The sequence below is a fragment of the Eschscholzia californica genome, unplaced genomic scaffold, assembly GCF_041429995.1.
Source record: "Eschscholzia californica isolate CP2 unplaced genomic scaffold, dmEscCali1.0.p SCAF_6, whole genome shotgun sequence".
In the NCBI taxonomy this organism is placed as follows: domain Eukaryota; kingdom Viridiplantae; phylum Streptophyta; class Magnoliopsida; order Ranunculales; family Papaveraceae; genus Eschscholzia; species Eschscholzia californica.
Genome location: NW_028238483.1, coordinates 28,241,291 through 28,312,864, shown reverse-complemented (window position 1 = coordinate 28,312,864; position 71,574 = coordinate 28,241,291). Strand labels below are relative to the sequence as shown.

Sequence of the window (71,574 nt, the reverse complement as noted above, 5' to 3'; positions counted from 1 at the left end):
AAATCTATCATTTCTTTAAGACGGAACTCCCTGGCCACCTCATAGGAGGGGCAAGGATAGTAGGTATAGACATTAAATTCCACCACTATCTAGCCAGAGGGGGTCCTATCACTTAGTAAGGCAAAGCCACCAAAAGTTAAAGTGAGAGGAGGAGGAGTGGGTTTAACTACGCCATTAGAGGAGGTAGACACCTCTATCGGCTCTGAAGTGAAAGCCATGGGGCCGCCCAGACTCGAGATAAAACGAAGGCATGGGGTGAGAGTTGTGATACTTTTCCTAGAATTAACTCCCATGGTAACAGCAGCTACACAACTTTTGGGAGAAAGAAGAAGAAGCAAGAACTATGGAGCTAGATAGCGGGACCGTGCACAAAAAGGCTCCTGGATAATCCAGACTTACTACGATCAATAATCGAACAAACAGACCTATAAATTAACAAAACTTAAGAGTCCATATTTGGTTTAGATCACTGTCAACTTGGAGTTGGTTAGTCTATGACAACTTAGCTTCAGTTTTTCCTTAATCTAGACAACTATGAAACGATCGGTCCTCTTCACCTTTAGATCCAGAAACCTAAGCTTGCAATCGTCATGAATAAAAAACTAAGATGTCGCGGTGGATTCAGTTTACGTGAATGATCTTCATCGAATTTCACAGAGTCAATCAACCAAACAATCACGTCATTCAGATAGAAGAAGACTTGAGTTTGGTATTCAAAGGGGTTTGACGAGTGAACTTGTAAAACAAGTCAACAACTTTGGGTTGGAGTGGTTACCAAGTTGGTTTCCACCCTTAAAGTCCTCGAGACACGGCGTGATACCTCTTAAAGTATGATGACAATCGAAAAAAAAAACTCTGTAGAGCTAGAATGGGAGGAGAACAAGAGATCAGTTATTATTGTAAATTTGTAACTGATTAAGGGTATATTTGTGTTTAAGATAATTTTAAAAGGCCAGCGCTTTGGGGAAAGCTAAATAGTTTCCGGGGGGTGAAGACTTAGTCAAAAATTGGTCAATTTTGTTTGACAATTTTATTTAGGGGGAAAGCAAAATACTTCTCCACCTCAGCTCTCTCACTCTCCACCTCACCTCACTCTCTCTCCACCTCATTATCTTCTCCGATTAGGTCGCCAGCCAGAAAATTTTTCGGCCAGCGACTAAAAAAATATATATATTTTTTCACTCTCTCACTCTCTCTAGAAACTCCGGCGAAGGGGTTTCCCTTCGCCGGGGTTCCGGTCTGTTCTTCAAATCCAGATCGACCGAAGCATACTCGCTCTTGGCAAGGCATGAATGCACCTCCGTGCATGGCTCAAGAAGCTTCTGGCCCCAACGACCTCGTCTTTGGCCCTCCGGCCTATGTGCTCGTACTTCCCTTCGCCGGAGTTTCTAGAGAGGGAGAGAGTGAAATTTTTTTTTTTTTTTCATGGTCGCCGGGCGGAAAATTTTCCGGCCGGCGACCTAATCGGAGAAGACAAAGAGGTGAGGTGGAGAGAGAGTGAGGTGAGGTGGAGTGCTTTTTTTATTTCCCCTTAAAATTTATTTCCCCAGAAAATTTCTAAAATTCTACATATTTCTTTTAAAATTTCCCACCCGTACTTTCCCCAAAACGCAGGCCTTTTAAAAAACTGGAGTACAAAATAATATCAAAATTAGATCTCAAGTCCAAACAAATCTGGAATCCCCTCACTTGAGAAGACATTCTGTAATTCCCTTTTTCATTTTCTTCATCTCTAATGGAGGTCACCTACACAGAAGTAGGTCTTGACTTCACCCCATTTCTAAGGCTCTACAATGATGGTAAAGTTGAGAGGCTAATTGGCACTGAAATAGTTCTTCCATCTCTTGATCCCATAACTGGAGTTACCTCAAAAGATATTGAAATCTTACCTGAAATTGGTGTATCTGCAAGACTCTTCCTTCCAAAAATCACCCACCCAAATCAGAAATTTGCACTTTTAGTTTACTATCATGGTGGAGCATTTTGCATTGAAAGTGCCTTCTCTCCCCTTTACACCAATTATCTAATTTCAGTAGCTGCGGAAGCTAATGTTCTTGTAGTCTCAGTGGATTATCGACGAGCACCAGAGTACCCTCTTCCAATTGCTTATGAAGATTCATGGGGAGCCCTAAAATGGGTAGTCTCTCATTCTACAGGTCAAGGTTCTGAAACTTGGTTAACTACCCATGCCGATTTCGATAGAGTTTTTCTAGCTGGTGATAGTGCTGGTGCTAATATCACTCATAATATGGCGATTCGTAATGGAATTAGTAAAGAATTGTCTTCTTTTGGGTTAAAAATTTCTGGGATTGCTTTGATTCATCCTTATTTTTCTGGGGTAAAGCCAATTGGATCAGAGAAGAAGAATATGGATTTAAAAGCAAGAGGAGATAAATTCTGAAGTTATGTTTGTCCATTAACAACAGGGAGTGATGACCCACTTATTAATCCGGCGACTGATGTGAATCTTTTCAAGTTGGGATGTGATGAAGTTTTGGTTTTTGTTGCAGAGAATGATGGGTTGAGAGATAGAGGAAAGTTTTACCATGAAACATTGGGGAAGAGTGAGTGGAAAGGGGAATTGGAGATTATGGAATCAGAAGGGGAAGATCATGTTTTTCATTTGTTTAATCCAACTTCTCAGAATTCTATGATTTTGATGAAACGTTTGGTTTCTTTTTTCAATCAAGGCAAGATTTGAATAATTTCTTTGTCTTTTGTTTATTTGGGTTTCCTAATAAAATCTTCATGTATTTCAAATATTATCTCTTTGTAGTAAATGATTTAGAGACAAGTGATATGAAATTTGTCTCTTAAAAGTTACAGATAATGCATACCTAATACCCCAGAATGGCAATCTCTTTAAACCTTTAGGTTTTCTTCCACCATAACTAACAATGTCCATCACCCAACATGCAGTTGTTGTAGATAAAGCTCTTCCATCTTCATAAGCCAACAACATGAGAAAGAAAGAGAGAGTATTAGAGAGAAACTGTAATTCTTAGATTGAGAGAAACTGTAATTCTCCTTAGATTGAGAGAAACTGTAATTCTTTTCTCATCGTGAAATTCACTTACAAATTGCTCATCTCTTTGTGTTTCATTCAACTTCAACCAAAACTAAATGTCTGGAACCCCAACTTTTGTAACAGTTGTGGCTTCATTAACAAACTACCCCCATAACAAAAGAGCTAGTTATTCAGTGAAGAATAAGATTATGAATAAGATTATAAAGAAGTAGTGAAGTGAATGAGTTCTCTAATGGAAAGAAAATCTCTTCGAAATATCTCTTTGTGAAATTGAGGATTATATTTGTTGGATATAGATGAGCATGAGTTAACTGACACACTATTTTACGAGGTCCAGTCGGATATTTGCGACATACACACTTTCTTATTTGTAGAGAAATTACGTTTAGGATGTCCTAGTTTCTCCTCACTAAACTAGGAAACAATATAAAATTTATCTAATATTACCGTTAAATAGTTACCAGGGATGTTTTACGTATTTATCTTCCATATCTTTTATATCTTCTAATATCTTAGAATCATCTTGATCGTCGGATCTCTCCGTCTTGATCTTTCTAATATATCACGTGTTAGACACGTATCTCAACACCCGCTTGTAAGTCGGAACAAGAACTTTTGAAGTGTGACTTGGTGAAAATAGTGAAATAATCACATCCAAAAACTTACGGCTTACTTGAATCGGCTAGGTCGGACAGAGCAACTACGACTTCGATTGACAGAAGAAACCCAACTTGATGATGCGGCTTTAACATGACTTGAAAATACAACTCGGCTTGAAAGAAACCATGTAACTCTTCTTTACCGAAATCAAATCAAATTAATAAAGGATACTGCCATTTTGGATTGATGAAGCTGTGTGGCTAGTTTTGAGTGTTGAGTGTCTGATATAATTAAATCAGACAGTAAAAAACCCTTCTAATATGACGATGGATGCAAGTTAATGCTTTGATTATTCGTTGCCCTTCTCTTTTCAAAACGATAAATCCTCCCCATAAAATTTAGGTAATTTCACTGCATCTATTAAAATTAAGTTTTATAGAAAATGCCCAAACATTTTAAAGGCAATGTATTTTTCACACAAGACTAGGTCAAAATAAGTTGACCTTACTTGGTTAGAATCAATGCCCAAATTTGAAGGTGTTCCTCACCCACCTATCTTCTCCTCTTCCTCGGGCGAAAAGAGCCGACCAGCAATCTCCGTTCAGCGACATGAACATTTTTTTCTTTTTCTTCTCCTTCTCTTCTCATCTCTCTTTCTCTAAGTTCCCCTTCGCCGGCAGCAACCCCGGCGAAGGAGAATCAGAAACCCTCGTGAATAAAAGATTTCCGACCAAGAAACCCTTCCACTAGAGTTTTTCGACCAAGGACTTAGAGAGAGAGATGAGAAGAGAAGGAGAAGAAAGAGTTGAAGATTTTTTGGATTTAATTTCGCCGGTCAGAAGTTGAACTCTGGTCGGACCTTTGCCGGTCTATTGACCTAACGGCGTCAATTATACCATTAGACCAAACTTAACTGAGGCATTGCCCTCAACTCACCACATTGCCTCTAACCTTTCGTGGGATTGCCTTTAACAACTCCGGGCATTACTAGTAAAATCTCCCTCTCTTAAAAACTACTGTCCTCATAGCCGTAGCACCCACTAGTATATATAGGTCCCAAAAGATAACAGATAAAAATAATGGGATTTTAACCAGTACAGATACAGAGAAGGAAATGGTGGTTTTATCATATTCTGCTGGAGCATTAGAGAAGTCTCTGCTTCCATTTCATCACACCACCACCACCACCACCACCACCACCACCACCACCGATCATGGATTTACCAGAATAGGAGTAATACTGCCACGAACTGACTCCCATATTCATCACATCTCATCAGTTCGTTTATTAAGAAATCCCCTTTTCATACCCACAAAGAAGAACAAAAATAGCTTCTTCATCAACTGTTGTTCTAATGATTCAACTGATACTTTCTCAATTTCATCAACTACCCTTACTCCGCCATTAACAACCACTCCCACAACAACAAGTACAGTTCCATTAGTAAAGAAGAGAACGAGATATAGAAAACTTTACCCTGGCGAAAACCAGGGTATCACTGAAGAAATGCGATTTGTCGCCATGAAACTCCGTAATAACAACACCACCATTACCAAAAATGTTGATGAAAATAACCCACAAGATGATTCATCAAATGAAGAAGAAGAAGCAGAAGAAGAAGGTGAAAGAGAAACATGGCAACCTAGTATTGAAGGTTTTGTAAAATACTTGGTCAATAGCAAGCTTGTTTTTGAAACCCTAGAACGGGTTGTGGATGAATCTGATGATGTTGCTTGTTAGTACTTCAATTCTTCATTTTTCTTACTCTAATTTGAATTGTTTGTAAAAACTTCAAAATTTAAAGCATTAAATTGTTTTATTTATTGGTGATTTGAAAACAGATACTTACTTCAGGAAAACTGGGTTGGAAAGATCAAATAGTCTTGAAAAGGATATTGATTGGTTTAGACAACAAAATGTGGTGATTCCAGAAGCTACTGTTCCTGGTGTTTCATATGCTAAATATTTAGTAGAACTTGCTGAAAAGAGTGCACCTGTGTTTCTTTGCCATTTCTATAATATATACTTTGCTCATATATCAGGAGGTCAAGTCATTGCCAAACAGGTACAATCTCTTCTCACCATTTCTACTACATTTCATGATTTTTTGTTCTTAAATTGTGCATTGAAACTAGTTGTGGCCAAGCCGCTGAGCTTGCTGAGTGTGATCCGTGGCGGGTTAGGCATGCACTTGTCCTTCCTGTGTGCGCCGTGTCCCTGGTTCATATACGGGATGGGGAGCCAAAATCCCACAGGTGCCGTGTCTCAGGTCCATTTACGGGCCTGGGGAGCCAAAGTCGTAGCCCCACCACGCCCTGTCTAACACTTGGGCATGCCTTGCCTGTGCCAACGCACCATATAATTGGGCCACGGAGGGCCGTTTCTCGATCAACACAACCAGGTCTAATTGAATCTTGGGAGTCCCCTTTACTTAACCATTAGATTTAACCATTTTCAACTGAGATTGTGAGTGGAGAGAAGTGCTTTCTAGTTTCTAATTTTTCCCTGTAAGTTTTTAAGTGTTTTGTTGATGATAAGCTAATAGTTTCACATGTATCTCGTGCCTTTGAGCTTTCGTCATAGGCGTCACAATGATCAAACTCTTAGGGTGCTATTTACAAATAGCTATATTTTGAGTCCCTCCGATGCCCACGAACCTGTTGTCCATCGGGCATTAGTCAAACCCTATCAAAATTTTGAAGAGTGAAATTTAGAAAATATGGGTGATGATGTTCGATAATTCACGTGCACGATAATGATGTCGGTGCAATACAAAGTTGCTATAGAGGAGTGAGGAGATTTTAAATTCAGAGGAAGGTAAAAACGGGAAACTATTTGATAATAGCCCAAGAAGAACAGTCACCAAAACGAAATTGTGTGAAGGATTTATTCCTTGCGACAACAAACTATGTAAGTAGATTAGATAATCTTTCATTTTACGAAATCCACTTACCACAAAAGATTAATGATTCGGTAATACTCTCACCAAATGATGTTTAAGTCATAGAACAGAAAGCTTGGGTGTATAGGACCTCCATCTATAGGACTTCGTGCAAGTTTTTCTTTGTGGTATTGCTCAAGTTGTAATCTTGTAGTCTTTTCTTCTTATGAAAACCATCTAAAGTATATGCATTTTCATTGAGTGAATAAAATTTATGCGTTTACTTGGATACTTGTATGACTCAGTAGGGATTTCCCACGGCCTACAGTTCACCTCTCATGAGTTGTATACTTGTATGTAGGTGTCTGAGAAGCTCTTGGAAGGAAAGGACCTAGAGTTCTACAGATGGGAGGGAGATGAGCAAGATTTGTTAAAAGATGTGAGAGAAAATCTCAACAAGCTTGGAGAGGTAAGTTAACCGTGAAATATAAATCCATGATGTCGCTTATTATTTCTAATTCAAATCTGAAATCTGTCGCAATTTTTGAATGAACTCAAGTGAGATTTCAGAATGTTTGTTTTTTTGTCTGACTCGTGCGTCTGACTCAGTTATATTTTAAGTCCGTTTTGTCAGGCTCAAAAGACTTAGATTAGGACAAGTCGTACTCAGACAGTTAGATGTAGACACTGAATAAAACACCACCTAAGACTCTAAGAGTAATACCTTATATAACTACTAGGTGGTTTTTAGTTGACTTGATTCATCTAATTTCGTGCTCCAAATCTAAATATTGATAATTAAACTGTTTTTGCAGCACTGGACACGAGATGAGAAAAACAAATGCTTAAGAGAAACAACGAAGTCTTTCAAGTTCTTAGGTCAGATTGTTCGCTTGATCATCTTATAGATCAACAATATTTCATTTCACATGGCTAAGCTTCTTTTCTGCGGCTAGATTCTGGTTGATCTTTGATCTTATGTTGTGTTTGTTTAATTATACTTTGTTTAGAGTCGAACATCTGATATCGGAAATCGAAGATAATTTTTTCTCCTAATGGTGCAGATAGTCTGTGTATCTTAACATGAATACCAGGTATTCCATTCTATGTCTAAGACTCTAGTACTCTTTAACAAATAAACTATAAGCTCCCTATAGAGTTTCCTGGGCTTTTTTGGGAGGGTCTATAAGTGCACCAAAACTTTGCCATAGGCCCGCCCCCTCTCGTAGCACTCTCCGTGAGCCTTGGACTGATCGGTCGAAGGCCCACTGACTGGTCAATCCGAGGTTACTCGGACTGGTTCGAGTCCGGACTGTTCAAACCCAGCACAGGTTTGGCCCTGTCCGAATGCCCTCGGACTGCCCTGACCGAGGGGCACTAATAGAGAGGGTGGGCTTGCAAATTTTTGGAGCGTCTGTAGACCCTCGCTGCTTTATATTGTACCATAGTTAGGAAATCCATATATTCATCTTCTCTCGCTGATTGTACTGACTAGACAGACGGTTTATTACAATCTGTATCCCATTAATAAGATTGTAACTCAATAAGGGCAGCTCCTGGTGTACTTTTTTCTTCCATTAATAAGATCAAAGAAACTAGAGATAATGCAAGCTGCAACTTTCTGTATCCCATTAAAGCAATTGTTTCTTGACAGTTGCAAGTGTATTTTTTTTTCTTAGAACCCTATAGGAGTTGGTAGTTAAAACAATTATACAATATTGCTAAAATTTTTTTTTTTGAATTCTAGGATGATTGGTAAGGGGTTAACATTTGGGAACTTTGCTCATTTGACCTTGGTTATGAAACTTTTCAGCCAGATATCTTTAGCTTTTCATATTTCTTCTTCATCATCAGTAGCCCTGTTTCTCTCTCACTTTTTTCTCTTCATTCTTTCACATTCTTTTCTTAAGAAGAGTTCGTTGTTAACCTAAAATTACTTGGATTGAAACTTTTAGAGATAAAGAGTGTTGAGATTACCACCTTGATTCAATTTCTTGTTATTCCTGGAGCTCAAATCTAGACCAATCTTGATTAAGCCCGACTCAACCTAGATTTTTAAATTTTACCTAAAAATAAATAAATAATCATGCGATTATTGATCTCAAGATCATCTATAACTGTGGAATCAGTCGGAGGGGTTGAGGTTGTCACGTTGAACCCGCTTTGCTCTCCTCGATCTGCGGGCGAAACCTGAAAGGAAATCGGAAACCTCTTCGATGCTCAAGACAGTCAAATTTATCTTTTAGTTAAGTAATTGAGTATTGAGTGATCTTGAGTTTAGGAAGTGGACCTTTAGTTGATCATCGAGCTTGAGACTTAGCTTCTGATCGTGGTGTGAGCGGCGTGCTTTCTTCAAGGCGATTTCATTACCTTTTATAGGTTTCTTTGACCGTGATAGGCGGTTTGATGAGGCGGTTGAGATCTACCGTGTTGTATTAGAACTTCTATTTCGCGGTGTGAAGATATTTAGAAGTTAGTTTGTTCATGGATACCATGTTATCTTGTAGATCCTTAGGAGAAGTTTCGTCCTTGAGGGACTCTTGAAACCCAAATTTGATAAATACTTAAGATCCTTACCGACTGAGATTTTTTATAGGATTTCAGGATTAAGTTGGTAAAGCATTGGACACGCTTCTGCCCCCATGTTTCGGGTTGAGTTATCGGCCCAACTTACGCAGACTTCTTTTTCTCCTCTTAAAACTCAGGGATAACTTGGTTGTATTTGAGTCATGACAGAGTTTAGGCGTCTAAGATGATCGTATCGACCTCCTAATACTGGCTTTGAATGGAAGACCTCTTTCCAATTCAACCTCCATTTTGACTTAACTGGGGTCGGCCTGATGGACTTTTGGTCTTTTTTTTACTTATTGATTGTGCATTGTTTTGGCCACATGCGACTCAACCCACACATTTTATTCAATGTGCAATCTAGGTAGACATTAAATTAGCCAGATAAACTATTCAAGTGGGCCATAGGCATGAACGGTATAAACAACTCTAAAACCTAACTGCCAACGACCCTTGGCTCAAGTGGTAAGAGGTAAGTCTTCCAACTTAGAGGTCAAGGGTTCGAGGCACACGCTTATCAATTAAAAAAAAACTCTAAAACCTAACTAAGAGCTAATTAAAATCTGGAATTGGATCTAGTTAGCTTCGAATTGTTTAAACACTTGTCATTTGCCCAAAGTACTCTCGGCTAGTCTCGCTTAGAGCATCTCCAATGCAAGACTCAATCTTATAATCTTAAGTGCCACCTAGGACTTTAAAATTTTTTTTTGAGAAAAACTCTCTCCAATGCAAAACTCAATTGAGATCTTAAGATGATGTGGAAGCATTAAGAGCATCTCCAATGCAAAACTCAAAAAAATCTCTATTCGTCCTATTTGTCGAGTTCCAATTGAGATTCTCACTCATAGGTGTCGAAAATAGAGATCCTCAATTCTTGTATGTCTCCAATGCAACATTCTAAACTCTTTTATTTTACTTACGTGTCATGGTTATTTTTGTAGAAAGGTAATTAGTTATTTTGGAAATATACGAAGACTTGATTTCTATTGGTCGAAATTTAAATATTGATGAGTTGGACAATTAGAGATATCTCAAGAGGACACTCTGAAAATAGAGTGTCCTCTTGAGATATATCTATTCCACTCTCGACACATCATCTTTGAGATCTTAGTTGAGTTTTGCATTGGAGATGCTCTAGTTTTAAGCTGTCTCAACTAGAAACTCTATTTTTGAGATCTCTTTTGAGAGTCTTTAGTGTCCTAGTCATCAAATTTAATTTTTGAACCAATAGAAAGTCTTTCTTTCTCAACCATTTTTTCCTATTAAATGTATGTGTGACATGTGTATCTATTAGAGTTTTTAGAGTGTTGCATTGGAGAAGGACTTGAATTAGTGACATTCAAATTAGCCACATAAGAAAGAAAATCTCAATTGAGACTCAACACATAAGTCAAGTAGAGTTTTTTTAAGTTTTGCATTGAAGATGCTCTTAGTGGCTGTTTATTTATATGGATAGTCGTAGGCTGACCGCTGACGCATGATCTACTCATCTAGATCTGAATCTTCTACGTACAATTTGTTTAGTTTGGGGGTGCAACAGACATTTCAGATTAATCCAGACGAAATCTTTGTTCAAACTTATTTTGTGTGTGATTTACGAGTTGGACCCTCGTATCAAATAATAAGTTTCTTAAAATCGACTCAATTAGTTTAGATTTTGAACGAGTCCATTTAAGTCTTACATTCACAAGTCACAACCAAACGGATTCAACCAAATTAGATTTTTTTTTTTTTTTTTTTTTTTTTTTGAATAACCAAATTAGATTCAAAACCTACAAAAAAACAAAAACATACAAACACCACCTCAAGTAGACCATTCAAAGTCAGTAGCCAGACAAAGAAATTGGAAAACCCCCGCTCATCCTCCAATCACAACTACAATTAATCAGGAGTATAATTAATAATAAGATCATTAAATGAATCATTATCAGATTCTGGAAGTATTAATCAACATAATTAGTAGGATTAAATGCTTACCTAATCCCATTTCTGTTCTGAATTTGATTCTTCTTTTTCATCTTTTCTGTTTCTTTCTCTCTCTTTCCTCTATCAGCCGTTTAAAGTCTTTCTTTAAACAATTTTCTATCTGTTTTGATCCATTAAAATACATTACTTTTTCATCTTCAAAGAATTCATAGAGAGAGAGAGAGAGAGAAACAAAGAGTATTCAATTATGTCTTTTTTCCTTCACGAGGAAAAACCCATACATCAAAATCTTTCCTTCCCCCCCCTTTATCCTTTCTTCTGAAACTCCAAGAAGCAGAAAAGGATAGATTGTGAAGAGGATTTTTGAGCTTCAAACACCCTTGTCTTAGTTTTCTAATCTAATGGAAAAAGTGGCTGATGATATCTTTCTTCTCAACAAGGTCTCTCTCTCTCTCTCTCTATACTTTACATGCATGATGAATTTGTGGTTTATGGGTTTCATCTTGTTTCTCCATTTACATGATTCTTGTTCTTGTTTGAATGGAAGTTTGTAATATTCTTTAAGGAAATGTGTTCTTGAATAAACCATTCTTGTTATTTCTAGGATTTTTGTTCTGAAAATTTCTAGTTCTTAGATGGAAAGGTTTAAAAAAGGGTAACAGATTGAAGCATTTGTTTGTAATTCATGTAGCTGTAGTCAATTTGGGGTTTATAGTTTCAGGCTTGAGCTAAAGTGTTTTTCTCTTCATGCCCATTTTATAACCAATTAACTAACCCCATTGAAGCATATTTGAATGAACTTGAAAATTGCAGGATGGTAGCTTTACCCTAAAAGCTCCTAAGAGATCTCCATTAGTACTTCGAATGGTTGTCTTATCGTTTGTCATGGTCTGTGGGGTTTATATTTGCTCAATCTGTCTCAAACAAACTACAACCCCCATAAATGCGAAAATCTTAAACCTAGAGTTTGTTAAACATTCTTGTCATGCTTCCGGCCGAGAGGTTCCCCCTGTGCATTACCCACAACCGAAAACATTTAACAGGTATAACTCCCATTCCCACCTTAGTTTTGAATTCTGGGTTTTCATTTGATTTAGTCTTGAATAGTGTTTTTTGCATTTTAGAGCTGAATGTGCATGCAATCCTGTTCGATACTTCGCAATATTATCAATGCAAAGATCAGGAAGTGGATGGTTTGAAACATTGCTAAATAGCCATATCAATGTGAGCTCTAATGGGGAGATATTTTCAAATAAAGAAAGGAGAAGTAATATTTCATCAATTGTCAAGACATTAGATAGGGTTTATAACCTTGACTGGTTTACTAGTGCTTCAAAGAATGAGTGCTCGGCTGCTGTCGGTTTAAAGTGGATGCTTAATCAGGTACCGTTCTCTTCGAAATGATGTGAGAACAAATAATACAGAAACGAGCAGGAACTTTTTGTTAAGTTGAAGTTGGTTTTTATAATTTTCGCTCTCATGAATTTGACATAAATTCTATTTCAGGGTTTGATGGCAAATCACAAAGAAATTGTGGAGTACTTCAATGAAAGAGGAGTTTCTGCTATATTTTTGTTCCGTAGAAACTTGCTTAGACGGATGATCTCAGTGCTTGCAAATACTTATGATCGAGACGCTAAGTTACTCAATGGGACGCACAAGTCTCATGTTCATTCACCCGATGAGGTCTCCCTCTATATATATATGTGTGTGTGTGTGTGTGTGTGTGTGTGTGTGTGTGTGTGTGTCCATAAGCCATCTATTCTATATATTCGCCCTGAAATCGGTTTGGAAACGTTTTGGCAGGCTAAGATACTGGCAAACTACAAACCTACTATCGATGCCACATTATTGATTCCAAATTTGAAGCAAGTAGAAGACACAACAGCCGAAGCTATAAAATACTTCAATAGCACCCGTCACATTATCGTTTACTACGAGGATCTTGTGAAAAACAACATGGTAAGATCTCCATTTTCTTCATACCTTGTTGGTTCTTCATATCCAATACGGTCATTGTTCTCCATTCGATTTCTCTCTTAAGGTAATAATGTGTTTCTGCAGAAAGTCATGGATGTGCTAGATTTTCTTCAAATACCCCAAAGGGATTTGAAAAGCCGTCAAGTGAAAATCCACAAAGGTTCACTAGAAGAGCAATTAGCTAATTGGGATGATGTCCGAAATATCATTAAAGGAACACGATATGAGAGTTTCATCCATTCTGACTATGAAATGTAGTCAAGACCGACCCTCTCGACTCTTCAGGTTGATGTAGAATAACATGTACTAATCGATGTTTCCACTTTCTCTAACATAATACTAGGTAACAACAAGAACCAACTTCTAGCAAATTTTGGCTCTGGCAGAGGTGTGTGATTCCATTTTTTTCTCCGTCTCGCTCGCCAATTATAGATTCTCGAAGTTTTTCCATCACTTATAGATGTCTTCGTAATTTACACTACGAGTTATTAAGGAGAAAAGTTCGCAATATAAGTGTGCCTCGAAAGATTTTGTTCTTTTGATATTTTTCCAATTTATATTGAAGTAAAATATTTAGATGGGATGCTAGAATGGTTTGCTGGCACAAACTGTCTCACCTAGAAATTTTTGCTTGTGGAGACACATTTTAGTAATAGCAATCGTAAATACAAATAACATCAGAAAATGATATTTATTCATAATACCACAATTACACTAAAAAAGAACCTTAATTACATATACATAGGTTTACTTTTGAACGGGCGATTCATAAATCAAACACTAAGTCCGTTACAACAAGTTGTTCTGAGGACCAAATTGAAATAACAACAGATAATGTCCAAACTCAGCTAAACGGAGGGACTAAAGAGGAAGCAAGACTAGACTAAAACGCCAAATCCTTTAACTCGGAGGGGCTAAAGCCGCAACTGCTAAATCACGAGGGGCTTTATTGGCTTCCCTGGAACAATGCGAGAGTGCCACGTTTCTGTCGTTGATGATTCCACGCATCTCGACCACATCTGCTGGAAAACAGTGCGAGAGTGTCACGTTTCTGTTGTTGATGATTCCACGCATCTCGGCCACATCCGCTTGGATTGTTGATTGTGTCCTAATCAAAGTATGTTCTGAGTGTGTCTTGATTCCAATTGGTAGTATCCTGGTCAAATAGATCTGAGACCCATTTGATGCTGGGAGGAGATCTCTAATAAGGTTGGGGTTGTGGCTGCTCATCTTTGGTAGTCAAAGTTCCCCAGTGATCAAGACTTCCTTACCCTTGCCTGTAAGCCAAACTGTGTGGTTTTTAGCCCATATTGCATTTTGTTTGGTGAGGATTCTTCATGCCATCTTGGCAATTAGTGATTCATTGGCTTCCGAGAGAGATCGAATACCTAAGCCACTTTGTTTCTTTGCACTTCTTAAGATATCTCATCTTATGAAATGCATCTTGTTATCTTCTGTGTTATGTCTCACCAGAAACTCCTTTCCTCCCTTTCTAGTTGTTTGATTGTGGTTTTGGGAACCATCTGATAGATGAATGGATAAGTACAGTAAGAGCCCAATTACTAACTTGATAAGAACTGTTCTGCCTGCTTGAGACACTAGACTTTGTTTCCATCCATCTAGAGATTTTTGAACTTCTCTTTTAACCAGTTGTAGGTTTCAATTCTATTTACAGGTTTCAATAGTAAGGAACCTAAATACTTAGCTTATTCTGACATGATAGATCATGTGCCTGCAGCTGAGAAGTGTAATGGAGTTGGATATCTTGAGGTACCCCTGAGAAAAAGAAGATAGAGGATTTTTCGAAGTTGATTGTTTGACCCGAGAAACTAATATACCCATCCATTAGTTGTAGTGTAGTCGTTAAGTTAGCCTGATTAGCCTCGACAAAAAGAATGAGATCATCTGCAAAAAGCAAGTGAGTGATACGAGGGTTGTTTTCATTTAATTTGTACCCTATAAAGATACTCTGACTCTCATAATGTTGGACACCCTCGCCTAAGAGCAACTCCAATGTGGGGGGGGGCTGGGGCTCCCAAATTCAAAATTTGGGAGCCCCAGCCCACATGCTCCAACCCGGGAGCCCCGGGGCTGGGCTCCCGGTGGGCCATATTTGGGGTGGATCCCCTTTTTAGGGGATCCACCCCACTTCTTTTTAATTTTTTTAATTTTTTTTTTAAACTAATTTTTTTTCAAAAAATAGAAATTGTTTTAAATTTGTTTTTCCAATCATTTCTCTAATTTTTTCTTTTTAAAATTTTTTTTTATATTTTCAAAATTCCTTCTCTCTCTAACATAATATTGAATTTCAATTTTATATTTAAAATTAATAATTTATAGTTGAAAATTGAAATTAAAAGTCCGCAGGAGCCCCTGTTAGGAGCCCGACGTTGGAATTGAAAAAAGCCCCGGGGCTCCTAAAAATTAAGGGCTCCCAAAATTGGGAGCCCGAGCCCCACATTGGACTTGCCCTAAGACCTCTGGTGGCTTTAAAAGCCCCATAAAGACCCCCGTTAATTTGGATATTGAATTGGGCAGTAGTAACACAAGCTAAGACGAGGTCTAAGGTATTGCAAAGTTGTCGCAGATTTATCGCAAAGTGTTGCAAAATCATTGCAAAGTGCTGCAAAGTGCTCGCAAGGTGTTGCAAATTAAAAAAGTACTTAAGGCACTGAAGACTAAAAATATTTTCTGACCTTCGTAGACATCTATAAATATTTGTGGATATTGATGGACATTTGGTAGTCATTTACTATTATTTTAATATTATTATTGTTGTTTAATCACATGATGGACTCCAAATGTCTCTCGTTTTTTTTAAAGACATTTTGCGCTCCAAATTTGTCCCAAATCATTCACAAAATCCATCAAACTATGAAATTTACCAGAATCCGCAGATATTTTGTCTATAATTGAATGCTACAGACATTCGGGCATTTGTAAGTGTCTAGATTTGAATGCCTCAGGCATTTCAGGATTTTCAAATGTCCGGATTTGAATGCGTCAGACATTTCGAGATTTTCAAATGTCCGGATTTGAATGCCTCAAACATTTCAGGATTCTCAAATGTCTGGATTTGAATGCCTCAGATCCTCAAATGTCTACAAATGTCTCAATCCACTACTCCCCTAAGACATTTTATGCCTTAATAATTTCACTTTTGTTAGTTTGTATGTGTATAGTCTCTATATCCATGTCCTTTCAGTCCAATAAAAGCCACTTAAAATCTCAACCTCAGAGTACTTACCACAATATTCAACATCGAATATTTTAAATCTCAGGTGTACGTCCGAAAATGACCACAAACATTAATAAAAGGAATATAATACTTTTGAAACAGAGGTAGTCTCAAGTTTGTACTGTGTTCGTCAACAACAACAAAAAAAGTTTGTATTGTGTTTAGAAAATCATATCGATTCTTTTTAAAATCTAATAAAAGCAAAATAAGAGACACATCGTCTTACAGTTAAAAAGTAGAGCTCAATAGAACATGTGTTAAAGTAGAAGTCGACATCTAAATTGTGGTGACATACGATTGCCATGGTGACAACATTTCTACTCACGTGGCCACCATTCTACTTCATCCCGTGCGCAATTATTTTTTTCGGTCTACTAATTTTAATTAATTAAAAGGTAATCCTATCATATGATCAAGTTAATGGTTGAAAATGTCTGTCAATGATTTCCCAAGATCTTCTTCTCCACTAATTCTCTCTCTCTTGCTCTTGTAGAAATCCTACTTTACTACAAACAGAAAAAGAATAGTGCTAATAAATAAACTGTAGGGCTCCCATGATTTAGGTTTACTATAATATGGTCCAACCACATTGTTGTTAATTAATTATAGAAGTACATGTGCACTAAAGTAAATCATCTCATTGAAGACCAAAAAGGATCTCTTTCTAGGGTTTCACAGCAACACATGGTTAGTGCACCAAGATAAACTTTACTTTGTACTTCCTAGTTTTTTAAAAATGCAAATTGCTAAAGCTTCAAAAGTCTAAGAGGTAGATACTAACACGAAGGGGGACTTTTTGGTGGGGAAAATCCAAAACCTTTCACACCATTAACTGGAACTCCATTTGCAAACCTCGTATTCAGGGTGGTCTAGGTCTACGTCTGCCTAAACTAGATAATCAAGCCTTTCTGCATAAGCTTAATTGGCGCATTATAAATAATCCGAAAGCTATTTGGGTTCAAGTTCTCAAAGGTAAGTACTTTCATAACTCGACTAAACCTACCCAGCCTAAGAATCATCATTCTTGGAATTGGAAATCGATTTCCAAATATCATCATAATCTTGACAATCTTATTTTTTGGAATATTAACACAGGTGAACATATACATATTTGGACTGACTACTGGATCCCTAATCATCCACCTCCTATCACTAATGAAAGAGGATGCACGATTGAAATGGTTTCACAACTAATCACGAATGGTAACTGGAACATTAATTTAATTCAAATGTGCTTTGATAATGACATATGCAGCTCGATCCTTAGCATCAACCTTAATCCTAACAAAGAGGATAATGCTATATGGACACTGACCAAATCAGGTAATTTCTCTCTTAAATCCATGTACAATTTTCTGAGAAATCAAACTATTTATAATAATGAGGTTCAGATGGACTGGTTCTTTATTTGGAACATGAATACTATCCCTCGGATTAAATTATTTCTTTGGAAATGCTGCACCAATAGTCTACCAGTCAGATCTAAGATAGGTAAATTCATCGGGAATAACTACTCATGTGTTAACTGCAATGAGGAGGAGACTATTGATCATGCTTTATTACATTGCTCTTTCGCAAAAGCAATATGGTTCCATTTTAATATTAGGACGGACATGATCACTACGACCATTCAATGGATTCAACAATGGAAACTACTAGATGAGAATAATATCAATCTCAATGCTAAAATTTTATGGTTCCTGTGGAAAGCCAGATGCGAGAACTGCTTCACTACGAATAAACAAAACCCTGAACAGATCATAGAAAGGATCTTGAACACCTCTACGACACCCCTCAAAACCGAGCCCAGTATGAGCAGGAAAGGTAAGGATAAAACCATTACACAAACATGGAGACCTCCATCGACACCATATATGAAGGTTAATGTGGATGCATCTTTTACAAATATGAAAGAACCGGCGGGCATTGGCTTCATCATCCGTGATGCAGAGGCAAACTACATAAGGGCGGTAGCAGACACAGTACGTGGACAAAATGCGGAGGAATGCGAAAGCTTAGCAATATTATACAGCCTAAAACAGGCATTGCAACTCCAAATTCAATATGTGCACATAGAGAGCGACAATCAAGCGATAATTCTAGCGCTGAATGGGAAGGGAGGAAACCTGCACTGGCAAACTCAAAGTATTATTCACCAGATAAATGACATCAAAGACAGCTTTACAAGCACTATATTTTCTCATATCTCTCGCAATTGTAATATGTATGCTGATGCTTTAGCGAAATGGGGTCGTACCCATGGCCAAAAGAAAAGTTGGCAAGACGTTCTTTCTTTATGTTCGGACTTTTAGCTTGTTGTAATAGACTCGTTGGTTAATGCTAGTATATTTCATCAAAAAAAAAAAAAGATACTAACACGAAGTTTTAAAAAAGCCTCCAGTAACTGTTACGAACCGCCTCCCTCAAAACAAATTTGAGAGGGAGTTTGTGAGGGAAGGAGGCACCTGTACGGTTGTACCACTTACAAGATACCTTTTTAACACTTCCCGTAGCTAACTACTACAAAGTTTTTTTTTTTTGGAAATGGACTATAAGGGTCATCTTTATAAGACATTGATACAAAGATTTATCAAGATTCATGAATTGAACACTATAACTGCCTGATATGAACCCTAATCTTCGCAGTAAAGAGATCACATTTTACTGCTCAATTGTAGTGTACATAATACTAAATTAGAAGAATGATAAAGGGAAGTTAAAAATGCAAACCTATTGCCAGTCACAACATTTGGGGGACATTATATTGGTGCTTGCTTGTTAGCCTAGTTCTTTTTCCATTGTCATATGTTAGGAGGACCGATAATGGAACTGCAAAGAAATTACCTAAACACATAGTTATTTTGAACTTAATTTAATCAATAATAGTACATCTTATTTACTGAGTCCAAAGCTTAGCAAATAAGCCGAGATAGGGCTGAGAATTTCAAAGCCGAGACGTCTGTAGTTAAATTGAAACATCATAGGAGACATTCCGCAGTGGCGCCGTCCAATGTCTTTTGTTTTTTTATATGCCCACTTGTTAAATTTTATTGAACGTTCCAAACTTAACTAAAAATCATCACATGAGATTCACCTCTGAATTATAAATACCCAATCGGGCTCCCGAATTCATTTGTATATCTCAGCTTCCCAGTTAGCTTCTCCATCCTTCTCTCCCTCTCTGTCTTTGTCTCTCTCTGTCTACATCTAATATTCTTAATTTAGTGCCATGGGCAAAACCATGTTCAGTTTCACTTGTCTATTTCTTCTTGTACTTGTTTTCTCATTTGAAATGCACTTGACTGAGGGTAGGCATTTAAAGTCAAGCAAAAGAAAAGCTGGTCTAAAGAAAAACCACACCATACCTAGTCAGGAATATGGAGATCATATTACTAAGACGACAGATCAAGGTGAGGTCCCTAGGGCTACTACTACCACCATGGCAGCCACTGTCGGCATGGTTGGGTCGGGAGTCCTTGGAGGCTCTAAAACGGTTAACCAAGCTACCCGTAACCCAAACCTGGGTAGTACTTTAGAAAGTTCGTATCCTGTCACATCAAATCGTGCTGAAGATTTTCGACCCACTTCTCCCGGTCACAGTCCTGGTGTCGGGCATTCTCTTCACAATTAAGACATTTTTTTATGAGTGATAATTATTTGAGCCAGTTTGTGCACATTTTAAGTGATTTATAGGATCTTACGTTTGAAGGGTAGGATATTAACCTTTACCGCTTCAAAAACTTGAGTTACCTACTACTATCAGTACATTATGGGACTTGACCCACATTTGATTGGACAATCAAGTCGATTTGCCTTTTCTAGTTCTAATTAGTGCATGCATTTTAAGTCTTTGTATTGTACAAATGCATTATGTATTATTTGTAATTACATCAATATCTATGTTCTCATGCAAATAGGTATAATTAAAGACATCTATTGCATTTAAAAAAAAAAATTGAAGTGTCTTATGAATATGTAATAATGGGATGATTCACATAACATATAGTTTATAATGGCTTGCAAATGTTATACAAATATGTAACCATATTCAATAGCTAAAATAAAATAAATAAATAAATGAAGAACGAATAAATAAATAAATCAAAGTTAGCTTACTTATGCAAGTCGTCAGAACCAATAAGTTGTTCTTCAAGTGGTGTCTGTATGGATGGAAGAACGAAACAAGGCAGCAAGGCTCTTATTTGAGACACATGACGAATATACAAATTATGATTCCTTATCTTCGCAAAATTTTCATGTCTCGTGAATATATTATTTTTCTTCTTACATGCGGTTTTGGCTTCCTACATGGGAAAATCTATTTTTTTTTTTTTTTTATCAGCAATGTCTACTAATGTGATATCATTCAGGGGAAAACATAGTGCCTAGATCAATCACACAACTTAATGTAAAAGGAGGGTAAGAAGTTAAGTTTTGCCCAAAGATTTAACTTAAGAAACATGATAATGCCCATTAACATCTTAAAACAAGTGTCTACAATTGTAGTAGGATGGTTACTGGTGATGTAGAAAGTCTCTTTTATGTTTCAGATATAAGGTGGGCAAATTCTGCAAGAATTAAAGAGGAAACTCCGACGCCTAAGTTAGTGAGGTGTTTTTTACGGTTAAATGAAATAATTCAAAAATTTGAGTGTAGAAGACGATCTTCGATCCATTTTTTAGGGCAAACCCGATATGCTTATATAGGTTTGGAGAGCTATATTGATGCACCGCTGAGATGATATGATGGTAATAAACCAGCATTGATGGTAGTCACGTCTGTGACCATTTGGAAGATAATACTTCATTAGTGTGTGTGTCTTTTGACACATGACAGTTCGCGGTTTTAACAATATGAATTCTTAATTTTTCAGTTAAAATTTGTCTTAACAAAAGAAGTTAATATTATAATTACAGACGACAAAAGAATTTGACTTCTTCGTAAAAGAGAAAAAGATAAGGAATTGATTTATGCTATTACCAAAATAACATCTTTATAGTAGCTTTTCTTACAAAATTCCTTATGCATAATCTAATTTATGTATACCCTTTATGTTTTCCAATCAATAATGGGTGGAACATTGAGAAATTCCTTTGGCATTTTTAAATTGTTTGAATGGGTGGAAGAGAGAGTGCTCCTAGACTTGAGGAACCAACCAAGATATTTTATTTTATTAGATAATTGTACAAACTATAAAGCTCGCAATGGTTTCCTCTCACATAAATGCACAATGCCCTAATTAAAACTTGTTACTAAGACATTAAAATTGAAAAGCCCCAGAATAGATGAAGAAAAAGTAAAGCCAAAAATTCCTCAGGCTAAGCCGCTAAGGTATATATATTATACATATATTATCTCTTGGAATTTGACTTTGTTTGCTTAACTTAATTAGTACATAATGCAATACTTTTACCAAGATTGTAGGTGAGGTTTGAGTGGAAGCAATGATCGGGTTTGGTATTGGATTCATTCGACTTTAGAGAATTATTCAAATCTACTTTTAGTTTTTTTCAATTTTGTGAATGATATAGTGATTGACTCCAAAAGATAATTCATTTTACCGCCTTACCGGCCACTCAAATTAAATTTCAAATTTAGCATCCAACAAGATACCTTTTTTTTTTTGTTGAAATTCCAACAAGGTACCTAAATAAAAAGATGTTTTATTGTGTGTACTATATGAACAATATAGTTCTCGTGAAAGATAAATCAAATGTTCTTTTAAATATACATTATTCAAATATTTAACAAAAGAAGAGTTTCACTAACACTAATACCTATATATTCCTAAATTTCAAACATAATAAAAGTTCGAAAGATTCTAAGTTGAATGTTATTAACCTTTTATACTGTATGTGCCATTCTACAACGTTACATTTAAAACTTTATCCAAGTAAGAAAAACTAGTAAATATGAAATTGAGAAAGACGGTTATGAATATTAAAGGTATCCATATAAATTACGGAATTAAAAAGAGAGAGTTGGTGAGACAGAGGGATTAGAGTTTTAGTGACTAAATAAACTAAAACTCTAAATGTATCTTATTCATTCTGACAAATTCCTTGTAACTTGGTATTCTTATCATAGTGGAAATCTTCATGTCGTTGTTTGCTGTGGAGTAGATGTTACAAATCGAATCACGTAAATCTCTTTGTGGTTTGTCTGATTATTATTTTCTATATTGCTTTTCTCGGATTACTTGATTCCGTCATAATAGATTAAAATAACTTACAAGAAAAATCCTACTAGAAAGAATTAAATTCTAGTTCTATATAGGAACATTTAGGAATTGTTATCTAAAATGAAAAATATAATTATTGAATTTTAAATTCCCCTATTATTAGTGTAGAAGCATATCAGTTAAAGTACTTGTAATTGACTATTTGCAAAAAGAAAAGAAACCAAAAGGAGAGCCAACTAAACTAATGACCTCAAGCATGTAAAACAAGTTCTTTACCAACTAAACCACAACCAAGTTTTAGACTTCCAAATCTTTTTATAAAGTTAATTATTGGATGGGGCTATCGTATCGATTATATTTGTTGTTTGAGGGGGGTTGGGTGTCGTAGCGGCCAACGCTTTGGGGAAAGCAAAATAGTTTCCGGGGTGTAAAGACTTGGTCAAAAATTGGTCAATTTTGTTTGACAATTTTATTTAGGGGAAAGCAAAATAACTTCTCCACCTCAGCTCCCTCTCTCTCCACCTCACTTCTCTTTCTCCACCTCATCTTCTCTCTCCCCACCACTCTCTCTCTTCTCCGACAAGATCGCCGGCCGGAAAATATTCCGGCCGGCGACCATTAAAAAAAATAAAAAAATTTCACTCTCTTTCCTCCTCTCTCTCTCTCTCTAACAATTTTTTTTTTTTTCCTTCTCTCTCTCTAGAACAATTTCTAGAGAGAGAGAGAGATCTGTTGAAGGCCCGTTCGGGACCTTCAACCTGATCTGTTGAAGGTCCCGAACGGACCTTCAACAGATCCGTTGAAGGTCCTGTTCGGGACCTTCAACCTGATCTGTTGAAGGTCCCGAACGGACCTTCAACAGATCCGTTGAAGGTCCTGTTCGGGACCTTCAACCAGATCTGTTGAAGGTCCCGAACAGGACCTTCAACAGATCTGTTGAAGGTCCGTTCGGGACCTTCAACATATCTGATGAAGGTCCCGAACGGACCTTCAACTGATCTGTTGAAGGTCCTGTTCGGGACCTTCAACAGATCTCTCTCTCTCTAGATTTGTTCTAGAGAGAGAGAGAGAGAAGGAAAAAAAAAAAAAAAAAAAAAAAAATTTTGTTAGAGAGAGAGGAGGGAAAGAGAGTGAAATTTTTTTTTTTTTAATGGTCGCCGGCCGGAATATTTTCCGGCCGACAATCTACTCGGAGAAGAGAGAGAGGTGAGGTGGTGAGAGAGAGGTGAGGTGGTGAGAGAGAGGTGAGGTGGAGAGAGAGAGAGGTGAGGTGGAGAGAGAGTGAGGTGAGGTGGAGTGTTTTTTTTATTTCCCCTTAAAATTTATTTCTCCGGAAAATTTCTAAAATTTTACATATTCCCTTTAAAATTTCACACCCCGGAAACTATTTAGCTTTCCCCAAAGCGCTGGCCGTCGTAGCACATGTGACACCCCTCTCACACACCCCTACTTTAACACCCACAGTCTCTCTCCCGTAAGGACCTTTGGTCGATTTCCCCGTGAGGGTTTCTGTTTCGTGATTCTTCATTTATATACTTTTACATTTTGAACCATATATTTTACCAGCTTGCCAAAAGAAGCCCAAACCCATTAGCCCAAGTCTAACTATAACCAATCAGGATGGTTTAGAGTCCCAATTTTTAACATATACGCCAAAAGGACCCTCTCTCTCTTCCTCTGTTAGAGCATCTCCAACCCCAGCCTGTCTTAGGGCGAAAAAACCACTTTTTCACCCAAAATTTTTAGCCTCAGCTTAGCCTCTAAAATTCAGCTCCAACCCTAGGCTCTCTTGAGGCCGAAAATTTGTTTATGTGTGAAATGCGTGTGTGCCGTTTTTGTTGTTGTGCGAGAAACATGTGTGGTTCTTTGTATATACAAAACACGTGTTTGAACTATTTTTGAAATAAATTTTTTTTTCCAAGATTGAAAAAATATTTGGGGACCGACACTTTCATGGGATGTATTTTAATTGTTAATGTGTAAGTTTTTATTGTTAATGTTGGTTTTAATTTTTTTAGTTATTTTTATTTCTTATGTCATTTTTAATTTTTTAGTTTTTTTTTATTTAAAAAAAAATAAAAAATTTAAGGAAGATCTGGCCGTTGGATAATCCAACGGCCAAGATCAGCCCCCAATGTGACCGTTGGGTCCCAACGGTCACTTGGGGACAGCTTCAGTCGCCCCTAATGTTAGGGGCGACTGAAGCACCGACTCCAACCTCCGCCCCAGGCGACTGAGCCTGGAGTTCTGGGCGGAGGCGATAAATTTAAATTTATGGCCTCCGCCCGGCTGGGACTAGAGATGCTCTTACTACAATAAACCGATCAATCATAATATTCTTCAACATTCTTGAAGGAAAGCTTCAAATTTTATTGTAGTTTTTTTTTTCTTTTTCCATTCATTCTATGGAGTCAAAATGACACTTTAGAATTTACAACAAAAAGGCCCTATGTTCATCAAAAAAAAAAAAAAAAACAAAAAGGCCCTTAAATTTATTTCTAATGTGTAAGGGGGGCCGGGTTGCACTCATTGAAATAGATATCATATGTTAAACTTGAAAAACAAAATCTGGGCAAGGGTCACATCCCTTAATCAGAGGAGATCATGATTTGATGGTTCTCACTTAAAAAGAATCTTTTTCTCAATACATATATTGGAAAGGGTGGACTTGAATCACTACTTAAAAAAATATTTATGGAGTATTTGTTAACTTCACTTCCACTTTCCCTTGTCGATCAACCCTAATAATATATAGTTAATCTTCAACACAACATGCACAAGTCTCTCTCTTTCTCTAATCAAATGGCAAGTACAGGAGCACCCTTTCTTTCTAACTCTATGTGGGGAAGTACATCAGAATCCGGGAAGAATCGTAACTTTTTTTGTACATTTGAACGGCTGGAGTGATGGCTGAGATTAACTATTATATTACTGTAAAACGACCCTTCAACTCACAGAAAGAAACTCTCTAAGAAATTTGGCCCTTGATTAAGAAAAATTTATCAATTTTTTATAGACTTCAATTCCCTGTGGCATTTTTATAAATTATCTAATGTAGAGAAAAAAACAAAACTGACCTTATTGCAAACCAGATTGCAAAGCAGTGCAAACTAGTTTGCAAAGCTCTGCAAAGCAGATTGCAGAGTAGGGTAAACTAGTTTGCAAAGCTCCGCAAACTAGATTGCAAAGCTCTCAAACCAGATTGCAAAGTGTGTAAAAAGTTGTGCAAAGTCATTGCAAGACAAACAACATTGTAAAGCTCTGGAAACCATATTGCGAAGTCATTGAAAAGTTTTGCAAGACAAAGAAGACTGCAAAGCAGTGCAAACTAGTTTGCAAAGTTTCGCAAACTCAACAAACAAAATAAGTAACTAATAAGTAAGATTATAGCTCGAAATAATAGCATATTCTATTATTCTCCATTCATTATTGTCTATATGAGTCCAATTATGAAGAAACAATGTATAAGAAACTCTAGCAAAATCGTCCCATAATTGATCAATTTGTATTTTCTCTCTAGAATTCTTTCCCAAAAATTAATTGAAAACCATAAAAATCAACTTCAAACACCAAACAAAGAGATTCAAAAAACTAAACCTAAACTAAATCGATAGAATAAACACAAAAATCGGCTAGCTCCCACTTTCACTCGGTTTTTTTTTTCTCTGAACTTAGAAAGTTTAGACCATTTTCTTGAAAATTGCTCTAGATACAAAGGTTATTTAAGGTATAAAAAAATGAGAGGGTTTTTAAAATTGTCCTTGAAGCCTATTTCTAAAGTTTTCATGGTGCCTAAAAGAAGAAAAGATAATTTGGTTTTTTGACAAAAAGAATAGGAAATTTCCTGATAAAATACCTTATTCGATTGTCCAGATATAAGTTTGACCGTCTGTTTTTCATTATGAGTTTGATAAAGATTACATTTACTGGACATAATATCTTAACAAATTTTTTAAATCTTTTAAGTAATCATACCAATAGTTAAAGAATAATTTAGTTTTGGGTGCTTCTAAAGGCACCGGGCCAATAGGCGGTTAGCGGACATGCTCTATTAGCACCAGGCCCAACAGTTATTTTCTCTGTTAGCACCGACCTAATCTGTAAGCATGCGGCGTCATCTAACCTAACCCTAACTTCTATCCACATTTTAGAATTTGAAACACAAATTTGGGAAAAAACCTCCATCGATCTCCTCACTTAATCTCTCATAATCTCACTCGTTTTTGTCAAATCTTTCTCTAAATAAGTCCGTTTACTCTCTAAGATAAAGAATCAACGAACATTTGGTGAAGACGAAGTAGAAATCAAGCTCGATCTGCTCCTTTAAGATTGGTTCAAAAACACTAAACTTTTATGATTTTCCTTGAATTAATTTGTTGTTTGAATGATTGTGGACATCAATAGGATAGTATTACATGTTTAGAATGTTGTTTACTATAATTTCGAACACATTTAGAGAGTTTTATGTCAAGATTTTAGCCCTCAATCATTGATCCTAGTTTACATGTTGTCTCTGTTACGGCTCGGACGGACTGGTCCAGTCCGTCCCGATCTTCACGGTCACGGATCACTGAATCTGTGTGTGTCACCAAACACGGATCCAGAGATCCGTGACTTTCTAACATTGTTCTGTTAGAAAGCACGCATCATGTGATTCGTTGGCCCTTCTATAAGGTCTCGGATCACTGGACCCGTGACCTAAGAGTGGACCAGACGGATCAGGTGATTCGTCTGGTCCTTCGGGTCGCTAATTATTGTTATTTTTCTATTTCTATTTTTATTTTTAAAAGGAATAGAGCTTCCTTTTGTTTTGGAAGAAGCAAATGAAGGTGAACGTCACCCACGTTAAAAATCGGTGCTTATAGATAACTCGGATCAATGATCATTAACCCGAGTCAACGAAATAGCCGCCCGCTAACAACCTATTGATCATTAAACTCAAATACAATAGATGATACGAAAATCCTCTTTATATGAATTGACCTCAAATAGAAGAGTATTAGTGTTAACACTTAATCTTTTTTTTGTTAATGTTAGTTGCTCTAGATTTATACTAACTTAATTAATGCATTTCCAATGCAAAACTCAAAAAAATCTCAATTAGTCCTATATGTCAAGTTCTAATTGAGATTTTCTTTTTTAGGTGAGAAAAATGGAGATCCTCAATACTTGTATCTCTCCAATGCAAAATTCTAAACTTGTTACTTTTACTTATGTGGGTCGTGGCACGGTTATTTTTGTAAAGAAAGAATTAGTTATTTTGGAAATATATGAAGACTTGATTTCTATTGGTTTAAATTCAAATACTGATGAGTTGGACAAGTGTCCAGATGATCGAAAGTCCACTGTTTTTTCATAGTGTTCTAAAAAAAAGCAAAGTATTGTGGTCCAATCCAGTACTGAAGTTGAATACAAAGTCATTGTTGATGTTACCTCTGAACTTATTTGGATCCAATCTCTTTTTGATAAATTGCATATCAATTTTGGTTCTTACCATATCCTATGGTGTCATAATTTGGGAGCAACTTATTTGACTGCTTGTCCTATCTTTCATAATCGAATGAAGCATGTTGATATTGCATATCATTTTGTAGGAGATGTGGTTAAGAAGAAAGAGCTTTAGGTACGCCACATTTCAACTCATGATCAAATAGCTTAAATCTTAACAAAGCCACTATCAGCTTTTCGATTCTCTCTTCTTTGAACCGAACTTGACATTGTTCCACCCATGTCGAGTTTGCAGAAGGTCGTTAAGGAAAAGGGTTTATAAGTAAATGAGAATATTAAATTAGTTTGTGATAATCTAAAAATTAGTCATCAGTTGACTGAGGTTAATAAATAAGTCAAGAAGAGATCAAAAGGCCAATGGATCAACCCACACCAGTCAACAGGGAGGTTGAATCCTAATGAGGTCTACCACTCTAGCCCAGAACTAGGTGGTTGGTCGATACCTCAATCTCGAAAAGTAGGGGGTAAAAGTGTGCCTAATGTTTACCGACTTAATCCCAAATCTAATCAAAGATCCCAGCCGGTGAGGATCTTAAGTATTTATAAACTTGGGCTTCAAGAGTCTTGAAGGAAGAAACATCTTCTAAAGAATCTACCAACTCGGAAATGTAATCTATCGAGAATCCTTGAACAACGTAACTTCTACGATCAAAGATACAAGATGACTCTAAAGGGAAACCCTAATATCTTCAGACAACGAAATAGTAGTTTCAATCTTACGCGGTGGATCTCAACCGCCTCATCATCACCACCTCTCTATAGTCGGTTAAAGCAACCTATAAAAGGTAATTAACTCGCCACAAAAAAATACGCTCTCACGTTCACACAAAACACATACTGAACGCCACGATTCACTCAAAAATCATTACTTCAAACTACAGACGTAATCAGATTGTCTTGAGTGTCGAAGAGATTTCTGAACTCCTTGCAATTTCTTTCCTTAGATCGAGAAGAGGAGAAGCGGGGTCCAATGTAACAGTCTTATCATTCAAAGTCGGATTCAACATCATGGTCTCACTATTCTGATTGTAACTAGAAGGACAAATTTTGACATCAGTGGTTTGTTAGAAATTAGTTAGTTAGAATTAGTTATGGTTGTTATGAAATGAGTGTGTTAGAAGTTAGTTATAACATTTTCTTTGGCTTAAGAATCTAGAGTTTGCTATTTTCTCTTGAGTGTTGATTTCAAACATAATACTATATGTTGGCACCTTGATAACACTCCCTTCTTCATACTCTAACAAAAGCCAATCGTCAACGAGTTCAAAGATCCTAAATATTGTAGTCTTACTCATGAGATTTTCCTTTGTCATCGTGAGACCATACTCTCATAGGAATTACTTGTGTGTCGCTACTAGGTACGGAAAGAAGGAAAGACAAAACACACAATTAAAGAAAACTTGCATGGGCCATGAAGATATGGAGATAGATCCTCCATTAATCTTATAAGTGACACTCATATGAATAGAGGAATCATTAAAAGGTCAAAGTGAGAGTGAGCATTATGACTAAACTTATTAAGGAGGTTTTGATAAGTTACTTTAACTTAGTAAATTGATTGTGATATTATATAGTATATAATTATATGCAACTAATGATCACTTCTGGCATACAAATATTCAACTCCAGACCTCTATAAATAGCAAAACAGATGAATAAGTGGTTGCATATGTAAAGCTAGCTTTGCATAATTCTCCATCTTTTTTTGCTGCTCATCAAGATAAACGGTTAAACAGAGAGACAGAGAGAGAGAGGGTATGGCCAAAATAAACAGAAGCAGTGTTTTCATTCTTTTTCTAATCATTTTCTCCCATGAAATTCTCTCCGTAGACGCTGGAAGGCATTTAAGTACTAGTACTGCTGCTAGTGATGTTAATGGTGATCGAGTTAGTGGTAGGAGTCTTGGTGAGTACAAGGAAGATTTTCGACCCACCGGACCAGGTCACAGTCCAGGAGTAGGCCACCATGTTCATACCCCAAACAGCTGATCACACCCTAGGTAGCTAGGGTTCAATGGTTCTTGATCTTAATTTCCCATGAGGTTTTTTCTTTCATTGGGGTGGAATTTTGCTTCATAAGAAGGCATTGCAAATTCTGAGCTATTTATTGTGTAATGAACTATAAAAACCCATATTGTAGATTTTTCACAATTCGTTTGTAATTGAAATGCCATTAGTATTATGGGATGACTTTTTTGCTTTTATTTTTGTCTTTTCGATCTCGTGGGATGTATCTATTGGCATCTTGAATGGACCTAATCTTTTCGATTAATATAATTTTCTATAGATGTTTTCTTACATGGATTCTAAAACTCATTACATCCTATATGGCACGACAAAATCATGAATAAATAATCCACTTGAAGAAGCCCTGTTGACTAGCTATCATCATCAAAGATATCTCGGACCCTATACGCAATATAAAGACTCTTAAGGCTATCCTAGAGCATGAAAAATCATTTCTATGTTTACTTTATTTATACCCCTTAACACAAGTCAATAAATTATGGATTCCACCTTTACCGTGCGACCTGCGCGCTAGCTGAAGACAGAAATTTGTTTTGCCGAGAAGAAAGTTCGTTTTTAATAGTATCATGTGAACTTTTAAGTTACTGAGTAATCATTCTTTTGAATTACCTCATTTTTTTAACTTTTCTGTAAGCCTCAAAATGACTCATGTCGACCCCAGGGCCGTGTTTGAGGGGGGTCGGCTGGGCGTCCGTCCTGAGCCTCCACCTTCAAAGGCCCATTTTCGTTTTATGTTTGATATAAATGTCCACTTTTATAAGGTCTGGTTTTCTAATATATAAGTGAAGGTAACTAATTTAGTGGGTAAGGGATGATGATACCATGCTAGTGACTCGAGTTCCACTCCCTTGCTCTTCTTAGTTGGTTGAATTTTTTGATTTTAATTGTTTTCATTATACTAAGGGCCTAAATTTTAATTTCGCACAGAACCCCAAATTCTTAGCCACGACTCTGGTCGATCCTGCGATTACCCGGATACGATACGTACAAAATTCAACCCACTTGTAACAGACCGAGTTAAAAGTATTGGGACGATAAATGTAAGTAGCTTGGTGAACATTATGCATAAAAGGATAAAGTTGGTTCCAGAATAATACTTCATCTTCAAAAATACTTTTTAATTACTATTTCTTCAAATTTGAGAGAAGAGACTTCAAAAAACATATCTAAAAAGAATATGATATTTACTTATAATATGAATTATTGGTACTTATATACTCAAAGTTAAACTATAGTGAATGATTGGGTATTTTCAAAGTACTTGTATTAATTATAATTATATTATTGAATTATATACTTAGAAGTAATTTTACCTAGAGCTAGTATGAAATTCAGCTTAGATCCCAAATAAAACACAAATCTATTAAGATTTCATAAGAACCATCCATTCCAAAGTAGAACAACTCTATAGTGACCAGACAAATTAAGGAATCATCTCAGTCTGTTTCCCTTAACCTTCTCTCTTTTTTATACCAATTCAAAAGAAAGAATAAACATCCCTACTTGCTCTAATTGAGCTTCTTTTCAAATATTTTTCTTCCAAATAGGAAGAAAGAGAGAATTTGAGACAATTGATTTGAACCATTCCTTATAACCACCAAACCAACCATAGTGGCATGCAAGAGATCAATGATTGCATGAAATGGTTGATTATATGTAGGGATATAGCTAAGAGTCCACTTAGTATCTCTTGAAAAACTACTAAGAGGCAAACCTTACAATTTCCTAATAATCTACTTAAATATTTGAAAATTAGATAAAATATTTAGTACGTATAATGATTCGATGTTTTCGTCAATTATATGATTGTCAATTTTTGTGCTTCTAAATTTTCACGGTACCAAAAGGAAGGCAAATATTTACTGTAACTATTGCTCAGTATGTGATAGGGTGCGTCTCTAGACTCCCCTTCTTATTATTCTTTGGCCTCCTCCTCTCTTCGCACCTCACGGATTAGGCAGTCTGAGGCTCCTGGAGAGAGCCAAGAGAGGGTTGAGCTAAGAGCAAAAGGATGGGGACATCTTTAGAGGCACGTACCCTACGTGATATAGGTGTTAGCCAACATGATGTGCTCCTTTTTATTTGAAAAGGGAATGAAAATAGTAGACTTAGTTAAGTGGAAATCAAGTAACATGGAGTGTTTTGAGAGAAGCAACTTGCAGCTATGCTACACCACCTCTATATCTCTAGATATTTCAATATATTTCTGTCAGTCTAGAGAACCTCAAAAGAGATATAAAACATAGCCATCTTGTAGGCAAATATATTGTCTCTTCCTTTTTTTTAATGCAAATACATCTACATTTATAGAATATTCTTTCCTAATGCATTGGGATGGAAAACTTCACATGCTAGTTAAATACCCATCTTATAAATACCCCATGAGACTATTGTAAGGGTACTGTGATCTCTCTCTCTCTCTCTCTCTCTTTAGAACTCTCTCTATACCTTCTCTTTCTACTCTCTACTAAAGTAAGAGTACATAGCTAGCTTAGTTTCTTTCTACTTTCATACTGAGAAGTCTTGTATATTGTCATTATGGGGAAAGTTAAGGTCATGTGTACTACTTGTATGCTTCTTGTGCTGATTTTCTCTCATGAATGCTTCCATGTAGAAGGAAGGCATTTGAGGTCAAGGAAAGGAGCTAAGTGCTCTAAATGTGGTGCTACTATTGCTACTCATATTAATGTTGAAAAGAAAGATATTAGTAGCAACACCAATACTAGTACTGCTCACAGTGCTACTGCTAATAGTAAATTGTCAAACCCGAACGCCACTGAGGCAACGACGGGCTTGGCACATGTAGAAGCATTTCGGCCAACGTCACCGGGCCATAGTCCTGGTGTAGGGCACTCACTTCAACATTGACAAATCAATATAGTTTAGTTTTGTAATATGTATCAAAAAACTAGATTAATTCTGTTTTTACTTCTCTTTTCGCTGAAAACTCGTACATGTTGTTAACTTGGAATTGTTTAGTTAGTAAGAATGATTTACTCTACTTGACCTCTATGTTTTGGAAACGGTAAGATTCTAATATCGTTCTCTCCCCAGTGGAGAAATTTACATCTGAACACTCGACCAAAATGAGCTTCACATTTGACCTCTATGTTAAATCCATTAAAATTTCCAGTGTGAAACTCCTTGTTGTCAATTTAATCTGTAGAGGTGAAACAAGTTAAGAGTAAATTCTACTTAATGTGCGTAACTAAGTACTCATCATATATAATGTGAAATGACATAGAACAAGCATTCGTTAACTTACGAAATGGCATGGAAAAATTTACCCCATGTCATGAGACATTATTCAGTCGGACGGTAACAATACATCTTCTTCCTTGCAGTACAAAAGTCTGGGCTTTTTGTGACGGACTATTTTCGAAGGGTTTTAGAAAGTCGTCGTAAAAAGCTACTATTTTCGACGGACTTGCAAAATTGCGTCAAAAAAATTGGCCTACTACTTAGTGTTACAATGTCCAATGCGCCTACGGATGTTTCAAGCTAAGGGCATCTTGTGATCACAAAGGATCGGCGTATAAGTCTGTGTACCATATTGAACGAATCCAACTTCGTCCGCACAACCAAAGGATACAAAATCCATAAAGTTGTGAAAGTATTGGATGACAAAGACTTCATTAGTTGACAAAGTTAAGCCCTAAGGTAAACCCATAAGATATGAACCATTATTTCTCAGGATCTCAGTGATAATGCATAATAACTCCATCCTATGTTCCAAACATCTTCATGCATTCATGATTCACCTCTTCTAAAATAAATACTAAGTAGTGGCAGACCTGCCAGCTAGGTAACTTTGATCTTAATCAAGATCAAATAACAACTTGCAGCATATTAAGTTTGACCTAATAGATTAATTCACTAACCTAGCTAGTTGTGTTCATGTTCTTCTGCCTCACCATGTGAAATTTCAAGAGATCTTTTTTAAGTACCTATCACATAAAATATACCTCCTATAAATATAGACTTTTTAACCATTTAATAAAGAGTTTATAGAGGACTTTATAAGTGGAATGCATGCTTATTTTCCTTTTACCTACTAAAAGCTTACTAAAAAACATAACTATATAATAGCCCGATATGCGAAACGAATCTTTTTCCCACGCTCTGCGAAAGATTTCCGTACTTTGACTACATTGTTGTAGAATGTGTAAACTATGATAATATTGGTTATTAAAAAGTAAATGTAAAAAAGACGAAAAATTAATATATAAATATATATAATTATTAACAACTTAAATTCCCTGGGTTAAGGAGATTTTTCTAATGGTAACTTTATACTAGTGTCTCTCTTAACAAAAAAAAAAAAAAAAAAAAAAAAAAACTTTATACTAGTGTCTAGTTAGGCTTTTGGCGGCTAATCATCTGGTTTTTAGTTTTAATAATACATTTTGGAGTTTGTGATTGGTTGAGAGTTTCTTGGAATATAGTTGGATCATGGGTGCATAGGACAGGTTAGGTTAATTTTTCCTTCTTTTCTTACAAATAAAATGTTAAGGGTTATTTCCTAATGGCCCCCCAACTTTGAGATCAGCTTTCCGCCTGGCCCCCTACTTTACGAGAAACATCCATATGGCCCGCTTTCGTTATAACATTGTCACTCTCTCTCCTCTATCATGTTTTCTGTCTCTGCCAACTCACGCCACCTCATCACCTTCTCCGGCAGAGGTCGCCGGCCGGAAATTTGGTCGGTCGGCGACCTCTGCCGGAGAAGGTGATGAGGTGGCGTAACAGATGATGTGGCGTGAGTTGGCAGAGAGAGAAAACATGATGGAGGAGAGAGAGTGACGGTGTTATAACGGAAGGGGGCCATATGGATATTTCTCGTAAAGTATGGGGTCAGGCGGGAAGCTGGTCACAAAGTTGGGGGCCATTAGAAAAATAACCCAAATGTTAATTACATTTATCATCCACTACCCACCCCCAACTAGCACTTTTGGAGCACTAAGGAAGCTCGGGGTACTCTATGAATATATATATATATATATATATATATATATATATATATATATATATATATATATATATATGTATTATTCTACCAACAAATAAAAAAATGAGCATTTCGTTCCGGTATCTCAAATCACACAATTTCATTTTTTTAATGGTATATATATATATATATACGATGGTTGAATCCCACAATTATATGAAAAAGGATATGCTAAATGAAACGAAACCTCATCTCACGCTAGTGTTCATGCTCAATGCTACGGTGGTTACTGTAGATCTAAATCATATATGAAGTTCGAGTAGCATTTCAACTTCTTTTTATTTTAAAAGAAATTAATATTTGTATAATTTCATATTGGGGGAACCTCAAGCAGATTCAAACTCATATTTAAAGAATAACTTGCTTCTAAGTTCTAAGTCAAACTCTAATGAGCTACCACTGCCCAATAAATATTTGTACAATAATATGGTTAATAACTAAGGACACAAAGTACAATTAATGTTTTATAAATAATACACTCCCTCCTTCCGTATTTGATGCAATAGAAAACTCGGAAAAAATTTAGATTTATATCTAGAGCTTAGAAAAATTGAAAATTCGCAAAGAATAGAGAAATTGTTGTTTATTGATAAACTGAATTGAATTAACAAGTACTAGATCCCCATTATGTAGTACAGAGGTATAGCATGTGCTTGTAAGGTACTGAGTTTTCTATTAACATGTTACGCGAGGTTATGACCGTATACTTGGTCATTTAGAGATATTCAAGTATAAAAATACCTTAAGCAGCTTAATTTATAATTTCTAGAAGAACAACGGTGGAGAATTATTAGTTGTTTCAAGAGAGAGAAGACAAAAAGAGAAACAGAATCGTGTGGAAACTTTAAATGAGAAGTTTTAAGCAGTTTAAAGAGAGATGAGAGAGAAATAGTTTAGCATCTATAGGAGGGATCCGTGGGCAAATAGTCCAAACAAAAAATTGGTTTAAGGTCCAAACTTAGTATAAAATAGGTAAAAAAAAAAAAAATCTATTTTTTTTAATATTTGTTTGCAGCTCGTACAAATACACAAATGAATCACTAATGTGTTGATTGTTTAGTGATTGTGCGAATATGTGTAGGAATAAATTTGTTTTGGACGCAACACATATTAAATTGCTTGAAGTTCAACAATAAATGTATAGAGTTATTTACGTTTTGCTTAAAGCTAAAAAGATAAAGATATCATGCAAAAACTTTTTTGGACTTTTGGTCTATTTTATACTAACGGTGGACTTTTTGTGCTATTAAAGTCATATTTTAGACCTTCCACCAATACTTCCTTATAGAGAAGTTGGGTAGTTATTTTGGTCTTTAGGCATTTATCTTTTAAGGACTCTTTCGAAGAAAAAAATCAAAGATTTAACTAAAGTATTTAACGGTATAGATTTATGATAGTCAAGTTATGACATGACAAAAAAAATCTATGTCATTTGTTATATAGATTAAAATCTTTAAAAACTAACCAAATCTAAATTAACAACATTTAAATAGCTAAATTGCAGAATCTCCAAAAATAGAAAATTTACTAGAACGGTATTCAAAAATCCCACTAAAATTAGTAAAGAACTCCTCTTTACTTTGGAAATAAAATGCCCGGCCTTGAAAAACGTTAATTTAGGCCCAATGCTTAATGCTCTTTAGCTGAAATTGGGGCAAGTAGGACTTGGTGCCCTCGTAATTTTCCGACCCAAGTGAGCTCATAAGCCTGGTCATATTACTAAAGACGCACCCAACTCTTATAGCATCAAAGGGAAAGTTTAAATAGGCAGCTAGAGGCGGCTCATTTCCACATGGATACACCATTAGATATGGCTCTGCAGAGCGCCTATATCTATAAAAGGATGCTTTCATAAGTTCCAAGGAAGTTCTAAGGCACACCAGAATTACTGAGCACCCCATACAATGCTAATGTCCGGAGATCCGGGTTGTCGCCCTAATAGAACTTCCCACAAAGTTACAGAATGGTCCAAAAGGGAAAAATGTAAGGAGCATTTACGAACTTTATTCCACGAGGAGTAGAAGCTTGAAGGGGGAACCCATTTCTCGCCTTCCATGAATCACGAGGCGGGTTTGTAAAGTAATTCTAAATTACATAAAGAAAGGATGACAAGGTATTCAAAGTATTAAGCAAATATATGTCTCAACAATGTAGGCATGACTTAAGCTTAGAAATAAAAGATAATTTTCAAGTAGTCCAATTGATATTCACCAACTACTTAAAATAATGAGTGAAAGGCCTTTCAAAGGTCTCAGAATTGGACCATGCATATGAGAGCCTAAAACTCAGATGAGCCCCCATATAAGTAAGAGAGACCGGTCCAAGAGAAGAAGATGACATCAATAGAGCACTATTTGAGATTGTGGAGGCAGATCACAATTCATGGGGGAAAGTTAAGGAGCATTTAGGAGCTTTATTCCACTAGGAATAGAAGCTTGAAGAGGAACCCATTTCTTGGCCATCCCATTTCCTAAAATAGAGTTTCCTCCTACTCGGAAAAACATGTAACAAAATTAAAATTTGTTGGGTGATTTAGGGAGACTACTATTTTTCCCGAGAATGGAAAATATTTAGGTAAGAAAATTTGATGCCTCCGAGGCCGAGCACTCTATTAATGGCAAGGGTCGTCAGTGATTTTTTTCTGATCTTTTCCTTTCTTTTCTCCTCCTCCCACTACTACCACCACTAGTTCGCCACCACCTATGCTTCTCTTTCTCTCTAGTTCCCCTTCGTCGATGTTCCTGACGTCGAAGGAAACTACAGGGAGAAAGAAAACTGTGGTTTGTGATGTGTTGTGTTGTGCAGTAGTGGTGTTGGTGGGAGTACAAAGGGAGAAGAAGAATTTTTTTGTTAGTAGTCGATGATGGAAGTTTGTGGGCAACCTCACTGGAGTAAAGAGAAGAAGGAGAAGATGTGGAGGCATGCATGGGGGAACAAAAAACTATCCACCTAAATTTTATACTCGGGAAACTATTCTTATTTTGCCAAAGTGGCTTTTAAATTTTTACTAAGTGATAAGTAACAGAGACAAATATACATGTTACAACCCAATTAAAAAAAAAAAAAAGTGATAAGTAACAGAGACAAATATACATGTTACAACCCAACTAAAAGACACGTCACTCGATGAGGATACCCCAATCTAGGGTGGGAATTGGTCCGGGTCGGACCGGTCAGGTTCATATCATTCCTCAGGTTGGGTCGGTCGGGCTTTGAAACTCTTTGTCTATTCGGGGTTTCAGGCTTAATCGGGAGGGTTATTTTAAAAATCCTAATGTCCAAAACTCGTCCAAGTTCGTCAAATCTTCGGGTTTCTCGGGTATCAGGTGAGGTATCGGGTTTTCACCAAAATTTCAAAATATCTCGGTCGAAGAGACCAAACTATTTCCATTTCCATTGTACCGAAATTTCTATCGAAGCAGAAATTTAATTAAATTTCTCTTAATAAAAGCCAACAACCCTTGGCTCAAGTGGTAAGAGGTAAGTCTTCCAACTTAGAGGTCAAGGGTTCGAGGCACACGCTTACCAATTCAAAAAAAAAAAAAATTTCTCTTAATAATGCCTTGCCAAAGGGTCATCAAACAACCATATATGTATATATATTATAGTTAAAATATTTAAAAATGATCAAAATACATTTAATCTATTTTGTACATGATTTCACTGGCGGGTTACTACCATATTTTGTCACCTTGGTCACCATAACCATATAACCGTCACATCCACAGTCCACCATCATACCTATATGTAGTAATGGATAATTACGTGTTATATATATATATATATATATATATGTATGTATAAATACATACAAAGTACATAGGTATTTTTAGGTATTGTAATATAAATATATGAAAGCGGGTTATTTCGGATAAATATTAACTGACGGGTTTGGGCGGGATGCCGAGTAGCACTTCAAAACCCGAATTTGTTCTGTTTATTTAACCGGGTCGGTCGGGCTAAATCCGCCTTCGAATTTCGGTTACGCGTGAACTCTAACAGACTCGAGTACCCATGACGAATTTCGAATTTTCAGACTATTTCCCCAACCCTGCCCAATCTATGACCCATGAGTTTACATTTGGGTTGGTTGTGTAAACCAATGATAGTATCACTATTCTCTCTCTTTTACCACTGCTACATAATTTTTTTTGAGTAAAACCTTACCACTAGGTCCACTTAGGGCTGGGAAAACGGTCCGGGAACCCGGGGTCCGCCCCGTTCTGCCCGGACCGTTTTGACCCGCAGCCCGAGTCCTACCCGAGCCGGGCATACCCGGCCCGATGGCTCGGGCTTATTGAGTCGGGACTCGGACATACCTTCAATTCCAAGTCCCGCCCCGATGGCTCGGGCATATTGGGTCGGGACTCGGACATACCCTCAATTCCAAGTCCCGACCCGTTAGGTCCGTCCGCCACCCGCCCGCGTCAACCTGCCCGAATCTATTATAAAAACCCTCCTCTCTTCAACAAAGAAACCCTAATATTAACCCAACTTTCTCTCTCTGCCTCTCTCTTAGCCGCCTCCTCTCTCAGCCGCCTCATCTCTCTACTCTCTCTCCCCTTCTCATCTATTCAACACCATTTAGTGATGTTGGTTGATGAAGTTGATAAAATCCATGAAACCCTTGTTCTTGTTGATGAAGGTGAAGATGTGGGTGTTGATGAGTTAGATCTTTTTCTTCTTCGTTTTCTTCTTGATGGGGATGGGTCTGATGATGATGATGATGATGAAGCTGATGATGATACTGATGATTCCTCTGAGGATCCAGACTCAGATTTTTGTTGTCCTCTTCCAGTTTTTGATGATTTCTTAATGAGAATAAATTTTCTCTCTCTTCTTCTCTTTCCTTTGTTGTTGTCCTTGTTGATTGTTGTTCTTTGTCTTCTGTTGTTTTTGAAACCATACTGAATCTTGTTCTGAAAAGACCTTGCCATTCAAGTCTTCCCCAAATTCCATTACTCATAAAAACCTAATAAACACTAAAACCTAATCAAGATAACCTCTCTAAACCTATATAAACTACACAACTCTATTTCCATTCCTCTTATTTTCTCTCTCTCTCTAATCTACCCTATCTCTTTCTAGACAGAAAGAGAAAGAGATGAAGAAGGTAAACATGTACTCTGTGTATGATGGGTAGGGGTGGGAATCTAGGGTTTCAGAAATAGTTAGGTTAATTAATAAAAAAATCTTCTAAAAAAAAAAGAAAAGAAAAAAAAGAAATCTCAAAAATCCGAGCCCGTCCGATCCGAGCTCGTTGGAACCCGCTCGGGCAGCCGGGCTCGGACGGGCTACGGGCACTTCAATTCCATGATTCGCCCGGCTCACTACCTCGGGCTCGGCTTATCCGAGCCCGATCCGCCCGAGCCCGGCACTTTGTAGCCCGAACCCGACCGCGCCCGCCCGATTCCCACCCCTAGGTCCACTACCACATAATTGTGGAGTGGAGCCCTAGCCGAACCTGAATTACCTCTCCCGAAGCCCCAGCCGAACCCGAAACGTTAAATTTTGTGGAGTCCCAGTAGTCATACCCGGAACTTGTAAGATGTACCTATTTGGAACCCTAACTAGATTCTTCCGGGTACAAATCCACGCGTAAGTAAATCAGATAAAATATCTAAGGACGTGGATGACGTTCATGAATTGATACAATCTCAACCATTAGATTTTTAATTTTTAAAAATCAACGGATAAAACCGAGTTATAATAATTTAATCGAACGGTTAAAAACAAATCTGTCCACCGTTTAAGCAAGGGCAATCCTCGCTATCTGTGTTCTCTTTCCTTTAAAGCCTCTTCAGTGTTCTACGAGGTATCTCTTTCAAAACCTGGTTCTTCTTCTTCTAGCAGTCCAGGTCTCTCTCTGACTCTCTCTCTCTCTTTCTCTCTCTAAAAGTATCACTTTCTCTCTCTAAAAGTATCACTTTCTCTCTCTATTCATTCATCGAGTTAAGTTTCAGTGTTTCTTTAGATCAAATCTCAGAAAAGAAGGAAGTTCTAGAGAGAGAAAGAGATAAAGATTAGGAGACGAAGATGCAATCTACGAACAGTACTGATTCTCAACAACAACAACCACAGCAACCGCAACAGTGGATGCCGATGCCATATCCAGCTGCGATGATGATGCAACATCCGATGATGCATCAGCATTATCCGCCGCACTTCATGGCTTATCCTCATCAACAACAGATACAACAACAACAACAACAACAACAAGGAGGTGAAGGATCGGCTGAAGATAATAAAACGATCTGGGTTGGTGATCTTCAGTATTGGATGGATGAGAATTATTTGCATACTTGTTTTGGTCACACCGGCGCGGTTAGCTCTTTTCCTCCTTGAATCTTGATTCCTGTTTATATTTTTTCTCTAGAAAATAATCTCTTGAATGTGCATCGTTTTGTTATTAGTTGAATTAGGTTGAGATCTGTTTAGTTTTAGACATGTAAAGTGATTGATTCAGGATGAACATATTCATTGATTAATTACTGATTCTATTAAGCCTGTGGAATTGGTGAAAGTGTTTAATTTCTTGGTTTACTAGTATTTGATAAAATTGATGAATTACTAAGTAATTCTTCAATGTTGTTTCTTGGATTTCCTTGATGTATTGAGATTTGTGGATAGAAAACATCTGAATTAATGGTAAAATATGATTCAATTATCTTTAGTGTTTACTTGTCATATGTGGGATTGATTTCTAACCCATTCTGGAAGTACTTCATATATATGCGTTCTCTACTTCGAACTATCTGTATGTGAAAGTAATTCATGAGGTTTATACTTGCAAAAGTTTTTCTAGTTGTTCAACTAGAAGTCTAGAACTCTATGAGCAATGAGAATGGATAGAAATTCAAGTAGGGATTTGTAATTATTGGTTCCCCTGTTTTTCTTTTTTGTTTATTGAGGCTCTTTATCAGTTTATTGGTCCGTTCCTTTGCCTCCGCTATATTAGTGTTGTATATTTCCGCCTTTTTGCTAATATTACTATGCATTTTCAAAGAGAGTAATTTGAGAGAAGAGATAGAACTCGTAAGTCGTAACTTTTCAAACAAAAGTAAACATTTAGATTTGATCCAAGAATAATTGCAAGTTCATTAATAGGAGTTCCGTATATGACATCTCCATCACAAAACAATCAAATACCTAATAAAATTTCCAAAACTTGCTATCTGGGGTATCTAAATACCCTCAAGAGGGGTATTAATTAGATGCCCTCTTGTTAATGTGTGTTAGATAACATTTAATTACGCAATACCGTGTACAAATAAAAAGAAGGGTACCTAAGATGTGTTATTCTCTTGAATGTGGGTTGTCATTGTACTTTCTCATTTGCATCCTTTCGCTACTCGATTTTTATGTACAAGTATTTTCATGCTTGTCTTCATTTATTTGAAACAGAGAGTTTTATAGAGGCATCTGCTTGTAACTATAGATTTGCTAGGCCTCTTACAAATGAAAATAAAGGGTAGCTAATATCTGTTATTCCTCTCGGATTATCCATTCTGGTTCACAGAATCATCTCCATATGGGTCCATGATTATACACACACACACACACACACACACACACATATATATATATATATATGTAAACATTCGGGTATATTTTGTCTACTGGGTTTCTGATATCGTGTATCATCAAATAAGCAGGTGATCTCCATAAAGGTTATACGAAATAAGCAAACTGGTCAAACTGAAGGATATGGATTTGTGGAATTTGTTTCACATGCTACTGCTGAGAAGGTTTTGCAGGACTACAACGGCACTGCAATGCCTAATACAGAACAACCTTTCCGCTTGAACTGGGCATCATTCAGTATGGGCGACAGGCGTTCAGATGCTGGTTCAGACCGTTCAATATTTGTAGGAGATTTGGCTTCTGACGTAACTGATACATTATTGCAAGAAACTTTTGCAAATAAATATCCATCTGTGAAGGGGGCTAAAGTTGTAATTGATGCAAACACTGGTCGTTCAAAAGGTTACGGTTTCGTGAGATTTGGTGATGATAATGAGAGAACGCGAGCAATGACTGAAATGAACGGTGTATATTGCTCTAGTAGGCAAATGCGCATAGGTCTTGCAACCCCTAGGAAGTCTTCTGGATTTCAACAGCAGCAGTCCTCGCAAGGTATGCAATAATATTCATATCTTTTGATATTTAAAGCAACAAAGAAACATTTATCAAGAACATGGGTTCATGTTCATCTCATCGATATTCATCCCATCATCTTGACATATTCACAGTTCACTCCTGTACTTCTTTCTTCTCGTTTGTAATTTTCATACCAGAGAGCTTCTGCAGTCAAATAGTTTAATGATACATTGATACTTAACCACCTCCAGTATGCTCCATTTCTACCTGGTCTTGTATGCTGAAACATAATCTTCATCTACTCGAGGGAAATGAAGTCTTCAGTCCTTCACCTCTATTAGTAGAGGGTATTTTTCTTTTTCACTTTCAGCAAAACAAGGCAGTTCACTCCTTCATTGGCTCTTTATATTGTGTGCTGTACATGATGTGCTTAATGCTTAACGCGTTTATGGTTCATAGTTTCTCCTGGTGTAGCTTATTAGGACATTTTTACTTGGACACTCTTTCTTATAATTATTTATCGTTTCCGATACTTCGATCCAATGATCCGGGTACTTGTATTGGACACTCAGGGACTCTTTGTATATTCAATGTCCTCTTACCAAACTCGAATGCTGATACGTCATACGTTTACTCATGGTGTACTCGTGTTACGTAAAAACTAGAACGCCATTGTAACGGTTTTCATTAACTATGAAATTAGTGTTTGAAACTTTGATTGTTTACTAAAATGTCTTACTTTATGTTTTAATTAGCTTTGGTATTGGCAGGTGGATATGCAAATGGTTCTGCCCAAGGGTTCCAGTCTGATGGTGATTCTACGAACACAACAGTGAGACAGATTTTACTCTTTATTGGTCATTAGTTACGCTTATCTATGTGCTGCTTTAACCAATGTTTGACTCTAGATTTTTGTTGAGCTTATCCATGTGCTGCTTTGACGTGTGTTTCATTCAAGGTTTTTGTTGGAGGACTTGACCCCTCCGTAACTGATGAAGATCTCAAGCAATCCTTTTCTCAATATGGTGAGATTGTATCTGTTAAAATCCCACTCGGAAAAGGATGTGGATTTGTTCAATTTGCTAACAGGTACAGTCCTTGTATTCTTTCTTGTCTCTCTCTATATATATGGAGTGAGAAGTTAAAAGTCCAGTTATCTTTCAAAGTTCTGATCTATAAGACCTTTCTGCAGAACCAACGCTGAAGAGGCTTTGCTAAGGTTGAACGGTACCATTATTGGCAAACAAACTGTGCGTCTTTCTTGGGGTCGTAATCCAGCTAACAAGCAGGTAAATGGGTTGTTTTTTTTTCAAACCAGAAAAAAGAATAATATCCACATTCCATAAAAAAAAAGGTCACTAAGAAGTGGAGACATTTTGTGAATTGAGTGAGCTTTTGGTTTTGGGGGTATCCAAAATAGACTTTTACCCCCAGTTCTTTTTTAATGAGCCTCTTCCTCCTCACACTTCCACCTCAACGTCATCTGGTGTTTGATGTTCCTCACCTTCTACATCTCTTTTTACGAGCTTCGTTAATGCTCTCTCCTCCGTTCTTCCTGTCTCATATTTATGTTTGGTTTCAACAGGGGAGAGGCGATGGTAGCCAGTGGGGTGGAGCATACTACGGAGGACAGGTTTACGACTACGGTTATGGTGCAGCTGTCCCTCAGGACCCTAATATGTATGCAGCTGCTGCAACATATGGTGCTTATCCCGTGTACGGCAATGGCAACCAGCAACAACAAGTAAGCTGAGGACTAGTTAGAATGAGGTATGTGAGTGCAAAACGTTGTAGTCAGGAAGAAAACCACGACTCTAGGCATGTTAAACTGAAATATTAGCTTGTAACTTGAGGGGTGTTGTTGAATCATCACGAGTTGCCCACGGTAAGGTAGATTGAATTTTGACTATGTTTGGGATTATTTTATTGACAATTTTCTGGTAATTTAAGAGATTTGTAAGAGAAATATGGTTTTTCTCCATGAAATTTTGCTTAATTGGTGACTTGGTGAAGATCAAATTTTGATTCACAGTCTGCATTTGATCTTGTTTTGGCATTAGGTTTTATACACTTAATAGTCTTCAAGGTCTAGGTATATTGTGATACTACATTGAAGGTGTGTTCTTTGCCTGCACTAGGGGCTTCGAAAACAGCATGAGACACTCCTATCTGCCCCTACTTGCCTGAGCCCAAGCAAGTTTATGGGCTTCCTGGCTTGGGCCTTGCCCTACTTGAGAAAGCAGTGTCGAGACATTGCCTGTGCCTAACCAGATGAGGATATCCCATATCCTTACAACGTCTTCATTGAATTGCTCTAGGGGTCCCCAAGAGTGTTTTTTGACTGTAATCAATTTCTGGACCCAATAGGTGCCCGTCACTCGGACTGCCAAGTTCGTGGTGCAAAGTAATGGCTCGGACAGGCCCAGCCATAGAGGAGTCGGACTGTCCAGTTTAAGTTCTCTTGGTTAAATCCCGTTTCAAGCTTGGATCAAGCTCTCAAGGCTAAATCTCTAGTTTATATCTCTTGGTTAAATTCTTTCAGGTTAAATCCCTCTTCTTCATTTCTCTAGGTCAGCAAATGAAGAAACTAAGGGGCGTAGGGATGCGCCTAGGTTTAATCTCTTGTTAAACCCTTCTTCTTTGATCAAGCTCTGTAGATTAAATCTCTAGGTTTTTCTTGCTAGTTCTTCGAAGAGAGAAAAAAGAGAGAAAACGAAGAACAAACGAAGAAGAGAATGGGGTGTGGAGTGTGCCTCTTGGGCCGTACAGGGTGGTGTGCCTACAGACAGATGCCTTACGGGAAATTTCGGGGTGCACCTAAAGGCGCAACCATCTTTTATTTCGTCTGCTTCGCCTTAGTAAGTCTAGATTTGACTTATTTGTGTTTTAAGTTTAAACTAAGGGGGGGGGGGGGGGGGGGGTAGTGGAGCGGGACTTTCACAGACTTTCATAGACAAAATGTCCCGTAGACATTTCAAGACATTTCGGATGAGTTATTATAGACAACATGTGTTCATAGACATTTTCAAGACATTGAGAGTTTGTAGACAAAATGTCTTTATAGACATTTTAAGACATTTGATCCATAGACAAAATGTCCTGGGGACATTTTAAGATCTTGAATCCATTGACAAAATGTGTAATGCATATTATATTTGTGCTAATCAAAAATATATTTTTCGACTTTTGTAGACATCTGTGAATATTTGTGGACATTGATGGACATTTGGTAGACATTTATTATTTTAATATTATTATTATTATTTAATCACATGAAATAATATATTAATACTAACATTTCAAAAATATATTTTTCGACTTTCGTAAACATCTGTGAATATTTGTGGACATTGATGGACATTTGGTAGATATTTATTATTTTAATATTATTATTATTTTTTAATTACATGAAATAATATATTTATACTAACATTTCAAAAATATATTTTTCGACTTTCGTAGACATCTGTAAATATTGTGGACATTGATGGACATTTGGTAGACATTTACTATTTTAATATTATTATTATTGTTTAATCACATGAAATAATATGTTTATACTAACATTTCAAAAATATATATATTTTTCGACTTTCGTAGACATCTGTGAATATTTGTGGACATTGATGGACATTTGGTAGACATTTATTATTTTAATATTATTATTATTGTTTAATCACATGAAATAATATGTTTATACTAACATTTCAAAAATATATTTTTCGACTTTCGTAGACATCTGTGAATATTTGTGGACATTGATGGACATTTGGTAGACATTTACTATTTTAATATTATTATTATTGTTTAATCACATGAAATAATATGTTTATACTAACATTTCAAAAATATATTTTTCGACTTTCGTAAACATCTGTGAATATTTGTGGACATTGATGGACATTTGGTAGACATTTATTATTTTAATATTATTATTATTGTTTAATCACATTTGGTAGACATTTATTATTTTAATATTATTATTGTTTTTTGATCACATGATGGACTTTAAATGTCTCTTGTTTTTTGAAAGACATTTTGGCTTCCAAATTTGTCCCAAATCCTTCACAAATTCATCAAACTATGAAGTCCACCAAAGTCTGGGACATATTTTGTCTACAATCGAATGCCTCGGACTTTCATAGACTCTCAAATGTCTGGATTTGAATGCTTCAGACTTTCGTGGACTCTCAAATGTCTGGATTTGAATGCCTCAGACTTTCGTGGACTCTCAAATGTCTGGATTTGAATGCCTCAGACTTTCGCGGACTCTCAAGAGTCCGCGAAAGTCTTGCTCCACTACCCCCCCCCCCTAAGTAATTACAGGTGGTGTTAAAGTTCAGCCAGTTGTGAAGGTGTCTCTAAAGGTTCGTTGCATTTTTGCATAGGCCTCCCTTCACCTTTTGCATTCCCCGTGGTCTGACTTTGTGTTGTTCAAGCCAAGTACGATTTGGCCAAGTCCCCTCACACTTGCCCACTCTGTAGGAGGGCCAAAAAGGGAGACGAGCCTGAGTAAAATGGTGTGGCGCCTTTAGACGCTCCAGTAAAGTATAGTTATGGTTGACTTCGAAATTAGTTTTTGTACCTTTATATAACGAGGTTAACACATTAAGGGAAACAGTTACTAGATTTAAATTCCAAGTCCCCAGACAAGAATATAATGTATAGGTCATTTTCGTTCATTGTCGATTGGTTTTGAGTTGGGTACCCGCAAACTTAACATTTAAGAGTCTCGGGAGAGGCTCTAAGTCTGGACCGCCCACAGGTGTAGGTGTATTTCCAGACTCAGCACACTGGGGCCCAGTCTTCTACCTGCCCATTTAGACTCGGGAAAAATGATTGATTCCTAACTTGTGGACTAGACTAATGGCTCTTCCTTGGATCGTGTTCAAGATGAAGGACTAGCCGGAACACGTATTTTTTTTTTTCGGGTAACGTGGAGCACCGTGTGGCTTTTAAGCCTATCACGTGTGCACTTAGCTCTGGTATTATGTTAAGTTTGTAGCTATCCACCTTAAAACCAATTGACAATAAGTAGAGATGACTTATACATTATATTCTTGCTTGCTATTTACCCCTTCTCCCATGTCAGACTATTCTCACATTAAGAACTATGAGATTTTTATCTGAAAGCAAATTCAAATGAAACAATGGATGGAAGTGAAGGTAGCAAGAAATGAGATATGGGAATAATAAGCTTTAGGAGTAGACTCCCTGATGGCTTCCACAATGTGACCAATTCGTCCAGTCGTCCGTCGATGTTGGCCAGTGTTTGTATTCGGCTTTCTTTTGCGTTACTATCAGTTATACCTGTAAATCGTTTTTTACCTTTTCTACTATACACTTCTATGAGCTCACACGTTTATTTATCTCTTTCTTCGTCTATTCTAATTCTTGATATAACGCTTGTTTCTCTCATGTTCTTACTAATCTTTCATCTTCTCCCTCACTTTCAAACCTTGCTAACTGATGCAAATCTACAATAGTATAATACTAGGTTAAAATAGGTTCATATTTTTTGGTAGAAGTAACTGCAAGTGCATGGAAGTATGCAGTGTAGATATAAGCAAGTATGGGTTAATCCCACTAAGATGAGACAAAAAAATTAGTAGAATCTAAAAATAGAAACAAGAAAACGGTGAATTTGGAGTGAATGAAAAAGCAAATAATAAAATAGCGAAAAATTAAATCGAACAAGATTAAGATAAGAAAAGTCTAGAGTTTTAGAATCCGCTATGTAAAATCACGTTTAGACACAAGTACTGTAACTAATTAAGTCTCTCTCTTTTATAACTCAAAATTCAAGAGAATAAACTGTTCGAATCCCGGAAGATTATTCGGTAAAATCAATTCTTACATCTAAATTACAATCGCCTCCGCTTGAAACAATATAATTTCCTAACTAGTACTTATCAACTAGTAAGAATATTTTATCAAACAATTTAACTTAAGCATGAAATATAAAACCATGAAATATAAATATAAACAATGAAAAAAATCAAATCAATATGAATGACAATTAAGAAATCATTAACATGTAAGTAAGAAGATTTAATTAACTAAAACTCATGTCTTAAAGGTCAAATATTTGTTTCATCGTCTACCTTTGATTGAGGGCGAGAAACCCAATACAAAATTCACAACCATGGTTTGAATAGTCAAATTACAAATAATAAAGAGAAACTCACAATCATGGTTTGAATAGTCAAATTACAAATAATAAAGAGAAACGAGCAAAACATGTATTCTTACAAAGACCCCGTCGTCCCGAAATCGGAATTGTTTCTTCCTGCAAATTTTGCTTCCCAATTGCTCCAAGAATTGCCTAGGAATGGCTCTCTTCCTCCAAACTGTGTTTGGTTGCCTCCAAATTAATTGTTCAAATTCGGCTCAATTCGTTTTATGTTTCCGGTACATAATCTTTTAGAAATTTAGCGTAAGCTGGGTTTTGCTTAGTTTCATCTAATAATGGAATGTTAATACTAACTTATTATTGAAATAAATTTCAATATCTTTTTTGAATTGTAAATAATAAATTTCAATATCTCCTCAAACTGAAATTTCTTCTTCGGCTAAACGTTGAGGGTCATCAGGTACAAAATCTATTCAGGCTTATTACAAGAGGTCTCATTAAACAAGAAGAAGGGTTAAAATCTAATTCATTTTTCTCAAACACTCCCTTCTTTTTGTTTACACCTCTACCACTTCTAAGGGTGACTAATATGGCTTGTTCGGGTGGCCGTCTATTTTGTGTACCTTTTGGGTTCGACTCAGGTTGACTAGGAAACATGCTATTTGCTTTCTGGTTTAAGGCTTCTTTAATCTGAACTACTTGGATTTCTAAACTAGAAAGTGAATGTTTGGTATAGAAAACAATTTTAGTATTCTGTTTGGTGGTTTCCTAGAATGGCTGAAACCTGGAGGATTGGTAGAATTACGAAACTGACCAAGAGTCTGACCTTGACACTGACCTTCAGACCACGAGAAATTAGAATGATTTCTCCAACCCGAATTGTATGTGTTGGAAGATGGATCATACCTTTGACGGTTATCATGCCTAGAATTTTGATAGAGAACATGAGTCTGCTCTCTTTCATCATCTCCAAAGAATAAGCACACCTATTACCGGTATGTATAGGATTTTCACAAATGGAGCATGGCTAAGTTATGTTCATTTTCAACACTCATTTTATGTGTCTGATCTTCACAAAAGGTTTAGGTTAACTCATTTCTAAAGCTTCAATTTGTTTAACAACAACGGCAAATTTTACATCTGAAGTGTCAACTCTATGAATACCACCTCTATTTGGAGTTATTTTAGCATGACTTTTAGCATATTTCATTGTTGGGATTCCTTAGCTAATTCTCCTAGAAAGGGCATACACTCAATTGCGGGCTTATTTGAAAAACCACCGCCCCAGAACGACTCTACTCAATTATAGAGAATCTAAACTATTCTAATCATTTCAATGGTCCGCAAGGCTTCCCACATTGCTTGACTAATCAGGCCTTTACTTAGTTGAATTCTTTTTCTATATCTTATTATTTTTTAATTCAAGGCAAGAATTCCTCCATAAATAATTAATTTTATTTATAAACCAAAGTACATATGGGGTGTTCGTTGGTTCGGTATCCAGTATTTTGGTGTCATCCGTTACCAAACCACTCATGGTTTGGTTAGTGCTTTTTCAAACCGTTACCAAACCGCTCAGAGTTTGGTTCAGTTACTAACCAAACCATCATAAGCGGTTTGGATACCACTGGATACCAAACCATCTATAAAAATAATTTGTTCTCCATGAAAATCGGCAAATCGAATAACTTTCTTCATACATTGACATATAAAATAAAGACAACACTCCTTAAAAACCAAGAGAAACAATCAAATTAACATAATACATCGAAAAAACATTTGAAACATTAAAGACATGTGCAGGCCACCGACCGAAATATTTTATAGTAGCTAGTAACATTATATTGTAGTAGTGTTGTTGTTTTGTATGGGTAGAACTTGATGAAACATATGTATTTGTATGAAATTATAGAGATATGTAGATACATTTTAGAAAAAATAATGTATATATATATATATATATATATATATATTATTAATTTAACTTGACTGGTTCGGTTTGGTTTTAATGGTTCTTAAAAATTACATCCACTTACCGAACCAAGCCAGTTGGTTTATAGAAATCTACAACCGTACCAAACCACTCGGTGTTTGGTTTGGTTTAAAAACCGACTGGACCGGTTTGGATCGGTTTGGTTTGATTGGTTCGGTCTATTTTTGCACACCCCTAAGTACATTGATATGCTTGAAAAATGAAGAAACAAAGGACTTAGTGTTTAAGACTTATACGCTTAAAACAGGGACGGATCTACATGCAGGTCAAAGGGGGCCATGTCCCCCCTTGACTTGCTGCAAAGATCCAGAAATGTTGTTTGCCCTCTGATTTATTCATAAATAACGTTCAAGTCAAACTCATGACACATATGTAGTGTGGTTGAGATGGTAAAGGTGGGAGTGAGAGACCCGAGTTCGAGCATTTGTAGGCTCAGATTTTGTCAATTTTTATAAGGTTTTTGGTTGGCCCCCTTGATTTCTACTCCTAGTTCCGTCCTTGGCTTAAAAGACTTCGTGTTTAAGACTAATTTTATTTTTGCACTCTAATTTGCATAACAGATAATACATTAAGGTCTTGCTAATTGCGTATCTTCTCTCTTTGCAAATTCCATATTTTCCACGCAAATCATTGTCTTTGCAAAAGAAATGCCTCTCTCCCTCCTTTTGGTTTTTCTTTATCCCTTTCTTCAATTCCTTTTTCTTGGAGCAGGGCCGTGCCTGACAATTTAGGGGCCCGGTGCTAAATTTGAAGTGGGCCCCTTTATATAAAAAAACAAGAGAGTTTCTTTTATCTGAACTTTTTTGTTTTCAAATGATTTAACTATAAACTTAAGACTGAATCATTAACAAATCCAAACTCAATGTATAATGTTACTATATGATTGTCGTGACACGTTTTATGTAAAACTTCTCTGGTTTGACGAGAGTCTTATTTTTATAAAACATTAGTTTGAAATTTAAAAAATAAACATTAAACTATGGAAATAAAAATTAACATTTAGGCGTGTTTGCTGCTTTTCCTTGATAACAAAACAACTTTTTCCTTAAAATAATCAAATGTTGGTGTCTACTAAAATTTTAGAAAAATTAAATTATTGATCTTGTCAATGTGTGACTGTCGATTATGATTTTAACTTAGAACAAATTTAAAAGTGAAGCGAGGTCCGTGAACAAGAGAAAGACACATTTTTAAGAAAGGAATACGTTAGAGACTGATGAAGAGTGATTTGAGATTTACAGTCTCTAATCCTTATTTCGTGAACAAAAACTATTCGAAACAACTAGCAAAGCAAAGAAGTGGTTTGCTCTTAAAAAGAAGCAATAAAACGCACAAGTCATAAAAAAATACTGAAATTTTCATCCGTGTGACTTGAACCCGGGCTTCCCGTATTGATATTGAAGCATCAAACCAACTGAGCTGCTTGCATTTAGATGCTTATAACATGACACTCTTTTTACTTATTACTTCTCCCTACACCTCTCAAAGCTAAAAATGGGCCCCGTGTGGTGGGAGGCCCTGTGCGGGCGCACGGCTCGCACCCCTCACCACACGGCCCTGTCTTGGAGGCTCCTCTCTTCTCTTGTAAGTCTCTTTCTCCTGTCTTTGTCTCTCTTTATCAAACCAACTTCTCTAAATTTTAATTTGGATTTGCAATATAATAAAGCTGAAATCAAATTTTGAAAAAACTTCAAAACTTAAAGAAAGTTTTATTTGCATAATGTTAGGTAAATTATAGAGAAATGTCATTCAATAGAAAATAGTTTTGATGTAAGTTTTGGAGCGTATCCCTACGGCCGTATCCCTAAATTGTCAACCACGGCCCTGTACAGAAGATGAGTGAGAAATATAACAAGAATGGAGTTGAGAATTAAAATTAAGGGTTATTTTCCTAATGGCCCCCAACTTTGTGACCAGCTTCCCGCCTGGCCCCCTACTTTACGAGAAATACCCATATGGCCTCATTCCGTTATAACACCGTTACTCTCTCTCTTCGATTTCTTTTCTCTCTCCTCCAGCATGTTTTCTCTCTCTGCCACCTCGTTAAAACCAACCACAAGATCGTCTTCACCGGTAGGGTCGCCGACCGGCCAAATTTTTCCAGCCGGCGACCTTCAAAACATTTTTTTTCTCTCTCTTCTCTATCTCTCTTTTTTTACTTTCTCTCCTCTCTCTCTCTAAACTCCGGCGAAGGGGTTTTCCTTCGCCGGAGTAGGTCGATTGTCGAAGTCGATCTTGAACAGAGTTTAGAGAGAGAGAACAGAGTTCAAGGTCGACTTCGACCTACTCCGGCGAAGGGACTCCCCCTTCGCCGGAGTTTAGAGAGAGAGAGAGAGGAGAGAATCTAAAAAAAAAGTTTTTTTAGAGAGAGAAAGAAGAAAGAGAAAAAAAAAGTTTGAAGGTCGCCAGCCGGTGAAGACGATGATGTGGCTGGTTTTAACGAGGTGCCAGAGAGAGAAAACATGTTGGAGGAGAGAGAAAAGAAATGGAAGAGAGAGAGTAACGGTGTTATAACGGAAGCGGACCATATGAGTATTTCTCGTAAAATAGGGGGCCAGGCGGGAAGCTGGTCACAAAGTTGGGGACCATTAGAAAAATAACCCTAAAATTTATTTGAGAGGAAAATAAGAATAGTAAATGTGTCCACACATTAAAGGGGTATAATAAGAGAGCTAACAATCAATTTAAAGGCATAACTACTGTTAACATAAAAATGGAGCCAAGTGGGAATTGTTGGAGGGTAACTGAACAAATTAGTCATATTATGGGGGTTATTTAGAAATCACCCTAATTTTTAATTCCAAAGAGGAAACAACCATGGAATATTTAATAATCATACTACTAAATATGATTTTTTTTTAGTACAGAGGCGACCTCTGGGTTTCTCCAAAGGATGAAACAATAAATGGTTTTGCCCTTCTTGGGTCACAAGACTACATCATTACAGTACGATCGAGGCTCACGATCATTTGATTTCTCAAAGAAGATAATTCCTATCGATCTCTTCACTTAAAAAATAGCCATCTTTTGTACTTCTCCACTAATTTAAAAGTATAAACATAAAAGTCCCATTAGTTGTTTAGACCCATCTTTCTAATAGTATTATCATCACTTCCCGGTAGAAGTGACACTCTCAGGTGGTATTTGTCTTATTTTTCAAGTAATAAATTTGTTTCGCTGTATGAATTTAGTTGATTTAGACTTCCATTAGTTTTTTTATCTGATTTGTTTGAATGAGTGATACAAAATAGATTTCAGACCTGTTTGATTAACACGAGACATAAATAATGAGAAAAATACATGTCACTTAGGCATGCGTTTGATTGGTGTATATTAATTTTGTTTGTTAGTTATTTTCCATCCAACTCCAAGATCAAGAGAATCAAACCCATCCGCCTCTAAGGGATTGGGGATTTTTCCTCTTAGAAAAAATATTATTCCTCGAGCCATGGACGTACTAGGATTCTTGAGGGAGGCCATTACATAATAAATTTTGATATTAGACAAAAATGTATTTTACATGCCATTTTCATTTGTGATTTCAACAAAAAAAATTAGTTCTTTCACACTTGATGAATTAAACATATGATAATTAAGTTTTCACGAAATGACGAATATGGTGAGTTTTCGTTGGAAACAAAGTCAAGGAGGAAGTCATTTAGTTTCTTGGAACAAAGTTATTAAGAACCTAAAAACATCATTCTAAAATAACAATTTTTTTGTTCGAAGCGTAAAATAACTACCCTGAACAATATTTATAAAATACTTAATTGAAGTCTAATCGTCTTTTGGCTAAAATAAAAAAATATATATACAATGAAAGTAAAATTATAATTTGAAGACTGAATAGAAGTTGTTTATTTTCTTCTTTCATCGTGTGTATATCGTATATCCAATCAACGGATACAATCTAAATATTTGACAACATATGTGTTTCAGTTTTCCATTCTTTTGAAAATGGTTCCCTAAAATGTCACGAGGTTCTTGGCAGTTTCGTGTCTATCTCTAACGACATGTTGATTTATTTACCTGTACCAAATATTATCTTTAAATTATATGGTAATCACATTCTATTCTTTGCCCTCCAAATATGGGTTCAGGGTAGATCACAGATGATGTCAAAGGTGGTTGAGTTGAGTAGAGGTTAAGTATAGTGGGGGTACAAGAAAGAAAGGATGAAAAATGGGGTGTGATGGGATGAAGAAGATCATTTTGTGTGTGTTGTTGGTTAATTCAGACGCATCTGGAGGGTAGCTTTTTCATTTCTTCTCTCCAAAAGAGAAACGCTTCTATTGGTTCCCTTCAAACCCACCAAACAACACCGGCCAATAGGAAACCACAACACTCACGTGAACTCATTTTCTGCTAGGGAAACCTGGGGGCCTCAACATTATTAAAAAATGAAAAGAAAAAATTGGGTGGGTACCTTGGAGGCGTTTCTATGAAGATGGAGGTGCAACATAATTTTGTCATACTTTAATGGACAAATTCCCAATTGGAACCCTAACTAATATCAACTTAGTTTTCTAACCCTTTAACTTTTCTCTCTCGTCTAGTCGTCTTCCACTTTTTATTCCTCTCTATCTATCTCTTTTTCATCTTCAATCTTCTAGCACCTTTCCCCCAACAAAAAGAAGCGAAATATATCTTTTATTGTACCATGAAATAGACAAGAGGGAAACTACTTTCACTGAAGAAGAGGATGTAATACAAACTTCTCATCTGGTAAGTCAATAATTTTTTCTTTATGAGGAATTTCATTGGTGGAGGTCTTCAACTTGAGAGAGAAAAGTGGAAAAAAAGAAAGAAGAAGTCGCGTATCCCTTTTGTTTTACCCTCCTCGACATAAAGAAGGGAACTACTTTTAAAGGGGTTCGCATTTTCTCTAGAGAATATGACGCAATCTATTGACTGCCAATCTGTCAATGTGATGGTAAATCTTAACACAGCTAGATTGAACATTAGTGAATAGAGCAAAACTGGACAGTTACACGAGTAATGAAAGTTGGTCATAAATAAGGGGTAGCACTATAATTAGCCTTGTTTTAATAGATATGTAATTATTGTTAAGGTTATTTTTTTTTATTGACCCCCTAAAGTATGACCATTTTCCCTAGTGTCATGTAAGTTATGGAAAATGTTTTTTTTTTTTGCTTTTTACGCATTGACTTAAAAATCAATTGTTAACTTTTTAATGCTATACGTTTGTCTTTTTATTCCCTAATTTATGTTTTAGTCTCTATTATTTTTGTCTTCTCAATTTTCATCTCCATCATCATCATCTTCTTCTCGTTCTCTTTCTCTCTTTAAGGGGACCTCTATTTAATGGAGATCAATTATATTTTTATATCTAAATTTATTATAACGTCAAATCTTTATCTTCTCAACCCCCTCTATTCTCTTTACCTTCTTATCTATATGAGGAACTTCTTTAAGTTTCGTTCACGAACAAAAGGTATGTTCTATACAAAAAGCCTCGAATTTGAGTTTGTACGTAAAGAACAAATTAAGATTATTTTTTTAGGTCCTCCATGAAGAGAGAGAAAGTGAAGATAGATGGGCAAGAAAAATATTTAAAGTTCTTCAAATTTTAGAAATTAAAAAAGATCATGAGGCTCTCTAAGAGAGAAAAATTAAGGAGATAAAGATGATAATGGGGATGAAAATTGAGAAGACAAACACAATAGAGACTAAAATATGAACAAGGGAAGAAAAAGACAAAATGTTACTATTGAAAATTTAAAATTTGACTTTAGGGTTTGTTTGATACATGTGATAATGGTAGTAGGAAATTTGATTTTCTTACAAAAATCGGTTTTCCACTGTTCAATTGGGCTACGAAGATGAGAAAACCGATTTTCCATGAGAAAAAAAGTGTGAAAAATGTTTTGAATATTTTGCCACTCTCAACATGTGAAATCCATTTTCTAATCATTCTCCCTCACAAAGTGGCGCTTTCTTCTCCGTTCCAAGTGCATAACACATCTTCTTCTTCTCTCCCTCTCAACTCTATCTCCTCATTGTTGAATGAATCTTCTCCTCTCTCTTGCTTTCTTCTTCTTTTCTCCCATGGCAAACATCTAATGAATCTGAGGAAAATTTAAATTTGGAAAGATTAATCGATCTGTAACACAATGAAGATACCAAACGTAGATTATAATTTGTGATTCTAGGGCATAGAGAGAGATCAAGATAAGCATCTGAAACCCTTGGTTTTCCTTCCAATCAGAAAGATTTGGTTTTCACATCCAAATGCTTTCTCACTTATCAAACGGACCCTTATAGTAATACATAAAAAAAAAAAAAAAAAAAAAAAAAAAGAGAGGATTATCACTGACATTTTTCCTAACATAGGGGCATGGAAGAAACTGGTCAGATTTTAGTGGGCCGGTCGGAAATAACGTTAAATATAAATAATAGTAATAAAAGTTAAATATTTAAATACAGAAATGGAATAGCGAAAGTTGTCGGTGTCTCGGAGTTCGGCTGAGCAGAAAGCTGTCGAACCAACACGTTTCAATGGCTCAACTCTCTCTCTTCTTCCTGTCGCCTCCTCCTTATCCTTCTCTCTCTAACTCTGTTTCTTCTCCGTCACCGTCGTCGTCTTCTTTTCTCCGACATCACCAACGATTTCATGGAGCGCCTTTCTGTATCAGAGCTTCATCATCATCATCATCATCATCATCTTCTCAGGTACCGAAAGTTGTCGTCACTCGTGAACACGGCAAGAATGGCAAGCTCATCAACGCTCTGGTAATTACTCTATTTTTAATTTTTCTCTCCCTCTATTGTTCTCGTCTTCGTCTTTATCCTTCTCTACTATTCCGATCTTCTGTTTGATAGTCGTTTCTGCGTTAGAAATGTTATTATGAATCTTTGTATCTCAGTTCTAGTTTTGCATTTCGTCATTTCATACTCAAGAATTTTGTTAGGTCAAGCTTGTTTTAGTGGATCGTTAAGAATTAGGTATGGAAAAATGTAGTTAATGATCTAAAAGGGGGAAATATGAGTAAAACAATTTCTGTTTTCGTTTTGTTTATATGATGTAAAGTTGAGTTCCACATTCCAGGCTTAAAACTCTGTCATGTTTTTTTTGAAACTTATATTTCCTCTTAAAACTCTATCATGTTTGAAGACATCCAAAGTAAATATCAGATGTGCGAGATTGCGAAAATGTTCAGAGTTTCTAACTCGAGGACATAGCTGGAGACTGTACCTTCTTCAGTTTTTCATCTTTGTTTTTCATAGGAAAGTTTGTATTTTAGGTGTTAAGAGATGAAGAGAAAGTAGGCGAGATGGGCAATTCTTTGCTCACGCGTAAACTAAGTATTTAGGATCATATACATGTTCGGACTTCGGCTATGACTTGTTTAAGCTACTGGAGAACTACTTTAACATTCCAGATAACTTTTGGTGGTGGGGATGGGGGACTCCGTTTTAGGTTTAGGGAGAGCTCGTGGAGACGCAAATAGCTAGGGTTTAGTGGGTAATTGTAGAGCCCTAAATCCCAAATCTCAAGCTAGACACTTTGAAATTGAAGATTTGAGACCTTCAAGCCGGATCCACGAGCAACTCCTACCAGGAATGTACAATCAATACCTGAAAAAACAAAATAGTTAGGTCAAAACCCAACTATAGTAGATTTCTACAAACCTAAGGCCCGGGTAGACAAGCTCAATCCCCATTCAAGCCTGTGTTGCATTCATATTCATTATTGACATTATCTGATATTTCAACGGTGGCAACATAAATAATAAAGCGAGAATTGCCTAAAGCTTATAGAAATTAGTAATTTATGTTCTTTGATTATTAGATTTTCAAGGTTACCGTATTCCAATCCAATACTAACCCTCGTACTACATAACTACAATGATGTTTCCGCTTTTCGATAGATATAAAATATCATACCATTAACTAAGGTAAACCTTTATAGATATAAAATATCATATCATTAACTAAGGTAAACCTTTATAGTGTCTAAACTTGACATGTAAGTCAAAATACAGATTTATGTTAAAAGACTTCTAAAATCATCAAACACTCACTCGGTTTCTTAGACCTATTCACAACCAATATGGCTCTTATAAAGAAATACAAACAAGTTCACTAAACATACCAATTCAACAAAACATGACAAGTCAAAATGAGATGATGCTCATACTAGATCTTCACGTGGATTGCAACCTCAAACAAGCCAATAGAAATTTATTGCTATACGAAGGTAATCAAGAATGCGACCATCATGTTTGATGGTCAGAGAAGTAGAGAAAAGGGAAATCAATACAAATTATAAATAACTAATATAAACTCACCACTAGATGGGACCTATTAGGAGATACACTGCCTAAAGAATAGAAAACAAGTGAACTTTCTAGATAAATTCGTACATTGGAGACTGTCTTGACACCTTGCACAAAAACTATCATAACTCCTCATTCAAAACTCTGATTAATGCACCGTTTGAAGCATTAGAAAGTGGACGAACAGACCTTTCCAACCATATAAGAAACATACCCAAATTCGTCATAAATCAATACCAGATTTAATTTAACTAAACCGAAATACATTGGAGATTGTCATGACACCTTGCACAAAAACTATCATAACTCCGATTAGTGCACCGTTTGAAGCATTGGAAAGTAGACGAACAAACATTTCCAACCATATAAGAAACATACCCAAATTCGTCACCACTTAACACCATAATTTATTGAACTAGACCGAAATGTGTTACGGAATTCTACATAAAACTAATACCTAATCCATTTAATCATTCTCTATAGAAACTATTTGATTAACAATACTAAGCCTATCATGACATAAATTGAAAGAGCCTACGAAAAATTTAGGACATAGAAATCTACCTCTTTTCGCCTTAGACGCCCACAAGACCACGATCATGCCTCTTCTTTTCCATGTAACAGCAGCATGAATTTGAAGTTCTCTCCTTGTTTCGAAAATCCGACGAGTTTAGTTAACCCCTTCGATAAAAAATGTCTTCTTACAAACCCTAGGTATAAATCCCACCATTATTGTATTGATCTCTTTCTCTCTACGAAACTTTATCTCTATCTCTTTGCTTCTAACACCACCGTAGCCTCAACTCCCAATTACGCACTTAAAAAAAACTCTCTGGTTCCAAAGCTACTACTATTTATATATAGGGAGTTAGGATCAAGTTATTAAGGTTTTAAATTAGACTGTTTTTGTGGTTCAAAACAAATAAATGATAGACTTTAGGAGATGGGAAATCAAAAAGTGGTTCAAAACAAATAAATGTATTAAAAAACTCTTGAGAAATCTCAGTTACCTTGTTTTTCATGTATAGTGAAAATTATCGTGCCATTGTTAGTTGTGGAGTAGGTGTTACGATTAAACCACATAAATCTGTTCATGTCTGATTGCTTATGCTTTTCTGCTTTATTGTTCTTCCGTTCTTTGTCATAACAAATATTATCAGTATTTATATAAATTCTAGAAAAAAAAATCTGCATACAGTAGCTACTTCGGACATTTTTCAGCAGTTTGACACAATAATTTAATATGACAGGCAAAACATGGGGTTAATTGCTTTGAGCTTCCACTGATCGAGCATACACAAGGACCTGATTTAACTAGGCTTTCCATGTTATTAAGTGGTACATGCTTGAACTGATATTAAGTTATTACCCATCCTTCGGTTGTATCACATTTATAGACTTCTCTTCTATGTATCTTCTACTTAAATCCAAAGTTTTGGTGCGACTTTCTTCTCTATCCTTCTCGTAGTCAATTAACAATATTTCTCCCACATGCAAAAACTCATTTTAGTCTTGTGGTTTTTTGTCCTTTCTTGTATGAGTTGGAAAATCATGGTAAGTGCTTTTAGAAGTCATGGGGTAATTCAATTTTGAAGATCCTCTTACCCCATTAGGTTTTAAACCCCTCTTACTGTAGAATTAAGCGAGGCGCTGAGTTTCTATCACCACCTTATAGAATCAGTAAGAAATACTTGCATCTTTTGTTAATATCTTATTTTGGTTAGCAGATACTTCATTTGATTGGATTGTCATAACTTCACCAGAGGCAGGATTGGTGTTTCTTGATGCTTGGAAGTAAGTATTAGATTGGCATTTTCTCTTGTAACCAGAACTTTTTTGCACAGTATGTAGTTTTGCATCATATATTGCTATTTAAGTAGATTGGCATTTTCTCTTGTTACTTAATGTTCTCTTAGAGAGAAGCTATGCCTGAAGTGCAAGGTCCAAACGCTTCAACTCTCAAAACGAGCTTAAGTAGTTATTCATACTTATCTCCCCATCAGTTAATATTTCAATTAATAGATATACTTTCTCCTCATTATCTCTTACCTCTAAATTCATTATTTCAGCAAATCATCACGATATTTAGTTATTTACACTTTGTATGACTGAATTACTCTATGCTGATTGGGATTAACATTCATCACAATGTATTGAAGTAACCGATCAAAGTATGTTCACACAAGTAATCAAGTGATCAACAAGACAATAGAAGCATTAGGCAAGAATTAATATCAAACAAACCATCCAGATTCAGAATGCGCCATTAAGCACATACTTTATCCCCTTCTCCCGATCTTAAACCCAAAACTATGTGTAACTTTTCTCTGAAGTCATTGAATGGTTATTATAAGTGTAGTCCATTAATAACGCAATTCTGACTATAGATATGGAAACACTGAGAAAATGAGGGTTGTAAGGTAACCTTAGAACTACTTGTCAAAGTTCGTGGATTTACTATCTAATGTCATGAATTATCGAACTACATTAAAATACACTTAAATTTTGGCCTATCTCATAGCATCAAAACTGACACTAGGTGTCTGATACAACGAGTGGAAGAGACCAAGATGGAGATGCAACTTTGCACTCTCACACACACACACACACACACACATGACACCGACACACAGACAATCACATTCTTGTTTTCATTATCAGGTCCTTCATTTTACTTTCAACTTTTACTCTTCGATCAACCATTATAATATTACGAAAAACACATCAACCCATAGAGTTGTATTTTATAGTCCTAACTCCTAACTAGATAACGTTCAATTATATGCAATATTCATGTACAAAAATTTCACATGCTACTTAGGGAAGTGGGCCCATATCAAACACCAATATTTTAGAAAACTGTCGAGGGTATGCCATGAGGGGGCGCTCGAGGCGAGGCAGTCACCTTGTGCCTTGACTCTAGGCAGTCACCTTGTGCCTTGACTCTAGGCGGTCACCTTGTGCCTTGACTTTAGGCGGTCACCTTGTGCCTTAAAGCGAGGTGGTCACCTTGTGCCTACTGCCTAGAGGCGTGGCGGTGACCTTATGCCTTGAGGCATACGCGTTGGAACCTGATAGTAAAATGCGAGCATCTGAAGTATTTTTGAGTTGTTGGACAACATAAAAAACATTAGTAATTTTGTTTATTAAACACTTAAGACTTTATAATTTAGTTATGATAGTAAAGTAAAAAAAACTTTGTATGTTTTTTACATAATTCATGTCTATTTCCTTACAAAAAAATAGTTTATGCATTTTACCCATCGAGGCTTATGCCTTGAGGCACCTCTTGGCCTTGTGAGAGCAAATAGCCTTTGAGGTGTAAAATGTATTTTAAAACATTGAACACAAGTATCCGGGAACACCAGAAAATATTAAAAACGAGAAGTGATGTGATATAACATTAATTACATAAAAGAATCTTATAGAGGAAAAGTAATGAGAGAATTATTTTAGTGAACATGTGATAAAACCATGAAATGATGAAATTAACGTAGTATTTTTATCAATATAATAAACGAGGAGGGTATCTTTTTTTAGAATATACCCTCCTCTTTGATCTCTAAGTTTACACCTTCAAAACTTATCTCTAAGGGTTGAGATTACGTCTCCCAAACTTATCTTCAATAACAAAGATTACACCTCCCAAACTTATCTCTAATGGTTGAGAATTTGAGATCAGAGAACTGCTCGTGGCCACGGGGCGCGGGTTATTATAAAATATGGAGGATATGGTGCGCCCTCTTTAGGAAGCATTTCACGTCCATTTTGTGACTATTATAAGATTAATACTAGACTTCGATGGAGACTTTAGAAGATGCCTTACGGGCCTGTGTTGTCAAGGTTGAAAAAGGAGTCTAGTGTCCGGGGAGGCTGGCAGTATATAGTTATATCATATATGATTTTATGGTCATATCACATCTCGCAATATAATATAGCGACATATATGACGTACACAAATTACCTATAAAATTAGCCGATCAAATAGACGGGGAAATGATAGCATAAGTGTTTTAAAATATAGTTACTTTAAGAAGCAAACACCTACGTGTAAATGATCACTCAGAAAGGTGCTAAATCAGATTAGGTGGGCACCCAAAATAAAAATAGAGCCATGGGAAGCCACAGCGCTGCCTGTGACAAAATACCACAGGCATAATATGAGTTTGCTTTTGGACGTATGAGTCAAACTGCGACTCTGTTGCTTAACGTTGTACGTCTTAGGCTTCTACATATTTTCGCATTAGGAACGACTTAGTTACATCTACATAAGATATTTAACATACCGATTGGTTGTCAGGGCTGCTGGAACCCCAAAAGTTCAGATAGGTGTTGTTGGAGCTGGCACGGCAAGCGTCTTTAAGGAAGCATTGGAGTCACATCAGCAATCTCTAAGTATCGCCTTCTCACCATCAAAAGGTACTTGACTTTGAACAGTTCAACTACAGACTTATACAGCAGGGGTTCTTTCATGCCTTTGTGTTTCAAGTGGTTAATGGCTCAGAAGCAAGGGGATCACTAAAGAGACACTTATTTTTTGACTTGCTTCCCTAAAACTCGTTTGATATAAGTTACAAACTCTTGTCAAACTTCTTTCATATCTTTGTGCTCGACCGGTTGCTGCTTTTCTCATTTTCCCTTGTTTGGTTTTAGTGGTGTGACACCAGTTTATTTCAACTGTTTTCGTTTTTAAGATTCTTCTTAAAATTTTCACGCAACTGTTTCTTGATATCATCTTATCCAGACTTGTTATTTCTTTTGAATTATGTTGTGCAAAGGATTTTCAGTTTACTCTTTCATGTTTTCCCTTTTCTTTTCTACCAGTTCCCCATATTTCACCCCAGGAAAGGTTCGTCCTTGAAGAACTAATGTGGATTCTCTAAACATTTATATTGTAGTCTAAGGTTGCTACTCCATTTGAACTACTAATTGTTAGATTTACCGAGAATAACCGGTCTAAGATCTTATTACTATGCTTCTCAGCAACAGGCAAGGTCTTAGCTTTGGAGCTTCCGAAACATGGAGGTAGAAAATGCTCGGTCCTTTATCCTGCTTCGTTGAAAGCTGGAAATGAGATTGGTAAGAACGGGGTACATTCTTATATCGATATATTAGTTCTGCTTAATTTAATTTATTACTCACCATTAGAGTTTTCTTTTTAATGTTATAATTATCTCTCATTTAACATGGCTCTAAGAAATGTGCAATGGTATATTGTTTTATTTTCACAAGCACATAGATGGTATCATAAGATTAATACCTCGTGCTTCGTGCATGACATTCTTTATGCAGCTCATTTATTCAATTGTGTGATTACTGCGAACATAGTTAATTAATGCTAAGCATTATATAAGACCTCATCAAAATGTCAGAAAGCATAGCATATTCATTTCTAACTTGATATGACTATAGTGATGTTTGATTAGTTTGGTTAATTTAATGCAGAGGAAGGCCTCACTGATCGTGGTTTCGACGTCACAAGGCTAAACACATACTCCACGGTACGTTTTCAATCTTAAATCACCCTTTTATACGTGTTCATGGATCCTCCATATCCAATCGTATTACTCATTTTGAAAGCAGTTTCATGTTCCACTTATTGCCATAACTACTGAAACCATGATTTGCTAGACGTTCAAAAGCTATTTCCTATTGTTTGTCAACCTCACTCATCCGTCCTCAGTTCCTCTATGTGGACACTTGGGTCGTCCCTCTTACCGTTTACACTTTCATTCGGATAATCATATTTAATAGATTCCCATGACAAAAGACCTTGTCAGATAACAATACATGGTTCCCAGCATAAATATATCATGAACATACATAGTATTAAACATTTGTCTCTACGGAATGTAGGACCCTTAGCTAATTTTTATACAAGGGATGAGCCCATTATGAATGTTTCACATTTTGAAAGTGGGACTGGTGGCCACTTTTCAAATATCAGGACTTGTGGTGATATTTAGCAGAGAATTCTTTTCATTCGTTGCAGGTTCCGGTGCATGATGTAGACAAGCTGATTTTGGCACAAGCACTTTCCTCCCCTGTCGTTGCAGCTGCTTCTCCATCAGCAGTTAGGCAAGTGATTGACTTATCTTTCCAATTTTGTACTCTTTTTCTCGTTTTTTGTTTGCAGTTCACATTTCATTTGGTTTAGTGCTGTTAGTTACCCGACATTCTACCCGTTTTTTCTATGCTCGTAATCAGCCCCTTTCAAATGTTACATATTGCACAAAGGAACCTACACACAACGAGACGTGTTTACGTTGGTGGATCTACACAAGGCGACGTGGGCTAACATTTCTCTATCTTGACAATATCTGTAGTAGCTTTTATGCTACAAACTTTTGTAGCTTAGCTGGCAGAGAGTGAAGCTCACAGTGTTGAGGTTGTGGCTTGGAGTCCTACTGTGAGGTATTACATATTTTTCTTTTACTGAACAATATTTCTGAACATTTTTTCTGTACCAGGGCTTGGGCCAATCTTATTTCTGAAGTTGAGGGGTGGGACAACGCCGTAGCCTGCATTGGCGAAACAACTGCTTTAGCCGCTAAAAGATTAGGCTTGAAGAATGTATATTACCCAACAAATCCCGGTCTTGAAGGGTAATACTCTACCAACACTTTGTACTGAAGAGTTTCTATCATCTAACGCAGTAACAGTCAACAAAAAGCTTTGCTGGGCGATATCAGAGAAATCACAAGCATATTTCATGTGTTTATAATATTATATCTAAGTGTTAGTCATTTTGGTTAATCTTATCAAGTTGTTAATATGTTTGAAGGATCTCTTCTAACCTACATTTTCTGTGTCCTGAAAGGTGGGTTGGTTCTATTCTTGATGCCTTGAGAATTCACGATCGACTTCAGAAGGTTTGTCATCATAAATAATCATTTGAGTTAGATATTTTCTGTGTGGGGAGGTTCTCTTATGCGTTATTCTTAGAGATGAATAGATTGTATTTCCTCCTCAGGCATTGGCTTGTTGACGAGTAACAAACAGGCGCAGTACTAACTCAAGACTCTCGATTCACAGCTTCTCTGATCTAGCCATTTGCCAATCCATAACAAAAGCCAAGATAAGCTTGCAGATGTCTTGCAATTCCTAGAAGGCTTCAATCTCATGCCAGTCCATTATATCTTCACTCCACAATGGCAGATCATGGAGATGGAGGTGACATTCAACCAGAATTTCCTGTACAGTTTATATTTTCTTGTAGATATTTCTGTGTTTTTTTTTCTAGGAAGAGGTATCTCTCTGAGATGTTCTTTTGTTCTGGCTAATGGGATACCTATATGTTGTAATCTCCAACCTACAAAGCCATTTTGTTGTTGAATAGGGTGTTCTCACTTGAAGTTGATGTATGCTAAGTAGTGAAGTTTTCCGACAATCTTAGTCGAAATGTCATCAGTCATTTTCAGGTATATATTATATATAACTTCTGTAGCACTTTATATGTAGAGGGCATAAACTAAACTAAGTTAATCAAATATTGTAGAGGGCATATTTATTATTCTTCAAAAATGCACCTAATTGAATTTAGCTCCTACTTTTCATCTTCTCATCACCTTGACCACTACCACGGCTTCCGACCAACACCATTTCTGACCACCACCATTCCCACTGCCGACGACCATTGCCACCATTTTTCTCTCTTTTGTTTTTGTAGCACTCTTCTTTTTTATTTGGGTTCTATGTTTTATTTATTTTGAACTATAAAATCAAGTTATATTTTTTTTTTCTTTTTGTTGAACATAAGATCAAGTTATTTGAAACTCTAGTCTTCTCGATTACAACTTATTGTATATGGTAGCAGCTATGAAACTAGATTTTTCTGTAAAAAATTAGTCATTGGGAGTGAAGCTATGGTGGTGTTAGAAGAAAAGAGATGGAGATAGAGATAGAGATAGAGATAGAATTATGTATAGAGAAAAAAGATCATTGTGAGAAGTTATGATAGTTTTTGTGTAAGGTGTGAAGACCGTCTTCAATATGTTTCAATTTAATTTAAATTAAATCTGGTATTACTTATGACGATTTTGGGTATGTTTCTTATATGGCGGGAAAGTTTTGTTTATCTACTCTCCAATTCTTAGAAAGGTGTCAAGACACCCTCCAATTTATGAATTTAGTTGGTAGTCTTCATGCTTTTTCGATTTAAGTTATAATTTGTAACGGGTCGGGCCCTTCCTCCGCTTATCAATGCAAAAAAATTTATGAATTTATCTAGATAGTTCACTTGGTTTCTGTTCTTTAGGCAATGTATCTCTTAGTTAGACAACTTCCAATGCTGAGTCTATATTTGTTATTGTTTTTCCTCTTCTCTATTTCTCTGACCATCAAGCGTGATGGTCTTAATCTTAATCATCTATTTTTTTTTTTAAATGATAAGCGGGAGATGCCCGAACCGATTACAAGGAAATAAGGTAAACTAAAGAAACAGAAAATGCAAATTACAAATCTCATTAGACCCACCCTTTGCTCGTCCTGACTGTCCCTCTAGAATCTACGTTGATGATATTAACTAGCTCAACCGGTAAGTTTCCAATAACTAGATAGTTGACCCCCCGGTGGAGTCTCATTTTCGACAAAATACCCGCTGCTTGGTTCGCCTCTCTATAAACGTGGTGTATCCGAATACTCCGAAATTCAGTATGAAGACTTGTAACCCTCTTCCAAAGTCGTTTTGCCCTCCACGACAATCTCTGATATGACCTGAATGAGTAGAAGCTTGATGTTCATTGAATCAAGCCATATATTAGCGTGTTGGAGTCCTGCCTCCTTAGCCATTGCCAAACCCAATTCGATTCCTTGCAACTCGTAGATAAAAATAGTTTGTTTATCGGTTTGGGCTAAAGCTGTCCGAATAACATTGCCTTCCGAATCACGAACGATTGCTCCATTACCCGCTTCTGTATCATTAAGAGCCCCATCCGTATTAATGGTGAACCACGTGAGGATAAGTATGAGCATCATTTTATTTGGACTTTCATGTTTTGGTGGCTTTGGTATGTTTAGTGAACATGTTTGTATTTATTTGTGAGACTCAATGTTGGTTGTTTATAGGTATGAGATGAGTGAGTGTTTAATGACCTGTAGAAGTTTTTCGCATAAATCTATGTTGACTTACATGTCAAGCTTAGATGCTACAAAGGTTTACCTTAGTTAGAATGATATTTTATATCTATAGGAAAGATGAAACCTTGTTGTAGTATGAGAATTAGTATTGGATTGGAAGACGAGAACCTTGAAAACCTAATAATTATAGAACATAAATTATTAGTTTCTATAAGCGTTGGGTAGTTATCGTTTTATAATGTTTGTTGTCACCGTTGAAACTTCAAATGATGTCAATAATGAATATGAAGGCAATGCTTGTTTGATTGGAGATTGAGTTCGCTTACTCGAGTCATAGGTTTGTGAAAATCTACTGCAATTGGGTTTTAATCCTGCTATTTTATTTTTAAAGTATTAATTGTGCATTCCTGGCAAATGTTTGCTTGTGGATCTAGTTTGAAGGTCTCAAATCTTAAATTTTCAAGGCGGGTTAGCTTGAGATTGGTGATTTGGGGACTATACTTCTTCTCTTTCAATCTCTCTTGCTCAATCTCTTTCTATCTTTTTTCTCTCGTGCCATTCTATATCTCACTCTCTTACTGTTACTTTCTTTCTCGGTCTCTATCACGCTCAGTCTATCTCTCTTGGCTTCCCCCTCTTTCTCTCATTTTTCGACGAAAAGATCGCTATGTGAGAAAAAGAGCAATAGTGTGAGAAAGAGAGGCAAAAATAGTTAGGTTGGGTGAGAAAGTGAAGCAGTGAGAGAGATAGTGAGAGAGGAGAAAGAGTAGTAGAGAGCGAGATAAAGAAAGACCGTGAGAGAGAGAAGGATTGAGTAACAGTGAGAGGTTGAATCAACAACAGAGAGATAAAGAGAGAATCAGTAGGAAAGAGAAGGAGAGATAGATAAGAAAGGGGATGAGCAGGAGAGAAAGAGAAGGATATGAAGATTAGTGGGAAAAAATGAATTAAAAAAAAGTAAATTTTTGAACTCAAAATGAATATGCCTCTTAAGTCAAATGTAGTTGATCATAGTCTTTATGTTCCAAATAATTTTCTTTATGCCCTAAAGTCGCGTCCTTTTATTTTTAGGGCAGTCTCTTAAGCTGTAAATGGAAAACAACAAGGAAGAAAATCATATTAGTGGGGCACAAGATGATAATAACTGACAATTGATGAAACTACCAATATTATCGAGTCCAAAATTTACCCCACTTGTTTGGCAATCTCCGCTTGTTTTTCCAGGATAAAGTCTTGCATCCTCTGCTTGACTGCTTGGTGCTTTGGCTTCAGATTAAATCTACGAGAGATCAAAGAAGGGTTTATGCATGGTACCTCATCAGTCTTGAAGACAAAGATATGTCGGTAACTCTGTAAGAACTCTATTAACTATTGAATTTCTACTTCAGTCAGTGTATTGCCTGCATAGGTGACCTCTGCCTCTAAGGTCCCAATCTGTACTAACAAAATCATGCCCTTTGAGATGGCTTACTTTGTTGTCTGGTCTGCTTTGGCATCTACATCTGGCTCACCTATCTCTTCATCCTCGACAACGAGGTTTGTCTCATCCATCGACAACATATCCTCAACAACCAAAATTGGCTTTGCGCCAACCGTATGAAATATTGGTGGCCTTTATGCGTTCTCAAGGAGTAAGGGTTCAACATCAACGTCGGCTAATGCCTTCGCTCAACACTTCGTGCCTGTGAACTTTTAGGCGGTCGCTGATACCTGAGTCGGGGTACCAACGTTGCTTTCGTTTTGTTTGAGATGAGTTGACTCCTGATCTTTGAACATGGTGATGCAGGTTCGACTGTTTCGAATGTTCTAAAAATTGTTGGATTCGTGTATATGAATGTGGCGTTAATGAAGTCCCTCTAGCGCCAAAGTGATGATGTCGGAAAGTGGCTTCCTTGAAATTGTTTTGAACCTTCGAGTTAATGCTCCTCCGTGAGGGGATTGGGGGGGGGGGGGGGGGGGGGGAGGCGAAACCAGCAAAGACACTCCAATGCTCAAGTCAGTTTAGTGCTGCGGATTGAAAGTTAAAGTAATCGAAATTAAAGATCCGATCTTTTCTCAACGCAAAACTTCGTTGTTTATATGGCTTGCATGGCGGTGGTAAATCACAACCGTTATCTAATCTTCTACGTAACCACCGACATTTCTTTCAAATTGAACAGAGCTCAATGTGCAACGCGTACTTATGCAGACCGTCCATGTCAAGGCTCATATTGCAGAGCTCGACTCGTATCCACCTCTCTGTTACATTAGTTAATGTCTTGACTGGTCAAAGCTGACTAATATTTAACTCGACAGTATACTTGTAATTTCGCTCTTCTAATTTCTTTTGAATTTATTGATGCTAAAAAAAAATACGATAGTGATAGAGCCGGGTATTTTAATACCAAGGTTTTGTAGACAAAAGTTAAAAAGAAAAACAAATTAGGCCAGAACCAGGTAGTTAAACGTTGAGAACCATTTGAGAAAGAACCCATTTGAGAATTGCCTTTATATACGTTCTTTCCCTTCTCTCACCAAACATTTAAACTTCTGAATCGGATTTAGTTGGTCCGAGATATCCGGAATTAGTAGTCTATCTTTACCTACAAAATCTGGTTCTAACTAGAATGACAGCTAGTGGTTCCACTTCCATGCCACTTTTATATTCATCATGCAATCCTCGATTGCCCCTTTATACCCTACAAAATCTTTCCCCATTTTCCCTAAATTCGTTTACCATCAAAATTCCAATTTTACCCTTTCTAGTTCCCAACAAAGACAAAAAAGGTTGCACCTTTTACTAGGGGTGGTTGCAAACTAGGAGCCCACGAGCTAATTCAATAGAAGGGTATTACAGTATTTTTAAGTACTGCCGCCTTTAAAAGATTCCAAATGTCCCTACTTAATTTAACATTAAAATACGTGAGAAACTACCCCATTAATTCACTTAAGAAAATAATTAATGGTTTAATGCAATTCTTAACGATAACTAGACCACAAAAAAAAAAAAAGTCTTCCAACTTCTCTTCATCTTCCTTACGAAAG

At 36.5% G+C, this 71,574-nt stretch overlaps 5 protein-coding genes across 14 annotated transcripts; all 5 read left to right on the top strand.

The window, feature by feature from the left end:
* Positions 1–1,735: 1,735 nt before the first annotated feature.
* On the top strand, positions 1,736–2,722 carry LOC147533172 (putative carboxylesterase 5). Its single transcript, XM_086648886.1, has one exon. It carries the CDS (start codon positions 1,736–1,738, stop codon positions 2,399–2,401), a length of 666 nt encoding a protein of 221 aa, XP_086505012.1. The 3' UTR covers positions 2,402–2,722.
* Positions 2,723–4,669: 1,947 nt separating this feature from the next.
* HO2 (heme oxygenase 2) lies at positions 4,670–7,566 on the top strand. Its single transcript, XM_086651276.1, has 4 exons — positions 4,670–5,364; positions 5,471–5,694; positions 6,872–6,979; positions 7,326–7,566. The coding sequence occupies exons 1-4, from the start codon at positions 4,743–4,745 to the stop codon at positions 7,416–7,418; spliced, it is 1,047 nt and encodes a 348-aa protein (XP_086507402.1). The 5' UTR covers positions 4,670–4,742; the 3' UTR covers positions 7,419–7,566.
* Positions 7,567–10,835: 3,269 nt separating this feature from the next.
* LOC147533170 (uncharacterized) lies at positions 10,836–13,492 on the top strand. Its single transcript, XM_086651277.1, has 6 exons — positions 10,836–11,444; positions 11,818–12,047; positions 12,129–12,387; positions 12,511–12,690; positions 12,811–12,966; positions 13,069–13,492. Exons 1-6 carry the CDS (start codon positions 11,406–11,408, stop codon positions 13,240–13,242), a joined length of 1,038 nt encoding a protein of 345 aa, XP_086507403.1. The 5' UTR covers positions 10,836–11,405; the 3' UTR covers positions 13,243–13,492.
* Positions 13,493–40,690: 27,198 nt separating this feature from the next.
* Positions 40,691–45,012, top strand: LOC147533169 (polyadenylate-binding protein RBP47-like). 4 transcript variants are annotated; one of them, XM_086646516.1, is made up of 7 exons: positions 40,703–40,804; positions 40,910–41,270; positions 42,602–43,082; positions 43,817–43,878; positions 44,005–44,135; positions 44,239–44,335; positions 44,632–45,012. In XM_086646516.1, exons 2-7 carry the CDS (start codon positions 40,983–40,985, stop codon positions 44,797–44,799), a joined length of 1,227 nt encoding a protein of 408 aa, XP_086502642.1. In that variant the 5' UTR covers positions 40,703–40,804; positions 40,910–40,982; the 3' UTR covers positions 44,800–45,012. The 4 variants fall into 4 exon arrangements, with proteins under 4 accessions (XP_086502641.1, XP_086502642.1, XP_086502639.1 ...); XM_086646514.1 differs by having other exon boundaries at positions 40,724–40,804; positions 43,802–43,878; XM_086646515.1 differs by having other exon boundaries at positions 40,691–41,270.
* A 12,171-nt stretch (positions 45,013–57,183) lies between these two features.
* On the top strand, positions 57,184–66,862 carry LOC147533168 (uroporphyrinogen-III synthase, chloroplastic-like). 7 transcript variants are annotated; one of them, XR_015228463.1, is made up of 11 exons: positions 57,184–57,925; positions 60,723–60,810; positions 61,200–61,266; positions 63,773–63,891; positions 64,456–64,551; positions 64,918–64,973; positions 65,465–65,550; positions 65,680–65,860; positions 65,943–66,077; positions 66,293–66,344; positions 66,446–66,862. XR_015228463.1 is itself a non-coding variant. In XM_086651274.1 (10 exons), exons 1-10 carry the CDS (start codon positions 57,692–57,694, stop codon positions 66,458–66,460), a joined length of 948 nt encoding a protein of 315 aa, XP_086507400.1. In that variant the 5' UTR covers positions 57,195–57,691; the 3' UTR covers positions 66,461–66,862. The 7 variants fall into 7 exon arrangements, 4 of the variants coding, with proteins under 4 accessions (XP_086507400.1, XP_086507397.1, XP_086507401.1 ...); XR_015228464.1 differs by having other exon boundaries at positions 66,428–66,862; XR_015228465.1 differs by having other exon boundaries at positions 57,604–57,925; positions 64,462–64,551.
* Positions 66,863–71,574: the final 4,712 nt, after the last annotated feature.

Coding starts and splice junctions, on each gene's coding strand:
- LOC147533172 (XM_086648886.1), top strand. CDS start 1,736: ATGGAGGTCACCTACACAGAAGTAGGTCTTGACTTCACCCCATTTCTA.
- HO2 (XM_086651276.1), top strand. CDS start 4,743: ATGGTGGTTTTATCATATTCTGCTGGAGCATTAGAGAAGTCTCTGCTT. Junction 5,695..6,871: donor GTCAAGTCATTGCCAAACAG/GTACAATCTCTT, acceptor ACTTGTATGTAG/GTGTCTGAGAAGCTCTTGGA. Junction 6,980..7,325: donor ATCTCAACAAGCTTGGAGAG/GTAAGTTAACCG, acceptor CTGTTTTTGCAG/CACTGGACACGAGATGAGAA.
- LOC147533170 (XM_086651277.1), top strand. CDS start 11,406: ATGGAAAAAGTGGCTGATGATATCTTTCTTCTCAACAAG. Junction 12,048..12,128: donor CAACCGAAAACATTTAACAG/GTATAACTCCCA, acceptor TTTGCATTTTAG/AGCTGAATGTGCATGCAATC. Junction 12,388..12,510: donor TAAAGTGGATGCTTAATCAG/GTACCGTTCTCT, acceptor ATTCTATTTCAG/GGTTTGATGGCAAATCACAA.
- LOC147533169 (XM_086646513.1), top strand. CDS start 40,983: ATGCAATCTACGAACAGTACTGATTCTCAACAACAACAACCACAGCAA. Junction 43,083..43,801: donor ACAGCAGCAGTCCTCGCAAG/GTATGCAATAAT, acceptor TGTTTTAATTAG/CTTTGGTATTGGCAGGTGGA. Junction 44,136..44,238: donor TTTGTTCAATTTGCTAACAG/GTACAGTCCTTG, acceptor ACCTTTCTGCAG/AACCAACGCTGAAGAGGCTT.
- LOC147533168 (XM_086651271.1), top strand. CDS start 57,692: ATGGCTCAACTCTCTCTCTTCTTCCTGTCGCCTCCTCCTTATCCTTCT. Junction 65,551..65,942: donor GCTTCTCCATCAGCAGTTAG/GCAAGTGATTGA, acceptor TTTCTGTACCAG/GGCTTGGGCCAATCTTATTT. Junction 66,078..66,292: donor ACAAATCCCGGTCTTGAAGG/GTAATACTCTAC, acceptor GTGTCCTGAAAG/GTGGGTTGGTTCTATTCTTG.